The 72089-nt window shown below is 39.7% G+C and overlaps 2 protein-coding genes across 51 annotated transcripts; one reads left to right on the forward strand and one right to left on the reverse strand.

Moving 5' to 3' along the window:
- Nucleotides 1-9251: 9251 nt before the first annotated feature.
- On the reverse strand, nt 9252-30634 carry LOC309841327 (uncharacterized protein; the record flags this gene model as incomplete). Its single annotated transcript, XM_082684203.1, has 3 exons — nt 9252-10259; nt 18008-18920; nt 30543-30634. 3 exons carry the CDS (start codon nt 30632-30634, stop codon nt 9252-9254), a joined length of 2013 nt encoding a protein of 670 aa, XP_082540329.1.
- VWA5A (von Willebrand factor A domain containing 5A) lies at nt 27912-56898 on the forward strand. 50 transcript variants are annotated; one of them, XM_082683782.1, is made up of 20 exons: nt 27939-28012; nt 28977-29018; nt 30744-30801; nt 30921-31123; nt 31371-31593; nt 31715-31890; nt 32155-32269; nt 36385-36554; nt 36818-36906; nt 37112-37256; nt 37696-37775; nt 45443-45557; nt 46241-46405; nt 46688-46788; nt 47088-47341; nt 48817-48879; nt 49022-49150; nt 51043-51173; nt 55229-55355; nt 55894-56898. In XM_082683782.1, exons 3-20 carry the CDS (start codon nt 30759-30761, stop codon nt 55971-55973), a joined length of 2409 nt encoding a protein of 802 aa, XP_082539908.1. In that variant the 5' UTR covers nt 27939-28012; nt 28977-29018; nt 30744-30758; the 3' UTR covers nt 55974-56898. The 50 variants fall into 50 exon arrangements, with proteins under 50 accessions (XP_082539924.1, XP_082539896.1, XP_082539920.1 ...); XM_082683760.1 differs by having other exon boundaries at nt 27945-28012; nt 28977-29038; XM_082683765.1 differs by having other exon boundaries at nt 27969-28012; nt 30747-30801.
- Nucleotides 56899-72089: the final 15191 nt, after the last annotated feature.

Raw genomic sequence — 72089 nt, forward strand, 5'->3', positions numbered from 1 at the left:
AGTGCGCGTGAAAAATATAATTTTCTTTAAATAATCAAGAGTCCTTGAATTTTGCTCTTTTTAATAGAAAAGAGCTAGGTAGAAGATAATGTAATTCTCACCCACATGAATATAATGAGATACTACCCCATTGTGCCAACTGAGATGAGCTTTTCTCTTGATAAGTGGGTATATATATATATAAAATTACATTATCTATTTTTGTTACATGTATAGGAATTGGAAAAGATTTAGTTTTTAGTGATGGTTTCTAGAAAACATTTGAAAACCGATGTTCTAAAAGAAGGGAGATACGCAATTTAATGAGTGTTTTGCAGTGACATAGGCTCCCTTCCTGTCCTTTCTCCACAGAAATGAGAAAAGAATAAAAAATTTATTTAGTTTTGGAGAGGGAACATCAAATGGTGAATAGCAATTGAATATCTGACATTCTCATAATGAGCTATATTCACTTTAAAAGCACGAGTTCCAGTAAATATCCATAGTATAAAATTGGACTTAGGAATGAAGTTAAAGACAGTACTAGTTAAAGCACAGTTCCTTGGAAATGGCTAAGAAAAGAATAAAGATTCCTCTAGAAGAATAAAGATTCCCCCAAATCTCATTTAATTTATTTTTTAAAATTTATTATTTTAATTTAATTTATATATTTTTTAATTTTCAGCATAACAGTATTCATTGTTTTTGCACCACACCCAGTGCTCTATGCAATGCATGCCCTCTATAATACCCACCACCTGGTACCCCGACCTCCCACCCCCCCGCCCCTTCAAAACCCTCAGATTGTTTTTCAGAGTCCATAGTCTCTCATGGTTTACTTTATGAATAAAGTTTGTCTTTCAACTATTTTATTTGGAACTCATTTCACAGCTTTGTTTCTCAAGCTAGAGATCAGCAGTTCAATGAGACAGTCACACAAATTCAGTAGCTGTATCTCAAAATAAAGGAAGAGTCCAGGTCTGGGCTTTTGCCCATGGCCATAAGGAATTGCAGGTTGGTGGGCGATGCTCCATGTGTGCCCTCTGCTGAGAGAATTTTTGGTATTACTTTTCCTTTGCAAATATAAGAATAATGGAAACAGGAGAGAGAGGGACAAAAGACCAACATTAGGAAAGCATACTCTCTCCATTTGTTTGCATGGGTCACAGGTTAGCTTCAGGAATGTTCCCCAATGCTAGCCATCTCTTTGGCACTGGATCAGGGTAACTGTAAGGCGAACAGTGAGGAGATTTACACATAACCAGCTTTCTGGCCAGGTCCCTGTGACAAGTAGCATATAGAGCTCGTGCCTCCTGGTGATCATAGATTGCGGTGGGTCACCAATGGCAGCAAACCGGTGGGAGTACATTGCATGGATGGGAAAATCTGTACGTGAGAAAAGAAAACATGGGCCGCAGAACCCCTCCAATGGATAACTTGTCTCTGCTTGCAAGGTGGGCCAATCACTGAAAACAAACTCAGGTCAAACATGAGAGACATTTGTCAAAGCTAAGAAAAGGGGTGAAGCCCGAAGGAAAAAACAGTAACTCAGAATATAACATTTGCCAAGAGGATACATAATTTAAAAGATAAGAGCAGGATAATAAAATACAGTTGCCAGCTTTTAGTGGTTCCCAGTAGGATAAATTCAGACTTCACTCTGTGACTTTGCATTTTAGACAAGAGTCAACAGAATAATATCAATGAAAGAAAAGTTTTGCTTAACATAAATATATTAACATATAATATGATATAATATAATATAATATAATATAATAATATAATATATAAGATCTTGTTAAAGAAACTACTTTGAGGTATAAGAGAGAGAAGATTCGTACAAAATACTGTTAGTGTATGGTTTGGATTAATAGGCCATTCTTCTTTACAGTATCCATCTTTAAGTTTGGGCCTCTAATTTCAGGAAATCCTTACTAGCACTTTTCTAAAGTGGAGACTCTGAGTAGTCTTGAATTCATTTTTCCATATGTTTTTATCTTTTAAATCTTCATAGAACCAACATATACATTCTTCCCTCTTCTCCCTCCTTTTCCCACCCTGGATCAATATAGTCTGTGCCCATTACCTCCTGTCAGTACTCAAGACCAGTACAGTTTGTGCCCCTTAGTTCCTGCCCCCACTGCAGACCAGCAGAGTCTGTGCCCATTAACTCCTGCCTGTACTCCAGCATTGCTCTCAGCTCTGTGCTTATCTGATTTCATTAAAACTATAGACCCTTCACTAAGAATAATTAAAAAGTCTTCACATAAGGACAAGATGCTTATTTTATTCTACGTCAGAACACATCTCATTACATGTGAGTATCAATGATGATGCAGGAGACAAGATCACTGTCTCCAAAAAAATACGGAGTGGCCAGAAAGCATCATTTTTTTAAAATTTTTTTATTTTTTATAAACATATATTTTTATCTCCAGGGGTACAGGTCTGTGAATCACCAGGTTTACACACTTCACAGCACTCACCAAAGCACATACCCTCCCCAATGTCCATAATCCCACCCCCTTCTCCCAAACCCCCTCCCCCCAGCAACCCTCAGTTTGTTTTGTGAGATTAAGAGTCACTTATGGTTTGTTTCCCAGAAAGCATCATTTTTAAGATCCATACAATATAAAGTTTCTCACAAAACATCTCATCCAGATTTTGATAGATATCCTAGTTTCTGTTTATTTTGCTTCATAAGAAACAAATCTCTCCTAGTCTATGAAAATTTAAATAAATTTGGTCTTGATCTTACTTTGAGATTATTTTCTGTGTATGGTCATAGTTCTTATTGTGGAGAGATTGATTAAATAGTTCTTAATGTAGACTTTGGTCTACATCTAATTAAACACTTAATTCTGGGATTAAAACCAATAAAGATTTCCTTGTTGAACCGGTTTTAATTAAAGACCATGACTATTATTGTCAGAACAATTTAGTTGTGTGTCATAACATGGCACACATAACCATTTTACATGATTCTTTCTTATTTCTCTGAGGCTAATTTTAAGTTGCATTGTATCTCTGAAAGCACGCAAATTAATTCCTTGGATATCGTAGTTAATAAATGTTTTAAATGTTCATTGACTCTGGTTTATAGATGCAGGTTAATGACATATTTTGTTTCTGAAACTTATTGAACATCCTTGTGAAAGTATCATGTGAGGTGCTTAAGATTTACAATTGTATCAAGGAACCTTTACAACTTAGGTGGGAAGGAGAAGAAAAGCGAAAAAAAAATTAATAATTATGGTGTTAGCTCTATGATGATGGATCATGAAAGGTGCTTAGAATATTACTGAATCCTACCAATGTCCACATGAGGGAGGTGTTAGTTTTCAGAAGGGGAGGAAACTAAGGCCTGGAAAGTTTAATAAATCCAATGTCACACAGCGAGAGTGAGAATTCAATTCATCATGCTAAAGCATGATGCTGAAGGAAGCCCACCAGTAAAAGTGCATCCATGCTAGACATCCTAGCTAGATTCTAGGGAAAAATAAACTTCTCCAGGTTGGCATCAGGGAAAAGATACTATTTGAGAGAAGTCTAGATCGAAGAGGTTAGTCGTGATTCATCAAACATTCTTGGACCCACAGCATTTGTTTGAGAAAACACAACTCAGTTTCATACATGGTCATGTGAATAGGAAGTTCTGCGGAAGTCAGGCTGTGAAGGGTTTTATATGATGTGCTAGAGGGTCTGTGCTTCTTACTGTGGACTTTAGAGTGCTGTTGGTGAGTGGTGGGATCCGACAGAGTTCTAGAAGGGGAATAAGAATTAGCGTGGACAGGAAGCTGGACCCAGGTTAGGGCAAGCTCAGGATTCCATTTAGGAGGACATGCCGTGTGATGGGGGTGTGAAAAGAGGTGGTGGCAATTAGGAAGGAGAGCAGATGATAATTAGCAGAACATAGTTAAGAAATTGAGTAGTGGAACTTCATGGGTGATTCAGAGAGAGAGTGTGAGAAGGTAGATTGTGCTTCTTGTGATTTGGGGATTTGGGCATGTTGTAATGTCATCACTCAAAAGATTGGAAGGGAAGAGGGGAGCTGCTAATTTCTCTTGTCTATTATTTTTAATCACTTAAAAAGGTGCTGGTGATTGATAAAGAATTACTTTTCTTGGTTGTGGACATTGGGAGGGTATGTGCTATGTATGGTGAGTTCTGTGAAGTGGGTAAACCTGGTAATTCACATACCTGTACCCCTGGGGCTAAGAATATATTATATGTTAATAAAAAATAAAAAAATAATTAAAACAGAAAGAATTTCTTTATCTTGTGCTCAGTATAAAGCTTACTTGGCATCTGCTTGGAAAGCATTTGTGATGATTCTTTATACATATTAGGCTGAGGTCAGAATTTTGAAATATTGAATCACATTGCACAAATTCATGAATTCATCTGTAAGCAAGTTGGGCTGTGTGAAGTATCACAACCACCCGAGGATAGAACAACGTATATCAAGGGAGTCTATCAATCATCTTTCTGCTCACTTCCTCATGTCTGAGGGCTAAAATTGATGAATAAATCTAAGGATCCATTAGACAGTCAAAGTAAAATGTTGATTTTAATACTAATAAAGCTGGATTGATCATGCAAGAGAATATTCTATCTCCCTCTAAAACCTTGGGGCCAGCGGCATCTTGATCTGCCCTCCCCCTTCGGCTGGGGGAAGGCAGCACACCTACTTCAGCCTGCTGGTTGCCTGGCAACCTGGAGAGATCTGCCTGGATCAACCTGCGGAGTATCCTGCCCACCTCTTCACAACAGAACATAAATTGATTCAATATCAAGGACACACTCCACCCTCAGCTACAAGCGCATTCTCTAATCTATTTCTCATCACACATTATGTCTAGCCACGTTTTTCAATATAGCCCAACAGAAGACACTGTCAAATGAGCTCTCCTAAGAGTGTGAAAATATGCCAACTCATATAATGCCAACAAAATTAAACTGCATATGGGTATCTGTTCTGAATATGAATCTTCTTATTAAAATTTCAGAAAGAAAGTAAAATATAAATATGAAATACCCTTTGGTTGTATATTAAAATGCAAAGAGTTAAGGGTATAAAATTCTTCTCTCAATTTCATATTCATCTTATTTTAAGGTTGAGGGACCTCATTTAGGGTCATGATTCCTTCTTCTGTGGCTCATATCTGGGCTCTTTCCTGATGGAATGGGGTGAGCCTCCTTTTGGATTTCCTGATTTGAATTGCCCTACCATGGAGGCTTTCAATTAATTTCTATTTTTCCACGTGGAAATTAATCTTCACAAAACCAGGACAGTACCTAAAATACTAAAAACAAAAGCAAATTCCTAGCCATATAGTAATATGCCAAACAAAATAATATTCACATGACCCAGTACATGATATAACCCAACTGCTATTCTAAATGAAAACTACATAAGAGACTTAGTGATTGTAGGGGAGAGGAATGTAGGCAGAGAAATGTGAGAGAAGAGAATTAATCTTCATGTTAGCTATCAGAATGCCCGTCAGCCTGTGTAGATTGCCTGGAGCCCATGAACCATGGATTTGGACTCAATATGCACTTGTGAGAACTATCTTCCTGGAAGGTTTATTACTGTATTAGGCTGCCATATCCCGGGGAATGATTCACCTAGAGATACTTCTTTAATAGAGGATTTCCAGATATTCCTGTTTCTTGAAATATTAAAAAATGTACACTGGTGGCCTCCTAGTTTCCAGGTTTCACTTAAGTCTCCCTTCCTTTGATGCAAGTTTTCCAAGGATTGGGCCCATATTCATTTTATTCACTTCCTAATGATTGTATAAATCCTAACTATTGTACACAATAAATAATCAATACATATTTGTTAACTAATAACACATTTTCCAACACATGCTTAACCTACTAATTTCCATTTCTTTTGAGGCCTGTGGTTTTGTCATGTAGGAATGAAGTATAGTCATTCTAACTCATCTTATGGTCAGGGTACCCCACATTTGTAACTTGAGCAAAAATGGCCTTGTATTCTCCCCAGCCCAAATCGCCTTCCCTCTGTAGAGGTGGTTTGCTCTAAGTTTGGCTGCAGTACACTGTATCACATAATACTCAATGCCCATTCTCTATAATTGTATAAAAATGTTAGGAATTTTCCATTTCATTATTTTCTGCCCCATGTCAGTGAGTTTTAGAAAGGTTCTTACATATCATTGCTCAAAGATGACTGTTTCAAGCAAAATATGAAGATTTATTATTAATTCGGTAATGGACAAACCCACCATGTTTTAGAAGTCTTCTGGCCCCAGGCCATTTGACATCAGGGATTTATGCCTATGTTATCATGAACAACCCTGTGTTTAATGGTGATATTTAGGTTCAAGAACCTTGCATTTTCTGTCTCAAAAAATGTTGCTGTTGTCTCTGGAATGTATCCTGATTATGCCACTTGTCTTCTACATCTTTTACATAAATAAATCTGGTTATTTGTTTTACTGGTGTCCTTGACTTGTGTTTATACTAATATTTCAACTAGCTGGCACCAAGCAAATGAAGCAGAAATTGTTTTTTCTTTTTTTTTTTTAAAGATTTTATTTATTTATTTGACAGAGAGAAATCACAAGTAGACGGAGAGGCAGGCAGAGAGAGAGAGAGGGAAGCAGGCTCCCCGCTGAGCAGAGAGCCCGATGCGGGACTCGATCCCAGGACCCTGAGATCATGACCTGAGCCAAAGGCAGCGGCTTAACCCACTGAGCCACCCAGGTGCCCCGAGAAATTGTTTTTTATTGGTTGAATAGTTCAGCAAGGATTTCATTCCAAGAAATAAATATTTCTTTGTGTCCCGTTTTTGTCTTCCATTTACATTCCTTTCTCTATCCATACTCCCATTTCCCCAACCAGAGAAGTTGGTCCACAGTTACAAGATAGCTATATGAAATCAAAGAATTAGTGTTTCAGAGATGGAAGGGAATTTGGAAGTCATTTAGTCCAGTGGAAGAAACTTCTTTTGATAACTTTTATATCTCCTCTTTTAAAAAGGGATGTTTCTCCTCAATAAGATAGGGTCCTAGTATGATCATCTTACTATGATTCTAGATGACAGCCTTTGTCATATTCTCAACAAGACAGGCATCATATGCTGTCTCCAGTTTGTTAGAGAGTCATTTTTCCATAAATACATAAGGGAGATGAGAAAACTCTCCCTTACAGTAGAAAGCCAATTAGTAAGTGTAGTAGGAATGATTAAATTGGAAAGTAACTATTTGGCAACCATCATAGTCGTTGATTCAGGGAAGAACCATACATGGATACTAAAACTAGCAGGTAAAAATTCAAGGACTAACAGAATCTTTACATCATCTCAAAGTACCCCTCCTCCCCACAAAAGGTCACTATTAATGAGGAAGGTAAAGTAACAACTTCATACTTGAGTAATCTGGCAGATACCACTTTAACTAAATATTCAAAATTAACCACTAGTAATAGGACAAAGAGCCCAAGCCACAGCAAGAGCCTCCTGGTAAGATACAGTGGGAAGAACAAAACATCATTTCTGAGTTAGTTCTTCCCAGAATGCCTAACCTGAACTCTAATTAGCAGGGAACATCAGAAAAATTCAAATTGATGGATGTCTTATAAAATACCAGGCCTAAAATCTTCAAAAACATTAAGGTCTTGGAATACAAAGCATGAATCAGGAACTATTCTTGACAAAGGAAAACCTTCCTTCTTCCTCCTTTCTTCCTCCCTCCCTGCCCCCTCCCTTCCTTCTTTCCTTCCCTCTTTCGTCCCTTCCCTCCCTCCTTCCTGCCCCTCTGTCTTTCTTCTTTCTTTTTGTTTTCGTGCATTATTTATTCTCTGCTTCCTTCTAAGGATTTAAAGTGGCTTATAAGAGAAGCCATACACAACAGGTAGGTGAAATATACAAAGAAAAAAAAATTCAGAAAAGAAGATTTTTAATTTCAAATTTAAATACAAATTTTTTTTTTAAAGATTTTGTTTATTTATTTGAAAGAGAGACAGTGAGAGAGAACATGAGTGAGGAGAAGGTCAGAGGGAGAAGCAGACTTCCCATGGAGCTGGGAGCCCGATGTGGGACTCGATCCTGGGACTCCAGGATCATGACCTGAGCCGAAGGCAGTCGTCCAACCAACTGAGCCACCCAGGCACCCCTTAAATACAAAATTTAATGTTGCTTCTATACATACAATTTATCTATTTTGTTCCCTTAGCATTGTGGAACATAGAAATTAAAGGAGTCAAACTAAATTACATTGATCTTATGAGAAAAGAGAACAATATGCTCTTTTCAATGGAAAGGGGCATTTATTTATTTAAAAATTTTTAAAAATCTATTTATTTAAGAGAGGGAGACAGGGAGAGAGCATGAGCAGGGGCGGGACAGAGGGAAAAAGAGAGATAACCTTAAGCAGGATCCATGCCAAATGCAGAGCCCAACACTGGTCGATCCCAGGACCTTGAGATCATGACCTGAGCTGAAATCAAGAGCCTGTGGCTTAACTGACTGAGCCACCTAGGTGCCCTGGAGAAGGAAATTTATTACTGCTACCTGAGTTTGAGTGAAAATTCTAACACGGGCTTTCTCTAACAAAGATAAATCAGTGTTCTTGTTTTGGAAAAACATGTAGTAACATATTTAAACTTGATTAGCTTGCTTGTTTTTTTTTTTTTTTTTTTACCAATTTTTACAAAACTAAAGTGGATTCCTTTAGGAGCTAATAAGAAAATGATTCAAGTTCATAGCCTTTTGGGCAGCTAATAATGCAATAAGAATATTCAGATCCTGGAAGAATGCACACACTAGAAAAATCTTTGAACCACACTTGACTATGCATGAGAAAGATCTAACTTTAAATTACACGTTACTTAATTTGGTTTGAGTTTTGGTGTTGATCAGCAGAAAGTTGGAGGTTATGCTCTACAAAAAGGAAGGATATTCAGTTCTGGTATTCTGTATTAATCTTGTAGTTCTTGAATTTTTTTTCTATCCTCCTTTCTCTCTAGATTTTGTGCATTTGTTTTTAACTGAGATTATGAGAAAAATATATGTTCTCTTACCTTTCAGAGATTTAAACAACCAAGAAATGCTTTAGGGAGGATGGTGGATCTGGGAGAAAGTTCTATGCAGCATAACAATCAGTTCAGTGTCTGCTAAGTGAGTCTATTAATCATCTTTCATGATAAAACAGAGGGAAACAGGAAAAAGACATATATTTTTAAACTTATCTCAATATCTCGGAAGCTGCAAATGAGAATTTGTCCTAAGAAACAGAAACTCAAACTTTGCCCACCAAAGCTGTAGGTTTTCTCTTTTTCTCCATAGCAAAGCCTCTCTTATGAAATGCACTTCGCAGGGCTGATTTTACATCCTTATTCCAAAGGCTGTAGATTAGTGGGTTCAGCATGGGGATGACAAGATTATTCAATATCTGAATTGTCGCACTGAGCAAGGCACTAGGATTTGGCTGGAGAAAGATGATGATTACCGGCCCATAAGCACAAAGAATTGCAGTGAGGTGGGCACTGCAGGTAGAGAAGGCTCGTTGTCTGCCCTCTGCTGAGTGAATTTTTGATATGGAGATCCCAATGCGAGTGTAGGAAACAAGGATGAGAGCAAAGCAAATGAGAGACAAAAGACCAACATTTGTAAAACCTACCTTTTGGGCTAGAGATGTGTCCCCACAGGCTAGAGGTAAGACAGCAGGTATGTCACAGAAGTAGTGGTCTACCTCGTTAGAGGCACAGTAGGACAGCTGGAAGGTGAGGGAAGTTAGAATGATGGTGTGAACACAGCCACCCATCCAGGTCCCGGTGGCTAAGATAGCACAGACCCTGTGATTCATGATGACCATGTATCTCAGGGGATAACAGATGGCGACAAAGTGGTCATAGGCCATCACTGTGTATAGGAAGCACTCAGTACAGCCCAGGAAATGGTAGAAGAAGACCTGGGCCATGCATCCCTGAAAAGAGATACTTTGACTCTGCCCTGAAAGGTATAACAGCATCTTGGGAACAGTTGTTGAAGAGAAACCCAGGTCAAACATGGAGAGGTTTCCCAAGAAAAAGTACATAGGGGTGTGCAGCCCAGAGGAAGAGATGATAGCTGTAAGGATGAGCACATTTCCCAAGAGAGTACACAAATAGAATGAGGAGAACAGGAAGAAGAGGACAGTCTCTAGGTCCTCTGTCCCAGGGATTTCCAGCAGGATGAATTCAGTCACCATTGTGTGATTTCTCATTTCCATGGAAGAACCAACTCTTAGGTGTCTGTGGAAAGAAATCTATGGTTAAATTTAATATGTATGTAAATAAACCGTGCTTAAGCCAGTGAAATGGAAAAGGATCCAGATGATGCAGATGTCTACAGAGTAGACTTGTCTTCATCTGCTTGCTTCTCTCCATACTGGGTATCTCTCTGGAGGTGCAGTTCCTATTTAAAGATGCCCCTTACTATGGTCTCACAAAGAAGCCCTACATGACCAGTCTCCTATCTTCCATCTTCATGTTCACTATTAAATTATATTGATTCCTAGTGCTGCTTTGTGATTCTAAAAGGATAACTATGAAGACTCAATGTTTGTGTTACAAACAAGGACCCTTCCAAGTTTCTTATATTTGTTTAAGACCATTTGCCCACATGAACTCTCCAAAAACCATTTTTGATCCTATAAGCCATACGTACAAAAGATACAGAATCTTTCCCACATTGTCTCCCTAGGTATGAGGTCAACAATGGCAAACTCTCCAAAGAAGGGTCTCAGAAAGCTCTTTATGAACACGAGATTGCATTAACAGGGTCCATATGCTCTGTATTTTAGTGCATGTGAGTACCCGGTAGCCTCCATTTTCCTGAATTTAGCACAATGAGTAACTGGTCGTGTCCCTTTCAGTCTCCAGAGTCTATAATTGTTTAACCAGACCTAAGCTAAGTACTAGCCTAATCTTAAGGCAGCAGAAGGCCCAGTGGTAGTAGAGGAGGCGCCTGTCCAAGTTCCATATTTTGAAAAATGCTGATATCTTTTAACTTTTACAATACACTAAGATCCTTAAATAATAGATCAACTCATGAAGGCTATTGCTTAAGCCCTTTATCTACCTATCTATCTATACTTTTAATTTTTTATTTTTTGTGATGATTATGAGGGGAGTGAGAGCCAAGGTAAGAGAAGTGAAGGGCAAGGTTTCGGGACTTACATGGCAATCAGGGGACGTAATTGGCTGGAGCTGCTGAATGCTGCTTTCCTTTCCTTCCCCAGTGAAGGAAGGAGACCTCCTCTGCTAAATCCCCATCAGCTTATAGTCTGCAGGTGGATATCCTGAACTCTTCTCTTTTCAGTCACTTTCAGATAGAATGTCACAAATCTAAATGCACTTTAATTCCTTCGCAGACTCCTGACTCTAGGAGCTGCAATCATTGCCAAATGATTTTAAATAACTTTCTCTTCCTTTGGGTATTAATCCCCCAAGTCAGGGATCCTAATTGAGCAAAAGAGCAATTAGATACTTAGACTAATTGGACCTTAGAAATGAGAGAGAGAGAGAGAGAGAGTGCAGGGGAGGAAAATGATTAAAGACTAAATCTTTTCTGACTTCCATTGTAAAATATACTTCAGTGGAATAATAATTTTGAAATATTCGTTTGGTGGTGCATATATCACACACTTAATATGCACATATATGTATTTACTATATATGTCCATGTTATGTGTATGTTATCGTAATAAGCAAATTATGTTATTTTACTGCACTGTATGATAGGATTGATTTATTGCAAACAACAGTAACCGGGGGTAACCCAGAGAATTAAATAAATGAGTGGAAAACCAGTCACATGGATGGGTGGAACTAGGGCAGCTCTAGGACCCTCAGCAGTAGGAATTTATGGAATGGCCTCCCTGAGCGCCACCACCAGATGAGTCAGGCTCAGCTGCCTTTTGCTTCCATGTGCCTCAGCTCCAGATTAAAATCTGAATTCCTTGGCTGGGTCATATGCTTACCTCTGTGGCCAGCATACAGGGTACAGTGGAATGGAGATGGGCAGTTCTCCAAAAGAGAGTGGAAAGGCTTATTGCCAGGAAAAAAAGAGAAGAAGCATGTTAAGAGGCCAAGAAAATACTTAGCTATCACTTGAAGCATCTGTTTTATATTGCTTGACATCTGTTCAAGCTTCCAAGTGAAATTCCTCATATACTCTAGAAGTATTTTTTTTTTTTTTTTGGCAAGGAATGACTTACCAAATTTCTCAAATACATTCATTCATTTGCTTATTTGTGCATACATGGATTCATTTGTTCCAACAAATACCGGTTATGACAGGGAAGGCATTGATTATTTGCAAGGAGAACCAGAACAATCTGGGAAATTGTGGTCAGACATAGTCCTTCTGCTCAAAAGCAAGTTTTTTAAGTCTGTGAGGCAAAGAGTTTTTTATAGTCTTAATTTAACCTCATAAAACTCTGATGAAATCTTCTATAGACGAGGAAAGTTAGGATAAAAGAACAAATCATGGAGGTCACTCTTAAAGGAACTAGGACTTGGACTTAGTCCTTAGGACTTTTGGCCATATGGTTTCTGATTTTCAGGGTTCAGTGCTTAAGGAGTGTTTAGGGGGCACTTGGGTGGCTCAGTTGGTTGAGCATCTAACTCTTGATATTGGCTAAGTGTCTTGGGATAGAGCACCAAGGCTCCATGTTCAGCGTGGAATCTGCTTGGGATTCCCTCTCTCTCTCTCTCCCTCTACCTACCCCTCTTCTCACCCCTCCCCACTGCTCATATGCACACTCATAAATAAATAAATAAATAAATAAATAAATAAAATCTCTGGGGCTCCTCTGTGGCTCTGCAATTAAACTTCTGCCTTAGGCTCAGGTCATGTGATCAGGGTCCTGGGATCGAGTTCCATGTTGGGCTCTCTGCTCATCAGGGAGTCTACTGTCCTACTGCCCCTCCTCCCACTTGTGCACCCTCCTGCCCTCCCTTCCTTCCTCCCTCTCTCTCTCTCTCTCATAAATAAAAAAATAACACTGCTATGTTCTGGTGAACAGGAATTGTCCTTGGTCTCTGCCTGCAAAGAGCTGACAGTCAAGTAAAAGAAGAAAGACATTAATCAAATCATCGTATATATCATTTATAATTATTTAATGTGGCAAATACTAGGAAGAAAAGTTGAATGGATTGAAAAGTTGTAATGGGAGAGTATTTGTGTTTGCTCATGTTCCTCCTGCCTGTCAGAACATAGGTGCACATAATAATTTGTAGCTACCTGGTGTTCCCTGAAGGTCAGGGAGGACTTCCCTGGGAAAATGCCATCTGGTCTGAGACCTGATGAGTGAGTAAGGGTGCAGGAGGGGGAAAGCACAGCATGTTCTAGGTGGGGCAAAGCATGTGCAAATGCTTTGAAAGGGAGCACAGCCCACTTAAAGGACTCAAAGAAAAGAATTGTGAGATCAGGCTTGAGAGGCTGAATGGGAAATGATTATTCAGGGCCCAGGTGGTCACTGTAAAGGTGATGGATGGTCTCTCTCCGAAGAGCTGGAAGAAATGCGAAGAAGGTTTTCAGCAGCATTGCATTAGAGTATGTCATGAGAGTGAGGGAATATGAAGAGATAGTCCTAGATGTTGGAGTGAGTTAGAATACACTGAGGGCAACAAATAAGGAGGATCTTTAGGCTACGGAATTTGAGATACTTGGTCAGGAAGAAGGAGAAAAGACAGTCCTGGGTCAGAGAGATGCTACTGAGAATGTATGTGGGTTATTGCCCTGCTTTGGCCTGATCTGATGACGCCAGGACTGAACTTAATATTTTACTCTTTGAATTTCCATACCTGAACATATCCTGAGAACCAGACTTTGATTCTGGGACTCAGGGAAAGCCCCCCACAGAGGTATCTTCTGGAAACACTCAGAAAATTAGAGCCAACTGAGGATAGAAACTAATGAGGATGAGAAACACAGAACCACACTCCATGGGATTAAGACATTTTATTACAAATCAGACACAATTTATAAACAACATAATATGTGTTACACTATTGGTTTTAGAAATGATTGTCCAGTTTTTCCTTCAAAGTAATTGTTTTTTTTTAAATTTTCCAGTTTGCATAATTAGCCTCTCTTGATCCCATAATGAGATGTCTATTTTCTTTTTTCTCTTGAAAATAGCTCTTTTAACACTATGACCCAGCAATTGCACTACTGGGTATTTACCTCGAAGATACAGATGTAATGAAAAGAAAGGCCACATGCACCCCGATGTTCATAGCAGCAACGTCCACAATACCCAAACTGTGGAAAGAGCCAAGATGTCCTTCAACAGAAGAATTCCATAATATATAATGGACTATTATTCAGACATCAGAAAGTATGAATACCTAGTATTTACATTGATGTGGATAGAACTCGAGGGTCTTATACTAAGTGAAAGAAGGCAATCAGAGAAAGACAATTATCATATGGTTTCACTTGTATGTGGAATATAAGAAATAGCACAGAGTATCCTGGAGGAAGGGAGGGAAAACTGAATGTGAAGAGAGGGAGGGAGACAAACCACGAGAGACTCTTGACTCTGGGAAACAAGCTGAGGGTTGTGGAAGGAGAAGTGGGTGAGGAGATGGGGTAACTGGGTGATGGGCATTAAGGAAGGCACATCATGTGATGAGAGCACTGGGTGTTGTGTGCAAATAATGAATTAATGAACACTACATCAAAAACTAATGATGTGCTATATGTTGGCTAATTGAATGTAAAAAAAGAAAGAAAATAGTTCTTTTAAAAATCAAATGTTATAATCTCATTATAAAATTGTTAAGAGTAGAGAAGAAGCATATAGAAGAAAGTAAAAATCACCCCAGATTGGATGACCCATTTTTAATATTTGGGTGAATACTCTCTTCAACCACCCGTTTATACACAGATGCATTTATATGAAGATAAAAAGTAGGCATAAGTATTCACAATCTTTTTGTTGCTTCGCCTGCTTATAGGAATTTTGTCTTTGACCGTCCTGTTCCCTGGACCTTTGTTTTATGGAGTCAGTGTATTGGGTAAGGCAAAGGAAAGATTCATGAATAATAGAAAAGGCCAGAGTAACTTGTGGAAAATAAAAGGAAGAGTTACAGTTGGTTAAGAAAATGGATTTTTGAAGGGTTTGAGGACGGAAATTAGAAATAATGTGGGATAGCTCTCATACATCAGAGGTAGTAAAAGGAAAAAAGCTGGAATAAGATTTTTGGGGCAGTGTGTGTAGAAGGTCAAACATTTGCTTTCAAAGTTACAGCAAAATTGCTAGATTATGTATAGCTGCATGAGGATGGGAGCTAGAATCCTACTTTGAACCATAAGCAAGCTGTGCGACTTAAGGAAATTTAGCTGACACCCCCAAACCTTGTTTCACATTCTACAAAATGATCTCAGCATTCTTACATAGGTAGATTAGATAATATACATAAATCAGTTTCACGGCGCTGGATAAGGGGCGAGCACTCAGTGAATGGTAACTCTAGGCAGATCCCTTGAAGGCTACCTCAGGCTACATCTCTTCTCTGCCCACATCAGACTAAGGTATTTAACAATTAAACTGCAATCTGAGAGGGTTCAGTGGTATATGTAGTTACAAGACCAGGGAGAGACCTAGCAAACTAAAAAAACAAAGGATATGTGAAAAGTGGATAATCAGGTTTATTTTTAAGTTGTGGTAAATTACATAGAGCATAAAATTTACTGTCTTTACCATTTTTAAAAGATTTATTTATTTGAGAGAGAAAGAACATGTGTGAGCAGGGGAAGGAGCAGAAGGGGAGGGAGAGAGAATCTTAAGCAGATTCTGTGTTGAGCGTGGGGCTTGACCGGGGGCTTGATTTAATGACCCTGAGCTCATGACCTGAGCTGAAACGGAGAGTCAGTGCTTAACTGAGGGACCCATGTAGGTGGTCCTATCTTTACCATTTTTAAGTGTTACAGCTCAGTAGTGTTAAGTATCTTTGTACTGTTGTGCAACCAATTTCCAGAACTTTTTGCAAAACTTGTTGCAAAACTGAAACTCTATATTCATTAAACAACTACCCATTTTCCCTTCCGCCAGCCCTTGGCAACCACCATTCTATCACTTGCCTTTTTGTGACTGGTGCATTTCACTTAACAGCATATCCTCAAAGTTTATCTATGTTGTAGTATGTGTCAGAATTCCCTTCCTTTTTAAGGCTGAGTAATATTCTATATATGTATAGACCACATTTTGTTTACCCATTCGCTATCAGTGGATACCTGGATTGCTTCCACCTCCTGGCTATTCTGAATAATGCTGCTATGAACATGCTATGAATATGAATATCTTTTCCAAAACTAGTTTTCAGTTCTTTTTGATATATGCTCAGAAATGAAATTGCTCAATCCTACGGTAATTTTAAATTATTTGAGGAAGTACCACACTATTTTCCAGAGTAGACGCATTATTTGACATTCCCACCTAGAGTGCACAAAGTTTCCAATTTATGCACATCCTTGCCAAAAATTATTATTTTCTTTTTTAAGTAATAGCCATCTAAAGGGTTAGAGGTGATGACTCACTGTGAGTTTGGCTTACATTTCCCTAATGATTAGCAATATTGAGCATCTTTTCATATGCTTGTTGGCCATTTGTGTGTTTCTTTGGGGAAGTATCTATTTCAAAATGGAGCTGCCCATTTCCAATCAAATTATTTGTTCTTTTTTGTTGTTGATGAAGTAAGATTTTTAGAAGTGGTTTGCACACATATGTGTGTGTGCCTATGTTTTAAATACAATGTTATGTTGATTGCTTGCTAAAGTTTTCATATAAGAAAGATTTAAACTGTTTTAAAGGTTTTCTTTCCCTCCAATGCCAAACAGTCATTGCAACACTGATTTAGAAATGGTCAAAATAGTGGTCAGAGTCCATTCACATTTCAGCTTTTATCCACCTTTAATTTTACTTAAATGTGGACCTATATTTAAATTAGTGTCTATTGTTGTCATGCATTCTAATTATTTCACTCATGGGTTTTTTTTGTGTGACTAAATATGCAATATATCATAATTTCAATGGTTGAGTGATATTCATTCATTCATTCAATGAATTTACACTGGATTCTTACTATGTCACTGGGTGATGTCCTGAGAACATGAGAGTGAATAAGACAGACAAGAAATCTGCTGAACAAGTATCAATATAAGTATGATGAAATCTGCCTGAAAACACCATCTAAGCTTTACCAGATACCATAGCATTACCCTCAAACTGTTTTTTTGTTTGCTTATTTCTTTGTTTTACAAAACAAAAACTCTACTATATGAAGGTGACATGAAGATTAGATAGTATCTGTGAAACGTTCATCATAGTGCCCGGAGAACAGGTCATGCTCTATAAATATTAATAGGGGTGCCTGAGTGGCTCAGTGAGTTAAACCCTCTGCCTTCGGCTCAAGTCCCAGGGTTCTGGGGTCGAGCCCCACGTAGGACTTTCTGCCCAGCAGGAAGCCTGCTTCCCCTCCTTCTCTCTCTCTGCCTGCCTCTCTGCCTACTTGTGATCTCTGTCTGTCAAATAAATAAATGGAAGTCTTTGAAAAAAAATATTGATTAATACTGTTCTTGGCAACATGGAGGAACAGAAATGTTCATAGGCAGAAAAGAATATTCCAAGTTCAGCGAGATAAATGAAAGGAGAGTGATCTGGCACAGAGAGGGAATAATGAGGGGTGCTTCTGGGCCACCCCTCCTCACTATGTTCAATGAGACAAAATTGTCCATTAGAGGAAGAAGAAATCTGTCTCCAGATGCATGCTATGCCCCATGGGTTCCTTATCCAGGAACAAGGCAGGAGGATAACATTAGTTGTAGAGTTATTTCTAGGGCCCCAGGGGTTACAGAGATAACAAACATAGAAAATCTTATTAGGAAAACAAAATAGAACACTTTCAAGGAAGCATTTTCTATTATTTAAAAGGAGGAAATATATGGATGATGTTGAGAAATAAATTTCCAAAATCCATTTTAAAAAACCCATAATTTAACTACATTGTGGAACACTCTTTTCAGGGAACTTTTCACTTCTCTGTTTCTTAAGGAATATATTAATGAGTTCAGCATGGGTGAGACAATATTATTTAATATCTGCACCATGGCATCAAGCAAGGGGTTGGGTGTGGGGTGCAGATAGATGATGATTACAGGACCGTAGGCACAGAGGATTGCCGTGAGGTGGGCACTGCAGGTGGAGAAAGCTTTCTGCCTGCCCTCTGTCGATCGGATTCTCAGAATGGCAATCCCAATGTAAGTGTAGGAGACACAGACACTGAACCAAAGCACTGAAGCCAGAAAGGCAACATTAGTGGAGCCCACTCTCCGGGCCAGGGAACTGTCAGCACAGGCCAGGGGTAAGACAGCAGGAATGTCACAGAAGAAGTAGTCCACCCGGCTGAAGTCACAGTATGTTAACTGAAAGGTGAAGGAGGTCAGGATGGTGGCATGGAGACAACCCACCAACCAGGCTGCCACAACCAAACCCACACAGACCCCGGGTCTCATGATAAGCATGTACCTCAGTGGATAACAGATGGCCACGAAGCGGTCATATGCCATCACAGAATAGAGGCATCCTTCAGCAGACCCAAGGAAATGGTAGAAGAAGAGCTGAGCAGCACAGCCCTCATAAGAAATAGTGTGGCTTTGGCCGGAGAGGTAGAATAGCATCTTGGGACAGGTTACAGATGGGAACAGCATGTCAAAAATAGATAGAAGTCCCAGGAAGAAATACATGGGGGTGTGAAGGGTAGAGGAAGAGACAACTGCTGTAAGGATGAGTGAATTTCCAAGCAGGGTGAAGAGGTAAATAAATGAGAAGATGACAAACAGCACAGTCTCCAGTCCCTTTGTCTGAGGTATTCCCAGGAGAATAAACTCATGGAGCTCTGTGTGATTCCTCCTGTTCCTGGAGCACACAAGATGGTGAAAGCATGGATGCAGAAGCTGACTCGTGGCAGACACAATACCAACACATTCATCACCAATATTTTTTTACATTTTTAAAGAAGATTTTATTTTTAAGTAATCTCTACACCCAACATGGTGCTTTCAGTTACAACCCCGAGATCAAGAGTCACATACTTGCCAACTGAGCCATCTAGGTGCCCCAGTCTTTGTTTAAATATAAATGTGATGCTGAAATTAAGAATTAGGGATTCTACCGAAGATATTTAGGGGGTGGTAAAGCACATGTATGCTTTTATGTCTCAAGATATCATCTTCTTTCAAGAGTACGGATACAAAGCAATATGAAACACTATCATGGCTAAGGGAATGAAGACCTCAATACTGAACAGATTAACATCCACAACCAATTATGTGGCAACAAATGCCCTTAACTTGACTAGCCTGGAAACCTTATCCTCCTGATTCCTTTTCAGAAAGCACCTAGTGTTATTCAAAGCCATTGTCAAATACCCTAAATTTTAGAATGCTCTGAAATTATTACTTTTGTCCTCAGACTACTTTAAGTCTTCTTTATTAACCTTGGGAGTCAATGGCTGTAGTGAGCCTCCTTTTGGCTTGAGAGTCCATGCCTAATGAAAGGAATTTAGGTACACAATGAAATGTGCAGTATCTAATTCCCAAACTAGAAAAGATAAGATGAACTTTGAACATCTTCACAACTGATGGCAACTCATTGTTTTTTCTTGCTGGTGGAAAAAAGTCATGTATGTGATAGGTGGAAGTAGAGAGCTAAGGAAGAAGAACCAACCTTCCTGAGGAGAAGGAAAAGGAATAAGTCATGATTGGTGCAAAGTTTGTTGTGTAATAGTACAAAGTTCCCAAAGAGGGTAGGGACCCAAAAGGGTTGCCATTTTGGCATTCAAATCTAGGGGTTTTCATAAGCTATTTTTGGGAACTATCTTGAGTATCCTGAATGTGGGCCCCTTGTGGATTGACTGCTAAGGTGTGCCAATTGGGATTTTGATCATGCACCTATCAGGTTCTATTCATGTGTTAATGGTCTTTTGGGCTAATATCTGGAGATTAACTGCCTCGACTTGTGATAGTGACCAAAGTTTTATGGTTAATTGCTTTGTTTCAGGATGTTTTGCAGAAGTCTCTTCTACAGAGGTTACTAGACAGGATACTACTGTGGTCTTGCCTAAGTTGTAAAACAGGAAACTAGTGTGGTTTCATTTTAGCTGTCCCAGCTCCCTGTTTTCCTGTTGGGGACCCTGTCCCTGATTACCTAAGTGTCCAACAAACTCCTAAGAATACGACATATTAAAAGAGCTTGGATTAGAGATCTAAAGACCCAAGTTCAAGTTCTGATTTTTGGTGGTGTGACTATGGATCAGCAACTTAACATTTCTGAACCTCATGTTCTCATCTATAAAGAAGCAGAAAGCACTCCCTGTACCAGTAGCCTCAACCTGAATTTATCATTCCAACGAGGCCATTATGAGAATGAAAGAAGGAATTGCTAATAATTAAGGCAGTACGATAGTGGTAACATAGGAAACTTTCTGCCACTTCTTAGAGTAATCTCAACATTATGCCCCTCATTTGTGTCCACAAATCTGTATTTTGATATGCAGCACTGTAATTGTGTTCCTTGAAATGTGGGTTATTTTTCTTTTTTAAATAGGCTCCATACCCAGTGTAGAGCACAATGTGGGGCTTGAACTCACAACCCTGAGATCAAGAACTGAGCTGAGATCAAGAGTCATATGCTTAACCAACTGAGCCACCCAGGGGCCCCAAAATATGTGGTAGCCTTGTAATTATGCCTGGTATATAGTAGCTACTCACTAAATGTTTTTGATTAACTGAGATAATATTTATTTCTCAGAATTATTGTAAAGACTAAATATGATGATGTTATGAAAGATCTTGATACATAATAAAGTGCTATATAATGGTTCATTATTATAATATTTATTATAGAGGGTCTCATGCTAAAGAATTTGGGAAGTTGTTACCTGCATGAAGATGATAGTCAGTGTCTTAATGAGGCCCCTATAGGAAATACGGTACAGGAGGCCAAAATAGGTATGGTGACCAATACCTGAGAAATACATTTTTGGAAAAGGAGAAGGAAAGGGAATGTGTATGAAGAAATATATTAAATCTTTGAAGAATTTGAAAGAGAACCAGGAAAATGTGTTTTATATATCTTTGTATCATAAAGGTTATTTTCTCTGTGCCATAGAAATATAATTTCTTGGGGTGCCTGGGTGGCTCAATGGGTTAAGCATAAGACTTTTGATTTTGGCTCAAGTCATGATCTCATAGTTATGAGATCAAGCCCCATGTCCAGGTCTGCGCTCAGTAGGGAGTTTCCTTCTCCCCCCCCCCCCCCGAACTTCCCCCCACTCAAATAAATAAATAAATCCTTAAAAGAAGAAATATACCTTCTCCATATCAGGAAATATATCTAATTTTTAAATTCGAAGCAACTGTGTGGTGCTTGGAACATGGAAGATATGACTTAAGGCATGGGGAACATAAAAGAATAAATGAATGCATTCCTGAATGCTATTTGATAGAGTGATGGAGGAAAGGATTCTAGTCATTGCGTAAAATGAGAAGGAAGCCCTCAACTGTGATTTCTTCCAACAATTCTTGCTACCCAGGACTCCAGAGTTGAGAGTAAAGTGAAAAGTTGAGAAAGATGGGGAGTTGCTCTGAGACTTACATGATCGAATTGTCATGACTGGCTCAAGTAAGGAAAACAAATTTCCCCCTCCTTTTATCTTCAGTTTCTTCTATAGAGGTGTGGGGCTCTCCATTTCAAATGTTGTCTTCCCTAGGTGCCATGGAATTGGACTCGGGCGCTCTAGCTGTAGACCTCAACTGGTCTTTTGCATTCAGACTCACTCAGAGGGAGGATGCTATATATTCAACAACTGTCCTATCACCTAGTGTGATTTCCTCAGAGTTAGCAGAAGCAAAATAATCTCCTATCTGTGTAGGATTTTCAATTACTTCATAGTCCCTCTGGAGCCCCATCCGTGATGTAGTTCAAGACCCAGGGAACAAGAGCCCTCTGAGCACAGGGAGCAATTAAATGCTGGGTGTTGAGAGAGTTTAAGAGTGAAAAAATAGTACATGGTAATCAAGATAAAAAGGAATTAGGAGTCAAAGAACTTGTGGAGCCACCAACCACCCCATTTTTCTGTTCTGAGTAGACTTCCCATGGAATCCTTTTGTCCTTTACAAACCTCAGAGATTTGGCTGCTTCTTTGTCATTTCTTTACCCCCTTTCCAATTTCTACCTATTCCCTTACCTCTTCCAGTTGTAGATGAAATTCTAGCACGGTGAAAACATACCCACTTTGGAGCCAGAAGGTTCTGGTATGGAGAAGAAGCCTGTTTCTCATTAGCTGTAAGTCCTTGAGAAAGTCAGTAGTTCTTTCTGAACCTTAATATAGCCATTTATAAAATGGAGTTATAGTATTTCACAAGGTGATTGTAAATGAAATAATGCTTACACAGTTCCTGATATAAACTATTTGCTCCTCTGATTTTTATTGAAAATAGATGGAATGCAGACTTCTCTTCATTATTAGAAACTTTGCTTTTTTCCCCCCTTACTCTTGCCCTACCCAATCTTAGGATGAAGTTTTGTTTTCTTTGTCTGTTCGCTTAATTTTTTTTTTTAATTTTTATTTTTTATAAACATATATTTTTATCCCCAGGGGTACAGGTCTGTGAATCACCAGGTTTACACACTTCACAGCACTCACCAAAGCAAGTTCGCTTAATTTTTTGTTTGTTTGTTTTGCCCCTTTTTTTAGTTTTGCTTATTTTAACTACTAGTAATTATAGTGAGAGACATGGTGAGTAACAAAAACAAAACAAGCTAATATTTCTAGAGTTAATAAAAATGTAAGAAATTTAGGAATCCTTCTCATAATAATAGCCTGTTCTCTAAAGAACCTAAATGATAGAAGACTTCCAGACTCTCAGCATTTAACCAGGCTAACCAAGAAAGGGGAAAATGCCCCAAGAAAGGGAAAGTGGAACTAACATTTGAAGAGTGCCTACTTGTGACAAATGACTTTAAAAATCCTATTTTATTTAATTCTCCGAACATACGTATAGGGTAAGTATTATTAGTTTGCTTCACAAATGATGTCATGGATCCCACCAGAGAAGTTAAGTGGCTTTCTCAAGATTCCACAACTGTTCAGTAGTAGAGGTAGGCATCGAGCCTAGACTCACAGACTGATTTCAATGGCAAAACCAAGTTGGTATTAAAACATCAGAACCTGATTCCTAGTTTTCCTCAAAATTTTTGAGCCTCTGGATGAGGAAGGTATGCCTTCTTTTCATCCTCAGGGATTTAGACCCAAGAGCTTCAACCTGCCTATCTCCTTTTGTACTTATTTGTGCTTGTCTGTCCAAAGTATATTTGCTTGTCGTCGATGACAATTACTACTGTTAAACTATAGTCAGCCTCTTCTAAGGAGTTTCTGACGAGCAACTAAGTGGCTTTGTGGCGGCAGTCATTAACCCTGTGTGAAATTAAAGCTGTTCATCCTACTGTGTAAATTACTTAACACTGGTTTCTTTTCTTTTCTTTTTTTTTTTTTTTTTTAGATTTTATTTCTTTATTTGACAGACAGAGATCACAAGTAGGCAGAGAGGCAGACAGAGAGAGAGGAGGAAGCAGGCTCACTGCTGAGCAGAGAGCCCGATGCGGGGTTCGATCCCAGGACCCTGGGATCATGACCTGAGCTGAAGGCAGAGGCTTTAACCCACTGAACCACCCAGGTGCCCCTTAACACTGGTTTCTAGTAAGAATTTAATATAAAGTAGCTAGATCTGTATTTTTTTTTCCAATCCACCTTATTGCTTATCTACCCATTTATGATAAGTTCCTTTAGGGCTCGGTTTTCATGTGATCTCTTCAAGCATAAAATTTGCAAGTTAGATAAAAATGATGGCTATTAATGGCAATTGTTATCACTGATAGGTCAGGTAGTAAATGCTTATAAGACTTGTGTACATTTCTGAGCATTTATCCATTTGGTCTGTTTGAAATCTATTTTACAATAGCTGTGATAGATAGCAATCACAAGACCTAAGGGTATACAACCATCAGCATTTATACGTATTTATTCATTAATCAAATAATTTTATGCATTTTAGGCACTTCTTTACTTAAAGGATTAAAAAGTTTTAAGAACACATAAAGGCTGTTGGTGGGAATGCAAGCTGGTGCAGCCACTCTGGAAAACAGCATGGAGGTTCCTCAGAATGTTGAAAATAGAACTGCCCTATGACCCAGCAATTGCACTATTGGGTATTTACCCTAAAAATACAAATGTAGTGATCCAAAGGGGCACATGCACCCGAATGTTTATAGCAGCAATGTCCACAATAGCCAAACTATGGAAAGAACCTAGATGTCCATCCACAGATGAATGGATCAAGAAGATGTGGTATATATACACAATGGAATACTATGCAGCCATCAAAAGAAATGAAGTCTTGCCATTTGCGACAACATGGATGGAACTAGAGCGTATCATGCTTAGCGAAATAAGTCAAGCAGAGAAAGACAACTATCATATGATCTCCCTGATATGAGGAAGTGGTGATGCAACATGGAGGCTTAAGTGGGTAGGAGAAGAATAAATGAAACAAGATGGGATTGGGAGGGAGACAAACCATAAGTGACTCTTAATCTCACAAAACAAACTGAGGGTTGCTGGGGGGAGGGGGTTTGGGAGAAGGGGGTGGGATTATGGGCATTGGGGAGGGTATGTGCTTTGGTGAGTGCTGTGAAGTGTGTAAACCTGGTGATTTACAGACCTGTACCCCTGGGGATAAAAATATATGTTTATAAAAAATAAAAAGTTAAAAAAAAAAAAAAAAAGAAAGAACACATAAAGGGCTCAAATATGATAAGAACAAGAGGAAGTCTTAGATGAATCACCAAGGAAACATTAGAGGAGAGAAAAGAACAACAGGAGACTTCTATGAAACTCCATGATGATAAGAGAGATAGATAGGAAGTAGGAAATAAGGGGATGGCCAGAACAACTTGTTCAGACCTTACTAAGTCTCTCTCTCTTTTTTAAAGATTTTATTTATTTATTTATTTACTTACTTATTTGAGAGAGAGAGACCACATGAACAGGGGGAGGGTCAGAGGGAGAGGGACAAGCAGACTCCCCACTCAGCACTCCCCACGTGGTGTTCCATCCCAGGGCCCTGAGATCATGAACTGAGCCTAAGCCAGACAGTTAACCAACTAAGACACCCAAGGGCCCTGTGTTAAGTTATCTCTATGCAGTAACACAAACAGCTCTTCTTTCAGGAAGGGAAAAACTGGAAAGAACTGGATGGAAATAAGCAGCATTCTATGATCAACACACACGGGCATAAACAGAGTCTATGTGTTGTCTTGGTAGGTGCGGAAATGGATCAGACCCTGTTCTCATAATTACAGACCTCTCTCTCATTTTCTATCAATATGCTTTTCATATTCAAAAGAAGTTGTTGGCTTTAAAAGTTTACTCTTCTTATTGATCATAATCAGATATAGGGAGGTGAAGGAGCGTGTGGCTCAGAGCCCAGATAAGTGTTATGAATCATAGAGAAATTCATTACTTTCTCCTGTAAAATCTGTGTTAATACAGTGGTTCTACTCCATGAAAGCCTCGGGGACTTGGGACCCTTCTGTCTTGTGGACTCTCATTCTTAGGGGTTCTCACCCTAGTCTCCATAGTCTAAAGTGGCTCAGAATGTATCTGCATTCCCATCAGTGAATAGGAAGAGGGGAAAGTGAGGAGGTCATAATCTTTTCTTCGAAAGGGTGTGGTTGCCCATGTCATTTTTTATTTCCCATTGACCAGAACTTAGTCCTAATGTCACACATTTAGTTTTAAGGGAGGCTGGGAAGTGTCCTTAGTTCTGAATGGACATAGACTTGGCTAAACTTGGGGTAAACTTGAGAGTTGATATTGGAGGATGCTTAGCAACATGCAGTCTCAAGGACAGATTTTTGGGTGAAGACACCTAATCTAAAGTAGGTTGTGTTTATTCTCTATTATATTACAAATTTTGTTTTCCTTAAGCATTTATACTATCAGATATTTTCTTTTTTATTTACTTGCTTATTTGTTTATTGAATATTTCTTCCCCCTGTAATGTAAACTTCACCTAGGAAAGGATCTTTGTGTCTTGTTATTGCTACAATGACAGTTTTTAGAACAATGCCTTGCCTACAGTATAAGTCCAATAATTTTTTTATGTTTTTTTTTTAATTTTTTTTATTTTATAAACATATATTTTTATCCCCAGGGGTACAGGTCTGTGAATCACCAGGTTTACACACTTCACAGCACTCACCAAAGCACATACCCTCCCCAATGTCCATAATCCCACCCCCTTCTCCCAAACCCCCTCCCCCCAGCAACCCTCAGTTTGTTTTGTGAGATTAAGAGTCACTTATGGTTTGTCTCCCTCCCAATCCCATCTTGTTTCATTTATTCTTCTCTTACCCACTTAAGCCCCCATGTTGCATCACCAAGAAGTCCAATAATTTTATGTTGACTAAAAGAATGAGTAACATTTTCTCTTTTACTCTCTGATCATTGGATTCATTTAATAGTCTATATACAAAGAGGGAAATTATTCACTGTGTTTATGGAAAGTATGAATAAGCAGATAAATAAAATGTATTCATATTTTTAATGGCTATAAAGGTCTGTTTAATTATGTCTATTGTGCCAAGTACAGAGGTCTTTCATATAAGTGTCCTTCTGATAACCAGCATCATAGGTATGTTTCCTGATTCCGTTCCTTCCAACCCAGATGCCATGCAGAGTCTGTGGCAGATGTCTAGTTTTAATTTCTCCAGTTCAGCTGGGTCAGATGATAAACTGTCCGTTTTTCCAGCATCTCCCTGTTGTTGACCAGACACTGCAGCCAACAGAAGTTACAGTCAGGAGAAACAATACCAGATGTGATTTCTACCGAAAGCAAAGGGTCATTCCCTTTCACAATTAATTTGGTACATGTAAGGAACATAGTCTCAAAGCTTAATTATGATAAAATAGAATCTGTGCTTATATTGTGCTTCACTATATGTGTGTGTGTGTGTGTGTGCACGCACGCGCGCGCACACACACAGACATACAGACACACAGATATCACATCCATTAAGATCCCTTTGGTCTTTAGTAACAACCCAGAGAAGTAGGTATGCCATTATTTTCATTTTGCAAATAAGATAAACTCAGAGAAAGTAAATGGGAATGACATTGCAGAGACCAAAATTAACCTGAGTTTTCATACATTTATTCTCTTGAACCTATACATAGTCTCAATGGTAATATGATTCTTTTAAGTGTCAGATTTAGCATCATTTTGAAATAGAGAAGACATAAGAAACTTGGTTGCTTCTAGTATCCTTTAGCCGGAAAATGAGCATAGATGTTCTCACTTAAATTGTTACCCCCACCATCAAAAAACCCAAAAAACAAAAACAAACAAACAAAAAAACCCCAAACCCAAACCAAACACCTTAATTTTATGATCCCAATGAAAACCCATAAACCACCCATGATTGGCAGACTTGGTCCCTGTAAGCATTGCCCTGTCTCCTCCTCCTCCTCTCTGGCCATCCCTTCCCCCCATGATGTTAGGAAGGATGTTAGGAAGTCAATGATATAATGCCCATAAAGGTCAGGGCCTATCACACAGTATTATTAGTAGGGCCCAGTGCACAGTAAGCCCTTGATAATTAAATCTGTTACAGAAAGATGATGTGATCTGATGTGATTGTTGCTCTTCAAGCATTTCACTGGTTAAAGAAAATCTCTTCCCTTTGCCTATCCTCCGATGGTTCCCTCACTGAGACTAGGCAAAGGAAAACAAGCAAACATCATAGGGTTGAAGAATTTTCCCTTGATCCCTTAATCAGGCAGTCGCTACTTTATAACCGGTCCCTAGAAGGGGCAGGTCTTCCCAGAAATTTTGTCAGCGGCTGTTTTCTGCTAAATGTGACTCAGAGCCCTCAGACTTCCTGAAAAGGTAGGTGACCTGCGGCTGCTCTCGCTGGGGCTGAATCCCAGCCCTCCACTCTAGTGGCTGAGACCCGCTCTTTTCCCATCGCCAAATCTGCCGGGGGCTTGTTTTGACTGCAAGCCCAGGGGGTGGGAAATTGAGTTCTGGTGTTAGGTCTCTGGAGGTTTTCTGCAGGTTTGGCAGTTTAGGGGAGTTTTATGAGGGCTGGATAGGGGATTTAGGCATCCCTGATCCTCTCAAGGTTTTTTTTTTTTTTTTTTTTTTTAATTTTTATTTTATAACTTTTCTTCTCTTTTATTTTACCTTTGTCTCTTTCTTTTTTGTAGAAAATTAATGTTTTCTCATTTTTATCTAATTTCATGCTGTGGAAATGAAGTTTAAAACCCAGCTGGGTTTCCTAATCCCTTTCATATAGAGGTATTGGAGGGGTGGACTGTGATCCCTTCCGCTAATGCTTGGACGCTGCAAACCTAGAACTGAAAGTTTAAAGATTAAATCGCTTTCTCTTTCTGTCTAAGCCCCACTGCGTATTCAAATCGCCTCTTGCGCTGGATCACGAGTTTTCAGCTGGTTCCCCGCAGCAAGCTGCAGGGGTGTGGCTCGCTGCGCCACTAGCTCGTGGGCTCCTCTTTCTCCCTGGCGGGGGGCGGAACTGCAAGGAGCCCAGACTCCTGGATTCCTGAGGAGTCCACCTTCACACGCAGCCCCTGGCTTAGGGGGCTTCTTCAAGTTGCCTCGGATTCAGCACTTTGACCTTGGTCAGCTGCTGTGGTCAGTCTTTGCCACCTGTTGCTAGGTGCATTTCTGAAATGCCATCCTGAGGGGCCCAGGACTAATTGTGACCCACTTCAGTTTGTACTGGGAACGGTGGGAGAGAAGCTGCAGAAATGAAAATTTTCCTCAGTGAGGGATTTGTTCTGGGGACATAAGGCTGGTTTATGTTTTGGTTTTGATTGGTTTTGTTTTGTAGGAGATCGCTCTCTGCTCTCTCTTCGCCTGGAAGCCACCTTTGGTGAGTATCACCAACCCTTGGTGAGTATCGCCAACCCTTGGAGCTTTGCTTGCCTGACCTTTCTTCACCTGTTGCTCCCCTGTGTCCTGGGTCCTTCTCCTGTTTTAAGCTTCCTCCTGATGTTATTAGAAATTCTTCCCTCCCCCAGCGACAGCCTGTTCCCCCAGAGAGCTTACCCCAGTCAAGTGTCTGAATGAGAACCTTTCCTGAGGATTCTCTCCTCACTACAACTGCCTCTGCCCTCTGTGTTTCTATCAAACACGGACCATTTTAGCTACACTCAGTTTTTATCCAGTTCTTTAAGATAACAAACACCAAACCAAAAGCCTGATTTATTTGGTGCCGATTTGTGGAGATGGGACACAGTCTACAAGAAGCACCATCGCTATGAGACAGATGAGTCACAGGGAGTTGCTCTGGTTGGGGGTAGGGTGTGAGGTTTTAAACAGTGATTGGAATGAGCATAAAGGGTCTAGAAGCATTTCTGCCAAAAACTTCACTATCCGTGAGGGGGGTGTTGTTCTGGGAAGGAAAGTTGCCCTTCTCAAGAACCTACATGTTTTTCTGGACTGTGGACGGTGGATTCCTGAGTGAAGTTTGGGCTTCCCCAGGACTCATCTGCCCTGGGACTCTGGATAAACACATTAATTTCACTTTCCTTCAGCATTCCCTGGGCACCAGGCAATTCTGTTTTAGTTCCTTAAGTTGTATTTTCAGTGAAAAGTCCCCTAACTGGTACTAGAAATTGCAGATTGTGTCACCCTTGACAGAGCAGGGAGAGGCAACATCACAAGTGATTCTGTTCAGAGTGGTTGGAGGGCAGCTTCTAGGGCTACTAGGGCCAATGATTAGTACAAGACCTACCTGCTTATTCTCCGGGTTAAAGAATCATAATGTAAATCATAATTTAGGTATGTAAATTTATCTCCTTGTTACCATATCACGTGAAGTGGTGGTCTAAGATTATAATAAAATTCGGAAGATACGGTTAGGACAGCTTGATTTAAAACAGAGGATGTGTTCCATACATGATATGTATATATGTATATCAGAATACCGTGGACAAAGGAAACACACAGTGGTTTCAGTTGTGAGCCCCAAAAGAAAAGCCACAAGGGTAAGTGATCTAAGTTGCAGGGGCCCATTTTAGATCAAGCAGTTCCTTATTGAAGCAGGTCTCTGGGTAGCATGATGCAAAGTTAACAGCCAAGGTCTGTTTAACAACTGTAATAATTATAACAGGAGCAACACTAGTCTATTACCATTGATTAAATGCTTCCCATAGACCAGGCGCTCTTCAAGGGATTTCCCATATATAAATTTACATATGCGTATATGAGAAATAGGTACATGGTTTTCATTTTAGAAGGAGAACACTGAGTTTCACAGGGGTTAAGTTCATTATACCCATATACCTAAGGAATGGTATATTACATATACTTGTGAAAAAGTGGAACTGGTATTTGACCCAGCTTCGGGGTGTTTCAGAGACTTCCTGTGTAGTAGGGACTTTGTGAATCTTACTGCTTCCCCATCTGGGTCTGGCATTTAGAAGGAGCCCTCCCATTGGCTTCTTTGTCCCCATCTTTATAGCTTCTTTCTCCTTCCAGCTCCATCATTAGTCCTCTGAATGTATTCTTATGCCAGAGAGTAGCACATAAAGTGTGGCATTTGAATAGATATCCCCCAACATATTACTGTATTCATGATGTATCTTTTTCACAGTAGTCCGGTATCACCATGGTGCTCCAGGGTGGCCTACTAACCCGCAGAGAGGAACCAGGTAAGCCTGATTCATGACCCTTACTTGCCACTATATCTTTGGCATCTGGCTCCATGCCTGGCAGACAGGAGGCCTTCTACTAAAGTTTGTTCATCTCTTGAACTCTGGTCTATCTCCAGTACCCCTGAAGAGCATCTCTGTGACCTTGTCCATTCGTGAGTTTGTGGCTGGTGTGTCTGCTACCTTGAACTATAAGAATGAGGAGGAAGTTCCTTTGGAGACCTTCTTTGTGTTCCCCATGGATGATGACTCAGCTGTCTACAGCTTTGAGGCCGAGATGGATGGGGAGAAAATTAAAGCAGAATTAAAGGAGAAGGCAAAGGTACTAGGGATAAGTAGATTATCCCCTCCCTTCTTATTTCCTTAATGCATACTCTTAGAATCTCTATGAATGCGCCTTCAAAAAAGTGCTGATATGGAATGCTTTCTTCTACCCCCCCCCCCCCCCCCCCGGCTTCTGTTTTCCTAAAATCACCTGGGGGGGGGGGGTGGGAATCAATCAGAGGCATATAAAGTACACCTGTGAGCTTCACAGGCCTTCTCCATCACCTCTATTTCTCTGTTCTTAGGCCCACAGCATCTATGAGAGTGCCATCAGCAACCGCCGCCAAGCTTTCCTACTGGAGGAGGACAAGTACTCCAAGGACGTCTTCTGTTGCAGTGTGGGGAACCTGAACCCAGGGTCGAATGTAGCGCTCACCCTGAAGTATGTGCAGGAGCTCCCCCTGGAAGCAGATGGAGCCCTGCGCTACGTGCTCCCAGCTGTCTTGAATCCTCGATATCGTGGCTCTGGTGAGTCTCCTTTCTTTTCAAATCCTGGCAGTGGGTGGTATAATTTGGGAAGTCCCCTCAAGGTTGTAGGGGTGCTAAGAAGTGTAGGAAGGGGAAACAGAACTAAAGTCACTTTTTGTAGGATCATTTGAGGACAGTTGTCTTGATATGAAGACTCCTGTAGTTCCTTTGGAGGACTTGCCATATACCCTCAGCATGGTTGCCACCATCAGTTCCCAGCATGGCATTGAGAGGGTCCAGTCCAACTGCGCCTTCAGTCCTACCAAGTACCTTGGAGAAGATAAGACTTCTGCCCAGGTAATTCATAAGAAAGCACTGTTATTGCCAGCACCCCTATTCTTTGGGTTCTGATCTTGTTCCAGAATGGTCCTTACTTTCCTTATTAACTAGAGGGAATCCCACTTTTTCCCTTTTTAATCCCCATTTCTTCTCCAGTGCCTTCTCCCCATTTTTGTCTCCCCACACTCCCTCGTGGAGGAAGTAGTTCTCAGCCCTGACCTCAGCCGCACACAGCAAGCAGTGATAGTTCTAACATGGATCTTTTCCTTGTTCTCAACTCAGGTTTCCTTGGCTGATGGACACAAATTCGATCGAGATGTGGAACTCCTGATTTACTACAGTGAGGTGCATACCCCCACTGTAGCTGTGGAGATGGGGCAACCTAGAGACAACTCAGGTATTCTCTTCCTTCCTTTGTATGGCGACCTAAAGGGGAACTCCTGATTTAGAATTAGCCTCAAATTACCCTCACTTTTCTTTCCTCCTATCCAGTAGTGGGTAAAACATTCAAATAGCTTACATTATAGTGTGCAAAAATGGTCAGATACAAAGAGTGTCCATCTACGTGGTTGTGTCTCCTAGGCAGATTAAGATGATCAGTAGATAACTAGATCAAGGGCATGGACACATAATTCACAAGAGGAAACACAACTAGTTTACGAACATAAATGACAATGATCAGTCTCTACAAGTGCAAATTAAAATAAAATAAAAACAACTGGAAGTTTGTATCTCTTAATCCCTTTTATCGATTTCTATTTTATCCTATCCCATTATCTATTACCTATTTTACAAAGAGGTATATACTTCCAGTTGCAAAATAAGTAAGTCACAGAGATGAAGAGGAGAGCACAGGGAATAGAATCAGTAAGATTGTAATAATGTTGTTCGGTGGTGGATGGGGACTATACTTACTGTAGTAAGTGCTGAGTAATGTATAGAATTGTTAAATCATTATGTTGTATACCAGAAATTAACATGACACTATGTTAATTATACTTCAGTAAAAAAGTAAGTATTCATTTGTAGGAAAAAAAACAAAATAAAAATAATGATTGTGACATTTTCCCTTTTCAAACTATCGAAGATTTCCAAATACCCCATCATCCGTTTCCAGAGAGTTTTCATCTTGCCCTGCTATCTTAATTCCTAAGACTAAGTTTTAGTATGTTAACAAATTTAGTTTCTTAATTTCTTGTGTTTTCTAAATTCTCCTGTCTATATGTGTACTTTCCTTATGATTATAACTGGTACCACCCATGTCAGTCTATTGCTCTCTTGGGGCCTTCCTGGGAAGCCATGCTCCTGGATTGCAGGGACCATGAAGCCTGACTAGAGAGATACTGCCACTTCTGAAGCATTTTCCACCTTGGTTGAATGGAAGGATGTTTGGGAACAGTCATAGTCAAAGTGCTATAGCTTGGGTTAGGTTCTTTCTTCTGTAACTACAACCACTGTGAAGACAGTTTCCTGTACTACAGGAAGAGCTCCTTAGTTTGTCCTCACTGGTTCAACCACTTTTCCTCCAGGCAAACTATCCATGCTAAAGCCCTTAGAGGGGCTCCCAGCTTCAACCAGTTCTGCTCTAGCTCCTCTTCCATGAGGCTCCACACTCTGTCTGTACGTTAGTTGATTCCTTTTGTACTGGTTCTGTCCTTTCCCTTTGGTGGGTTCCCCTTGGGTGTCCAGGAAATATTCCCACAGTACTGGGAGTCTGGTCTTCAGTCAGGATTATTTTATTATACCACAGAAAGTTGAATATTGCTGAATCTTAAAAGATACGAATTGAGATCTTAGTTCCTTTCCTTCCAAGCAGTTCCCTTGGCCCCGATGTGGAATTCCCCATCTTTTCCTATGGTGGGCTTTGCAGGCCAGAGGGAGACATTAGGAGCAGCTTTTATGATCTTGTGAATCCCTCCTAGCAGGGCCATTCAAGTCTGGCCTTCTAGATCATCTATCTGGTCAAGATAACTTGCTGTTTCCATCCATATAAAGAAACAAATGACAACTGGCAGTTTGGCTCACTAAAACCATTGAGAGTCTGCCAAATGAAGCATACCACTACATGATGAAAATACAAAATTTGGGGACGCCTGGGTGGCTCATTTGGTTAAGCAGCTGCCTTCAGCTCAGGTCATTATCCCAGTGTCCTGGGATCGAGTCCCACATCGGGCTCCTTGCTCCGCAGGGAGCCTGCTTCTCCCTCTTCCACTCTGTCTGCCTGTGCGCTCGCTCGCTCTCTCTCTGTCTCTGACAAATAAATGAATAAAACCTTAAAAAAAAAAAGAAAATACAAAATTTGTATTTTTTAAACTTAAAATGTACTTAATCATATTAACATGATTTTTTAAAAAACTATATGTATAATTTAATAAAAAATGTGATATCACCTTGCACCAGTTAGAATGGCCAAAATTAGCAAGACAGGAAACAACAAGTGTTGGAGAGGATGTGGAGAAAGGGGAGCCCTCTTCCACTGTTGGTGGGAATGCAAGTTGGTGCAGCCACTTTGGAGAACAGTGTGGAGATTCCTTAAGAAATTAAAAATAGAGCTTCTCTATGACCCTGCAATTGCACTACTGGGTATTTGCCCCGAAGATACAGATGTCGTGAAAAGAAGGGCCATCTGTACCCCAATGTTTATAGCAGCAGTGGCCATGGTCGCCACACTGTGGAAAGAACCAAGATGCCCCTCAACGGACGAATGGATAAGGAAGATGTGGTCCATATACACTATGGAGTATCATGCCTCCATCAGAAAGGACGAATACCCAACTTTTGTAGCAACATGGACAGGACTGGAAGAGATGATTCTGAGTGAAATAAGTCAAGCAGAGAGAGTCAATTATCATATAGTTTCACTTATTTGTGGAGCATAACAAATAGCATGGAGGACAAGGGGAGTTAGAGAGGAGAGGGAGTTGGGGGAAATTGGAAGGGGAGTGAACCATGAGAGACTATGGACTCTGAAAAACAATCTGAGGGGTTTGAAGCGGCGGGAGGTGGGAGGTCAGGGTACCAGGTGGTGGGTATTATAGAGGGCACGGATTGCATGGAGCACTGGGTGTGGTGCAAAAACAATGAATACTGTTATGCTGAAAATTAAAAAATAAACTTTCTAAAATTATTATTAAGAGTTTAACCAGAGTTAAACCCTAGGTTGAATTCCTTAAATGTATGATACCACTTAACCCTTAAAATAATCTTGAATCAGATGTTAGTGCTTGGATTCTTCAGATGGAGAAACTGAGGCTAGCAAGTTGAGGAGATAGGGCTGGAAATATCTTATTTAAAAATGAGGAAGTGGAAACTCATGTAGGTGGAAATAACTTGAGCTGTGCCAAAAGGAATTATAGTAGAAATACCTAGATGGTCCATACTGTGTATCTGGTACTGTTTTAAACACATGAGGTATATATTTCATTGTCCTGGCAACCTTTCTGATTTACCAGTCTAGCGCCAATCCCACTACAATTCAGCAGTCTCTTAAAATGGAAAGACATTTGCCTTACCTATTAAAAAAAGCTTCTCTTCCACTATGCATCTAGAGATCCGGATTTTTTAGAAGCTATCCTTGAACCAGCGTTTAAGCACGTGTTTGTTGAGCTGCTCCCATTTTATTTGGAAGGTACTTTGGTCATTGGGGTATCCCAGGGTTAAGAGATGAAACTGAGCCATGTCCTGTAGGTGTACTGAATCCCAAGGCTACTGAGAATTTAAATGCATCATCCCGGAATCACTTTATAATGATAGGATATTGGAATTCCATTCTTTGTCAACTTATATATTTCTGAACTGTAAAACAAGTGGATATAACTCAGCTCTTCTCATTTTTCATTTCTATCTCAGTACTAACATTTCAGTTCCTGCATCAGTTTTCACTTGTTCCTCAAAATAAAATCAGAGCTTTGACAACTTGGTAACAAAGGCCAGACTCCCATAGGTTTCCTCCATAGCATTGTTTGGGTGATGCTATTAGTTCTGGAGATGTTTCTCATACCCAAAGCAGACAGACCTTCCTTGGTGTGTATGACGCTATACTCTCAGCTCTTGCAAACTGTCAATATAAGAACTGCTTATGAGCATCATGTTTTCAAAAGTGTAATTAAAGACTTAAACAAGGACCCACGTGATAAATTTCCCATTGATTTGATTTGAAAGGAAGGTGTCTCTGCAAATAAATCGGCTCAATTCTTCTGGCAAATGCTGGAACATTTTAACTTCATGATTTCACTTATCTACCTAGCTGCTAGGAAACTAGCATCCAAATCTATATTTATTGCTTAGGCTTGGTATCTTCTACCTTCTTTTTTCTCTTTCATGTCTTTTCTGCTTCTGTATCTTTTGTGTTTATAACTCCCCTCAGACCCCTTTTCAGGAGACACAGAATGAAGATCAAATGGTGTTTTAGGTTTGGGTTTTCTCAGCTCCCTATATAAATAACACACTACAATCGATTCTTGAGGTCTTTACTATTCTTGAATTCCTTTTTATGCTACAATGTCTTTGTAGATGGTTTCATGAAAGATCCGTCTGCGATGGTGTGTTTCTACCCAAATATCCCAGAAACTCAGTCACCAGTTGTCTCTGGAGAATTCATCTTCCTCATGGACCGCTCAGGAAGTATGCAGTCCCCCATAAGTAAACAGGTTAACTCTCAGCTACGCATAGAGGCAGCCAAGGTAAAACTAGTTCCTTTCTCTTTCTGGTAATATGCACAATTAGGGATTATTTAACTCGGGTTAAATTTAGGGTCCATCTGGAACTTTGGGTGTGTTCCCCATCTGGGCTCTTTCTAACATGACCACTCTGAGGCTAGCCTTGGAATATAGGGGCCTGGACTCATGAAGCGGGTGAAGGTCTACCCCATCAAGAGTTCGACTGGCAGCATCCATGTGTCTGAGAAGATTCTCTCGAGCTGTCTCCCTGTACTCTCTTCCTTCAGGAAACGCTGATTTTGCTTCTGAAGAGTTTGCCTATGGGCTGTTACTTCAATATCTATGGATTCGGAAGTTCCTATGAGGCATTCTTTCCGTAAGTTTCTAGAAAGCCCATTGAGGGTCCAGAAATATACTTTAGAGGAAGGACTAGATTGTTGAAGGGGGTTGCTGCACAGATGGCTTTGGCTTTGGCTATTTCAGGTGAGGGTGTTTATGGTGGGGACATCTCAGTTCCGGGACTCAATGCTGCATGATACTGAAGAGCATGATGTCACTGGGCATGTTTGTTTTTTTTTCAGGAATAGTGTTAAATACACTCAGCAGACCATGGAGGAGGCACTGAGGAGAGTTAAACTTATGCAGGCTAACCTGGGGGGCACGGAAATCTTGACACCACTCCAAATCATTTACAGGCAACCTCCCGTTGAGGGCCACCCCCTTCAGGTAGGAACTGGAAGAGACAAAGGGAATGAAAAATCTCTGTTCAAAAATCCATACCCCTGAACTTCGTTGTAGCATTGGTAAAATACGATATATAATTCAGAGTCTTCTGTCATACAGTAAAGAGAAGAAGACAAGAGGCATGTAATAGAATTCCTCTTCCTTGGCTCCATGCTGTGGGCTGTGGGTGATGGAAGTCCTTTTGTAGAGTGCCACAGAAGCCTTAGATGAGACGAGAAGGGGGAGGTGAGGAAAATCCCACGTGCCCAGCAAACCTTGTGAGGATGTGGTGCAAGGGACCATGGAAAATTAGGGACCTTGTGCCAGTCTGAGGAGGCATCAGTCTCTGCAACACAGTGGTCAATTTTTTCCAAGGGCGAATTCTGGTATCTTAAAAATGATCTTCACAGAGATTTCATGAATGTCTTCTTTCTTTCGACAGCTTTTTGTCTTCACAGATGGAGAAGTTGCTGACACGTTTAATATAATTAATGAAGTCAAGAGGAACAGGCTGAGGCACAGGTAGGAAGAGAATGTGGTTTCTGGGTGACTGACCCAGCTTAGTCTAACCTATGTGATACCAGTGTTGACATTGCTTTTAGAAGATAGACTAATTCAAGAGTTTTAGTTTTACCAGCTGACAAGTTTTTTCTATATCATTTCCCCCTCTCTACTTAAAGATAAAAGTAATTTTCTAAATAACATCAGTAACACCACAAAGTCATTGTTCTTTAGTCTTTCTAAACCACAATGGAAACAAAAATTGAATAGCAAGACAGTTTATTTAAACTATATTTTTATCAAACTAAAACATACACAAAGATACACAAATCACTGTATCACTGTGATCACTACTAACTTCAAAGGAAATCGCTTTTCTAACTTATAACACCATGGATTATTTTTGCTTGTTTTTTAAAAAATTAATTTGCTTGTTTTTAAATACAAATAAATGGGTTATACAATATGTTTTTGTTTCTGTGTATCTTCTTCCCCTCAGCAGTATGTTGATATTCACACATAATTTGCATGAAGCTGTGGTTAATATTTATTGGTGTATAGTATTCCATAAGGTGATTTTGCCACAATTTATTTATTGATTCTACTGCTTACAGACTTTGGTTTAGCTGCTAAAAATAATTCTTCTATCACTATCCTAGCATTCTTATATATGTATTTTTTGCACATACACACATATGCATGTACACATACTGATTTTATATATATGTGTATGTATGTACATATACACACAAAATTTTTTTGAGTTGACATAGTTGTAGAATTTATTGGGAATGCCAAATAGTTTTCCAAGTTATTGTACTAATTTAATTCATACCAGCATTGTATGAGGGTTCTAGTTGCCCAGCTTCCTATCCAAAATTTGGCATTGTTTGTTTTTGTAAATCTTACCTAATTTTATAGGTGTAAAGTGGTATCTCTTTATGGTTTTAATTTGCATTTTCCTGGTAACTAATGAAGTTGAGTGTCTTTTCACATTGGATGGATGTCCTGTTTTGTGATGTACCTTCAAGTCTCTTCTATTTTTTTTCTGTTAGACTTTCTTCTTTTACTGATCTCTAGCTCTGTCGGTGGTCAAGACATAAGAACTTTATTAGTACGTTCTGGAACTATATTTTTTCCTATTCTGTAGCTATCCTTTTCACTCTCAGGATGATATTTATTGATTAATAGTTGTTGTTCACTTTAGTATAATTTAATTTTTTAGTCTTTACCTTTACAGTTAATGTTCTCTGTGTCCTGTTAGAAAGTCTTTCCCTACCCAAGGTAATGAAGCTACTTTTGTTCATTATTTTCTAGAAGTTTTATTATTTTTTCCTCTTATAGTTAGACCTATAATTTGCCTGGATTTTATTTTTATGCATTGTGGAAGGTAGGGGCCAGTTTTCATTATCTCTTTATGTGGATATCAAATTGACCTTGTACCATTTACTGGTAAGTTTGTCCTTTCCTCCTCAATGTACAGTGTCATTTCATCACAAATAAGCATCTACACATGTATTGATTATTTCTGGATCCTTTGTTCCATTCTGTGAGTCTATTTATCTAGATGCGTGCTAGAACAATACCAGATAAATTTTTGTAGCTTTTTGATAAATTTTGATTCCCAGTAGAGTAAGTACTCAACTTTGTTTTTTTTTCCTCAAGATTGTCTCAGCTATTCATGACTCTTGATATTTGTATTTTAGAATTAGCTTGTCAATTTTTACCTAAAAAGTAGACTGTTGAGATGTTAATTAGAACTGTATTGACTTTAGGGGTGCATGGCTGTCTCAGTCAGTAGAACATGTGGCTCTGGATCTTGAGGTTGTGAGTTTGAGCCCCACGTTGAGCATAGATATTATTTCAAAAAAGAGAATTGCATTGATTTTATAGGTCAGTTTTGGGAGAATTTAGTATTTACCAAATTGAGTATTCTAATCTATATACATGGTATGTCCATCTATTTATTTAGGTCTATCTTGATTCTTCTATATATGTGCTTCCAATATTTTATTTAAGAAATTTAAACTATGGGGGCACCTGGGTGGCTCAGTGGGTTAAAGCCTCTGCCTTCAGCTCAGGTCATGATCCCAGGGTTCTGGGATCAAGCCCCACATCAGGCTCTCTGCTCAGCGGGGACCCTGCTTCCCCCTGTCTCTGCTTGCCTCTCTGCCCACTTGTGATCTCTGTCAAATAAATAAATTAAAAAAAAATTAAACTATAGAGAAGTTGCAAGAATAGAACAATATACTCTTCCACCAGATGTCAACATTTTCCCCCATTTGCTTCACCTTTTTATTTCTCTGAAATACTTGAGAGCAAGTCACTGATACTGTAATTCTTCATATGCAAATAATAATGCACTCACCTTCAAAGAATAAGAGCATCCTGATAAATAACCACAATAAAACTACTAAATGGAGGGTATTTAATGTTGAGATGATACTGTTATCTAAATATAGGCCATATTTGCCAAGTTTTATTTTTTGTAAAAAATTTTTCAAAAAGATTTACTTCTTTTCTTTAGAGAGAGAGGGAGCGAGAGAGTATATGAGTAGGGGGAGGGGCAGAAGGCAAGGGAGAAGGAGAAAACCAGACTCCCTGTTGAGCACGGAGTCTGACCTGGGCTCAGTCTCAAGACCCTGAGATCATGACCTGAGCCAAAATCAAGAGCTGGATATTTTTTTTTTTTAAAGATTTTTATTCATTCATTTGAGAGAGAGAGTGAGTGAGAGAGAGCATGAGAGAGGAGAAGGTCAGAGGGAGAAGCAGTCTCCTCCTCGAGCTGGGAGCCCGATGCGGGACTTGATCCCAGGACTCTGGGATCATGACCTGAGCTGCAGGCAGTCGCCTAGCCAACGGAGCCACCCAGGTGCCCAAGAGCTGGATGTTTAATGGACTGAGCCACCTAGGTGCTCCAAGAAATTTTCTAATAATGTCCTTTATAGATTTTTTTTTTAACTTTTTATTTTTTATAAACATATATTTTTATCCCCAGGGGTACAGGTCTGTGAATCACCAGGTTTACACACTTCACAGCACTCACCAAAGCACATACCCTCCCCAATGTCCATAATCCCACCCCCTTCTCCCAAACCCCCTCCCCCCAGCAACCCTCAGTTTGTTTTGTGAGATTAAGAGTCAGATTTTTGTCTTTGCTTTTGTTCCAAGAGGAAATCCAAGACCAAGTATTTTCATTGTTATTTTTTAAAATCTTCTTTACTCTAGGAGAGATCCTCAACTTTTCATTATCTTTCATGACACTGGTATTTTAAGAGTATTAGTTACTTATTTTTGTAGAATCTCAATTTATGTTTGTTTGACTATTTAAATTCATGTTTAGGGTAATATTAAATATTTCTTTTTTTTTTTTTTTTTTAAAGAACTATTCCAAAAGTAATGTTGGGTCTGGTGATAAGTTTGACCATGTTAGACATGGTATCTGACAGGTAACTTTGCTATTTTGTCAACATTCTATTCTTAACAAATATTAGTAGATTCAGCATTCATTGATGATTATTGTCCAGATGTTCTGTCAGTGGTTACAAACAGTGATTTTTAAATTCTGTCAACTTTTCCAGATTAGTTGGCATCCTGTCATAAAGAAGTTTCTCTTTCCCCTCCCTTTCTCCCTTCCCTTTGTTGTATCAATATATACTTTTGGATTCTTCCACTATTTTTCAATTTTTTAAGATTTGTTACTTTCATTTTTCATTTAGATTCTCAAAATTCCAGATTTGGCTTGTGGAAGCTGCATTTCACTTTTTTCTATGTCTTTTTTCATGTGTATCTTTGGTTTTTGAAGATTTCCTTTCATTCTTAAAAAAGAATTTCAGATTCACCTGTACTTTCCCATTTCTGTAGCCAGCTATTTATACCAGAAGCTCATTTTAGTGAAAATGAAAAACAGAAGTCAATATTTGAGTATTAGGTGTAACTCTTCATTACTGAGCTCTTACTGATTATAGGCATTTTTGGCAGACTAAAGCAGCAAATGTTAATTTTTTTTTAACTGATGCCCCTACTTCCAAGGTAATGACATAAAATTTCTTTCTTTTTCTATTCCATATTTGTGTTTTCTTTCCTTCATGATGAAAAATCTGGTTTCCCATAAAATTAGTAAATATATTCATTTTCTTAATCCAACAATACACACCAAATCTCTCTATGTTTTCTAATTCTCTGTGTAGATGTTTTCATGCTTTTTTTAAATTTGATTTTTCCTCTGTGTGATTTTTCTCCTATTTTAAATAGTATTTTTGAAACATTTTATTTGATGGGCATTTATTTCTATGTAGAAATTGATTCTAATCGTTTTTAAAATTTACATTGACTTTTTTATTCAGTGACTTTGTCTTATTTAAATATTAGTTCTAATAGTATATTTGTAGATACTTGTAGATTTTCTATGAATAATCATGTTTGCAAATAACATCAGCGTTATTTTTTTCCTTTCCAGTCCTTAAACCTTTATTTTTCTTCCCTTCTCAGTTGCCCCAGAAAAGAGTTTTAGCACCAACCTGAATAGATGTGGTCATAGCTGGCATTCTTATCTTATTTAGGCCTTCAGAGGAAACATGTTCGACACTGCATAAGTAACTGATTTTGGGGCACCTGGGTGGCTCATTTGGTTGGCTAAGTGGCTGCCTTAGGCTCGGGTCATGATCCCAGGGTCCTGGGATCAAGCCCTGCATCAGGCTGCCTGCTCAGTGAGGAGCCTGATTACCCCCTCCCTCTGCCTGCTGCTCCCCCTGCTTGTGCTCTCTTTCTCACTTTTTCTCTCTCTCTCAAAATAAATAAAATCTTTAAAAAAATAGGTGTGATTGTGGGCTATCAGGTTTTTGTTTTTATTTTTTATAGATATTTTTTATCAGATTAAGGAAATCTTACTTCTGTTTTCAGGGTTGTCAGGTTAAGGAAATTTCACTTCTGTTTTGAGAGTTCTTTGCTCCTTTTTTTTTTTTTTAACAAAAATGAGTGACTCTAGAATTACATCAAATGCATTTTATGTATCTATTGAGATAAGTGTATGATTTTATTCTTTTTTTCTTTTAATGGGTGAATTATAATGACAAGTATTAGACTAACCTTGCCTTTCTGAAATAAACCCAAATTTGTTGTGATCTGTTAACCTTTTCTATGTATTTTTGGATTCAGTTGGCAAATACCTGCTTAGGATTTTTAAATCTATTTCTGTGAGAAATATCGACTTTAACCTTTCTTTTCTTATAACATTCTTGTCAGGTTTTGAAATCAGTGTTATATATAAAAGCATAATAAAATGAGTTGAAAAGAGTTGTGTATTTTTCTGTTATCTTAAAGATTTTCTTTATTAAATGTTCTAGTTTACCTTTTAGTAAAGAAGTTGATGGGAGGTTTTTTTGTGGGAAAGTTTTTAAATCTCTTTCATAGAAATGAACTGCTCAGACTTCTTTATGTCTTTTTTGGGCCTTTGTATATTTTATCTAAATTTTCAGATTTTATCTAAAATTTCAGATTTTCAAATTTCTTTGCATAAAATTCTCTTTGCTGTGTTGCCTTATGCTGTTGTTACATTTTGTAGAATCTGTGATATATTACCTTTTCATTCCTAATGTTGTTTATTTGTGTCCTCTGTTTTTTTCCTTGTCCTAAATCCTTGTCAATTTTAATAATCCTTCCAGAGCATCAGCACTTTTAGGTTTTTGAATCCTATCTATTATATGGTAACTTTTTATATCATAATGCTTGCCCCCATATTTATTATTTCCCTTTAAATTTGCACCCATATATATTCATTTCCCTTTCAATTCTTTGGGATTATTGGCTGTTCTCTTTCTAACACCTGGAGATGGATGCTTAGGTAGTTGATTTCGAGACTGCTTTTTCTGTTCTTTTCTTTTCTTTTTTAAAGATTTTATTTATTTGACAGAGATCACAAATAGGCAGAGAGGCTGACAGAGAGAGGGGGGAAGCAGGCTCCCCGCTGAGCAGAGAGCCCTGCTTTTTCTTTTCTAATATATGAATTTAGATCCCTAGATTTAAGGATATCTACATCTGAATCTTCAACCTGGATCTGTCACTTTCCATTGACATCCATTTAAGAAGATTTTTCTAATTAACCATTATGATTTTCTAAAGCCTATGTTGTTCAGCGGTACCGTGTATAATTTCCCAATATTTTGGGATTTTTCTATTCTTTCATTAGTTGTCATATATTTTATGTGAAAAGTTCTAGAAGTTCTTTGAGCCTCTAGGTGATGTTATCTTCCCTCTGCAAGGATGTATTCTTTGCTTCTGATGGGTTGCTAGACTAGGAGCAGATAATCTGGGTCCAGTTAGAGTCAAGGAAGCTTCAGTCATTTGATGGCTGGTTCATTTCAGATTTATCTCTGCCTCTGGGCTTAGTTCTACAGGGTTTATTATTAAAACACCTGGGGTGTCTATGAGGGCACCTTCTCTTTGGAAAGTACAAGTCTGAAACCGCTTGGCTTTTCAGGCCTTGAGCCATCCATTTTGTACTTGGCACTAGCTTTAAGGGATAACGGGATACCAGATGCCAGGCTCATCTCTCTTACCTCCCTCCTATTCCATGTCATGGCCCATAGATTCCTGTTGTCTTGGTAACCATTTGATGTTCAAAAAGATTATTAAGAATATTGTATACAGCTTTTCCAGTTCTCTACTGGCTGAAACGGCTTTGGCATTGCTGTGAGCAGAATGTCCTATGGCATTCTACTTCAAGTCAAAAATCATATATTTAAGTTCCCTTGTGCTGCTTGCTGGCTGTTTGGATAAATCAGCTAAACTCCCTAAGTCTTAGTTTCCTCATTTGAAAATGGGCATAATAGCAGTACTTACCTTATGAGTTTACTTACTCTGAGGGTTCAAAGGTATGCCTAAGTAAAGCATTGGGAACTGTGCTTGACACAAAATATGTGATAATGTAAATTTTTGTCATTATTATATTTCTTCTTCTTATCACCCACAAGAAGCACGTAAGTTCTAAGCATATTGTTAGCCATCAATAAATATTGTTGGCTCTAGTTTTATACATAAGAAACTTAACATACACATAAATGCCCTTTGTGAGCCATAAGGAATATACACTTCAGTTGCAAGATTGGGTGGGAAATTTGAAGGTGATAATATCAAGATGATGGCAAGCTGTGGTCTCTAGGGAGCACGTTCAAAGGTAGGTTACCATAATTAGAAGTTCAGTTCGTAGCCCTGCAAATTTAGAATATTAATCCTGATGCTGATGTCATTAGAGTTGGGGATGATGACTTATACTAACCTAATTCAAAAGAGACTGATACATAACCCAAAAATTCCAGTGTATTAATTTACAATGAGAGATCTTGTTATGCCTTCTAAAAATGCTTCTATTGCTATTACCAACACATTCTGTTTATAGACCATTGTATTTATTTGGGAAGTCAAATTGTGATTAAAAAGCTTGGTGCACATGGATTATGGCCGGGAGAGAACTCTCCAGTTAGAACTCTTTGGTCTCCTGAAATATAGAATATGCTCAACATTTTGTAGCCCTTATGCTTTTGGTCAAAGAAGTAGACTATCTCTTTAGGTAGATAACTAAAGATAAACTAAAAGATAAAGATAACTAAGGATAACTGACTCTGTGTATTAATTTTATAATTTTACTCCTTAGTGCCTGTCTCTAAGCTCTTACCCTTGTATAATTGCAGATGTTTCTCTTTTGGAATTGGAGAAGGAGCCTCTACCAGCCTAATAAAAGGCATTGCCCGAGTGGCAGGTGGCACTTCAGAATTTATCACAGGCAAGGACAGGATGCAGTCCAAGGTGAGGGACAGGCCTTGCGTCATAGCGGGTGATTCAGAGGGAGTGTGGAGCAGGGGCCAGGAGACATTGTCATAAGGGCAGAAGCAACAGTTTGTCACCAAGAATCATATTTTTATATCCATAGTGCCTTGGGCTATAATACATAGTGGGGCTAATTTGGGCTTTGTTAAAAAAGGGCCCACTGTAGTTTCTGGAGGAATGGCATCTGGGCTGACTGGTTGGAAGCTCAGAGACAAGATGCTGGAAGAGGTTAGAGCTTTGTGTTTAAGACCGGAAATAGAGAAACAGAATTTTGACCATTATGATTGAGATTCTAGATGTGTGCTTGAGGAACCCTTTTGGTTGGCCATATCCTATCCTCCATGCACATGAGACAAAGAAAACGAGAAGGAGCAATTGTTGTATGTCTGGTAGATGGGTAGAGGTGGTACACTGATACTCCATTCGATTCGTATACACAAAGGAAGGCATCTTCTAGCTCTGCTTATATATGTAAGTTCCTCTTTCTCGGGTGGTGGTATCCTTTGCCTTATCCTTCATTACCACGTCCTAGTAGAGTATTAAGGAATAGACATAGCATATACTGTGTTGCCTAGAATCTGGTGCATGATAAATATTCAGCTAACAGTGGTTATTATTGCTAATGTTCTTTTGTGCTTATTCTGTTCTCTTTCCTCCACTAGGCTCTTAGGGCCCTGAAATATGCTCTACAGCCTGCAGTAGAGGATGTTTCTGTGACCTGGGAATTGCCTGCTAAATTGTCTGCTAAAATGCTTTCGCCAGAACAGACTGTCCTCTATAAGGGCCAGAGGTTAATCGTCTATGCCCTTTTGAGCGGGACCATGCCTGTGAGTTCCTATTCTTGTGTGTTCTTCTCATCAGAGTAGCTACTTCCCTAAACTCTGCTCTGGACAATTTTCTTAAAACTGGTGAATCTCATCAAGAGATCACAGTACTTGCCAGGTGGAGCCAGCCTACTCCCCTGCTTCATAATTTCAGGTTTCTGATTCTCTGAGCTGCCTGGTTCCTAGTCAGATGTTTTAATGCATTGCGTTGGGGAGTGGCCTCAGTTGTGACCTTCTCTTGATGTCCTCTCCCTTCCATCATGTCTACTTGTCTCTACTTTGTAGCCAGCAGAGGCAACAGGAGAAGTCTACCTCAAGTACACATTCCAGGGCAAGAGTTTCGACAATAGGGTGACATTTTCTCTACAGCCCAAGCCTGATGACAAGTGAGAATTCAGTTTTGCTTTGCTACTTTCTTTCTCTCTCCCTCTCTTCTTTCCTCCCCCTCCCTCCTTTCTTCTTCCTTTCTTTTTTTTATCTCTGCCATCATTGAGAAGGTTGGTTTCTTTCTTTTAATTTGGGGGGCTCAGTTGTGTCCCTACAATCATAATCACTTCACCTTTCTAACCCATTCAAGTCTTATTTCTCCCTTTATCTGCCTTTTTCCTCTCTCTATCAATGCTAACTTCTGAGTAACTGGCATATGAGTGCGCTTCCCCAAATCATGGGAGTGTTTCTCTTTCAGCTTCACCATTCATCGCCTTGCTGCCAAGTCCTTTCTCCACGCCAAGGACATGGGCTTCAGGGATACCCCAGCTAATGATAAAAAAGATGTGCTGAAAATCAGCATTGATTGTGGAGTCATTAGCTCCCAGACAGCGTTCGTTGCCGTCAGTAAGAATTCCAACAAGCCAGTTCAGGGGCCTCTGGCTTGTAGGGACATTCCAAGGCCAGTTCTTTTGGGTGCAGCTTCAGTGATGCCAAAACTCTGTTCAGGTGGTGAGTTTTACCTCCTTGGAACATATGTCAATTAAGGGGCCCTGGGTATCTAAGCACATCATTTGAAGTGAAAGCCTGGGATGTTGAATTTTTCCCCTGTCCCTCCAGTCTAGGATTTCTTGCTGGTGCGGTGCCTTTCTGGGAAACTAGAAAATATTCCATAGGCAAGGATATTTTAAATAATCCCAGAGCAGGGAAAAAAAAAACAAGGACAATTGAAACAGAAAGTGCACATAAACATCGAGTACTCAAACTGTCTAAATCTGAAGCTGATCTGATTGATAATTTGATGGTTAGTGATTATACAGATGGCTGATGGTAGTGATCTAGGAGTGTTAGGGAATGGGTGTCCCAGGTCAAAGCCAAGCATGCTTGAGAATAGATGGGAGGGGCTTGAAGGTTAGGGCAGGTGGAGAAATGCACTGGGCAGGATTCTGTGGCTGGAGGGAAAAGTGTGATGTGAGTTGTAGAGGCAGGCTTCAAGGCGAGCCCAGAGTTTCGTTGAGAAAACTGTGTGTATAATTGTATCATTTATTTAAACTAGAGTAACAAAAGTACAGGAGCAAGTTTAGAAGGTAGCATGTTGAATTATTTTTGAGCATTTTGAACTTGAGATCCCTATGGAATATGCACAGGAAGATGTCCAGTAGAAAAACCAATAGATGGGTTTGGTGTTCAGAGGAGAGCTCAGGGATAAAGATACACATCTGGCAACATTTAACATCTGAGTCATAAAATCAGGAGAATAGATGAGATTATTCATGGGGCAGGTACAGAGCGAGATGGAAGGGAGATGAGACTGAAACACTGAAGAAAACCCAGCCTCTAGGGGCGGGTAGCAGAGGGTTCCCCAAACCATAATAAAAAGGAATGAAGTAGGAAGCGAAGAAATGAGTGCATATTCAAAATAAAGGAAACGATGATATAACAAAGGAAGTTATCAGAGTATCAGCTCCTGCAGAGAAGTCAAAGTAAAAACTTGAAAGGGGAGGCTGGGTGTGCTATTCAAGAAGTTCTTGCTAATGTGAACAAGAGCAATTTCATTGGCTTAGATCAGGGAAGAATCCATATGACAGAATGTTCAAGAGAAAGAGAGGTGGGAAATGAATGGATAGACACTTTTGGTAAACATTGAGCTGAAAAGGGGAATAGAAAGTGGTAAGTATAGAAGCTGTAGAGTTGGAGTGGATTTTTGGTATTTAATGCATCTCTTTAAAATTTCAGAATCAGAGAGATTTGAAGATGTTGTAACACCGGTAGGAGAGAGTCAGCGGAGAGGGCTGACATTTTGGGGGAGGAGAAAGGGGTAGTTAATTGAGATAGGTGTTTGAGGAAGAGAAAAAAAATGCCCAGAAAATATGGTGGCTGAGGCAAGACACGGATAGGAGGGCAAGTGTCCTACATTTTCAGGGCCCTTTGCCCATAGCAGAGAGCAGTAGGGTCTCAGTCTTTATGTCTGTGTTGGTGTTTTTCAGCTCCTCCAAGGTCCGTGTGCCTTCGAGGTGTATCTCTGGCCACACGGACTAATCATTACAAGGGTATGTCAAATCAGCAGGGTATGTCAAATCAGCAGGATGGCTGCAAACCTTGTGGGCCCATGATTAACAAGGACCTGTGTGCTCTAGGTAAGCATCTTTCCAGGGACTTTTTCTCACCCATGTTTGTCTGTCACCTGTGTAGGACTAGACAAAGCCCACACTTTTGATCATAGACTAAAGAAGATGTGCATGTTTCTCGAAGAGCCCTCTCTTCAGATGGAAGGGGCTTGTTGTCCCACCCAGAGTACCAACTTGGAAACTCACTGTACAGGTGAGGTGGGCCTCAGTTCTCTTTTTGGAGCTGCGGTACTGAAGAGCTTATCTTCCACGTTCTACTTCCTTTGGCTTTCTTTAGGTAGGAGGTAATCTGTTTGAAAAGTGTCAGGCAGAGGGTGAGATTTGTCCTGTCTGTGTTGGCCAGAGTCGGCCTTGGGTTAGGCTACAGTATAGGACCCCACATCCTAGCCAGTGGAGTCTGGGGTAAGCTCTGGTTAAACATACCCATGTTGTCATCTCAGCTCATCCAGGTGGCCTGCAGGCCGGGACCCTTCCCCTGCAGACCTCTGCTGCTGCCCTGTCTGGGTCACCTGCCACATGGGTCAGCCTTTTACAAGTTGGGTTTGAAAAGAGATCTTCCTGATGCTGGCTAATGACTTTCGTTCTGTCACCAAAGGGTGTTCCTTGGTCATTACCTTGTGTTCTGAACAGCTGGGCTTCTCGTGTACAGGACAGATTGAGTCAAAGGACATTTTATCACCAAGAAGTACCCTTTCTACTAAAATTGGCTTAAAGGCAACTTCTTTCTAGTCTTTAGTTTTTGTAGCCAGAGTTTGTGGTATACAGTTGTTTAATCACTTAAGCATCTTACTTGCCACTTACCCTCTACTTATTCATTCTCTTTAGGTTGCTAGTCAAAGAGAGGGCTTCGGGGTGCCTGGGTGGTTCGGTTGGTTAACTGTCTGCCTTCGGCTCAGGTCATGATCCCAGTGTCCTGGGATCGGGTCCCACATTGGGCTCTCTGCTGAGCAGGGAGCCTGCTTCTCCCTCTGCCCCTCCCTCTTGCTCGTGCAGTCCCTTACTCTCTCTTTCTTGCTCTCAAATAAATAAAATCTTAAAAAAAAAAAAAAAAAAGAGAGAGGGCTTCAAGAAGACAGATCTCTGTCTTCTCAATTACTGTGGTGTTTTAGGTAAACTAAGTCGCTCTCCAGAGCCTTAGCTCCCTCAGCTACACAACTACTCACCTCACAGGGCTGTCATGAGTAAATTCTTAATGTTAGTCACAGAGTAGCCTCTCTCTTTGTGATTGTTCCCTAGACCTTCCTCACTTAGAATATTCCAGCTTTGACCGTCGTCTCCTAGGAATCCTGTTACCAAAGTAGAGATAAAAATTATCCAGGAGTGTTAAGCTTCTGGTTTTTGTGAACTTATAGCAACTGCTTCTTGTAGGGAGTCGACAAAGAGCCTTCAAGGTACTTCAAGTTCTTCCTTATGCATGGAGCATTATTGGCTCCAATTTCCAGAGAAGGCTGAGATTCCCATTGGTTACATACTGTTGGATTTTGAGCATTAGCCAAACTGAGATTCAGATGAAGACTGTTGAAATTCAGACCCTTAGATTTTTTTCCCCCCATTAGAATAGAATTGTTTCTCTAGTTATGTTTTTTCTTGCCTGCTAATTTCTCACTTGCTCTAAGTACATCATCATATGTGATAGAGACACAGATTTGTAACACCTTCTATGTGGTCTCTAAGTAATTGTCAAATCGACAGGATTAGACACTAGACTACTCTTCGAGATACATTGCTGATTGCCTTCTTTATATCTGCTTTCTTTTGAAAATTTTTAAAATTAAAATTCCAGCTGTATTGGTCTGGAATTTTTAAAATATGTGTCAAGTTTTCAGGCCCATTAAATAGGACTGGATAAAACTAAGCAGCATTATCATTTCCTTGTTGCTAAATTTTTAAGTGCCACTCCCTTAGAGTTAGTCTGTCACTCAGGTGGCTGACGATGTCACAGAGAAAACACAGGGGAAGGACTATAACAGGTAGGATCTGGTTCACACTGCTATAGCCTGTCTCTGAAGTCAGATCTGTCTTTCTCAGGTATGTTAAGGGCTCAGTACCTCCATAATTTCTCATCCTCTTTTTTCTTCCCCAAAGTCTTTGGAGAAAATCATCTTGTGCAGCTGATCTCCCTCCAGAATGCAGATGGTTCCTGGTGCCTGGATGAAAATCTGGCTGGGATCCTAGGTAAAAGTTTGGAAGACTTACAGGCTGCAGTCCCTGTCAAGGTAAGATTCAGAGAAGAAAAAGGAGGGCGCATGTTTTTGAGGGGTTGGGGTCAGTAAGATTTGGGGTGAATCATGGCTCATCTGAGAAAGGAGGATAGAGGAGGACGTAAACTAAATTAATTTCTAATAAACAGAGGTTGGAGGTTTTTCTTGGTATGTTAGACCAGAAAGAACAAGGAACTAATAACCTGGTTGGTGGGAGTTGATGGATACAAAGGGAAGGCAAGCATCCTCTTCACTTTATATTCCCTGCCAATCATCTAGTATTTTTTGAGCCATTAGTCTGTGCCAGAACTGTGGTAAGCACTTAACATCCACTTACTTTTTCATTACCATAATAAGGTAAATCCTACTCACGTTGCTGTTTATAGAGAACTATAACAATGGTTCTGAGTTTAGCCTGCCAGTCAGTGGCAGAGCTGGATTCAATACTAGAACTGTCTTCAAGACTCATGTCGCTTCTCTTCAAAATAAAGGATTTGGTCCGCAAATTAGCAAAATTTCACTGAAGTTAGAATAGGTGAGGATTAATAGGGATGATCTAGTTTATTTCAAATGTGTTTGAGTATGCTGATGAGGACAGGTTACATTCCACAGTCGCAAGGTAACTGACCACATCTTCTAATTGAGAAATTGTTGAATATGGACAGAATGCTAAAAGCCTGAAATACGGGTGTCATTCTGAATTTTTTAAACGTGAAAGGTGGTTAAATAAACCTCAGAAATCCTTTAACTGCCTCATCCACTATAGTATCCACTAGTCCTGTGACTCTTGAGCACTTGAAATATGGCTAATGCAAATGAGGAGCCAAATTATTTTTAAAAATTTTTTTAATTTTTTAATAAACATATAATATATTATTAGCCCCAGGGGTACAGGTCTGTGAATTGCCAGGTTTGCACACTTCACAGCACTCACCATAGCACATACCCTCCCCAATGTCCATAACCCCACCACCCTCTCCCAACACCCCTCCCCCCAGCCCCCTCAGTTTGTTTTGTGAGATTAAGAGTCTTTTATGGTTTGTCTCCCTCTCGATCCCATCTTGCTTCATTTATTTTTTTCCTACCCCCCAAATCCCCCACGTTGCATCTCCAATTCCTCTTATCAGGGGGATCATATGATAGTTATCTTTCTCTGATGGACTTACTTTGCTAAGCATAATACCCTCTAGTTCATCCACACTGTCGCAAATGGCAAGATTTCATTTCTTTTGATGGCTGCATAGTATTCCATTATATATAATACGACATCTTCTTTATCCATTCATCTGTTGATGGACATCTAAGTTCTTTCATATTTCAGCTATTGTGGACGTTGCTGCTATAAACATTCGGGTACACGTGCCCCTTCGGATCACTACGTTTGTATCTTTAGGGTAAATACCCAGTAGTACAATTGCTGGCTCATAGGGTAGCTCTATTTTCAACTTTTTAAAGAACCTCCATGCTATTTTCCAGAGTGTTGCAACAGCTCACCCACCAACAGTGTAGGAGGGTTCCCTTTTCGAGGAGCCAAATTCTTAATTGAATTAAAATGTGCTATGAATTGTGAAAAACATGCTGATTTCACTTATGTGAAAACTTAATGTAAAAAAAAAGAATGTAAATGTAAATATTCTCAATCATTATTTTTATATTGATTACATGTTAAAATGATATTTTGAATATATTAGGTTAGGAACAACATGTTAGTAAAATAATGGTACCTGTTTATTTTTACTTTTCTACATGTGGCTACTAGGATATTTTAGATTATATGTGTGTCTAGCATTATATATCTGTTGAAAAATACTTTTCTAGAACAAATAATTAGAAGGATAATTTATCAAGTTGAAGAAGATAGAAGAATCATGACATTCTAATTGGTTTCATTGGGAAACCAATGACAGGTCAAACTAATATTTCTTTCTCTTTTTTTTCAATTAATTTATTTTTTAACATTTCCTTCTTTGTTAATGGCAACTGGGCCAGTAAATCTATAGAGTCAGGAACACCAGTGTACCTGAATTTCAGTAAGGAGTTGAATTTTCTTAAATGATGAGTGTATGGACTGAGAACAAACTCGTTGAAAATTCATTGTGCTGAGTAGTGAATTTATTCAAACCTCACACAGATTTTTAGAGCCACCGGACTCTGAATTCTCTGGAGGTTTATATTTTCAGTGAAGATTCAGATCCCATTCTTTCCCATTTGTAGATTTTCCAAAACTGGGAAATCAAGTATTGAGAAAATCAAGATCCCAAAAGGCCTTGAACACTGAAAGACTTACAATATTTTGTGGGGGAAAAAAATAAAACCCAAACAACACAACTTACTGGGAATCAAAATACTGCTTTTGGTTCTAAATCCTCTCTATATAAGTAGAGATTAGAAGCAAAATGGCTTAAGAACCGTTACACATGGGGATTTGAGGTGACTACAAACTTCAAAGGACCAGGCCGTGTGATTACAGGATCAGTGGAAGACAGCAGGCTTGTCAGAAGAACTGTGCTTGTTGCATATTTTGGGCTGTAGTCATAGAAATTCATGAGTACACTCACCTCCAGAAATGACTGTTTAAGGAGATATATGTTAAAAACCACTGTCATGCTTGTTTCTAGACTAGAGCAAGCATGAGGATTCTTACTGCTTTGACATGAGCAGTCCTCTTAAGAAAAAATTAAAGGAATTGAGAATTTAAAAAAATATATTTATTTATTTACTTATTTATTAAAGACAGAGGGAATGTGCGTGCTTGCGCACCCTAGCTTGAGCTGGGGCGGGGGTGGGGCAGAGGGAGAGGGAAACGCAGACTTCCTGCTGAGCCGGGAGCCTGATGAGAGACTCGATCCCAGGACCCTGGGATCTTCACCAGAGCCAGAGGCAGATGCTTAATTGACTGAGCCACCCAGGTGCCCCAGGAATTGAGAATTTTGATTGAACAGGACTCCTCAGGGCGCCTGGGTGGCTCAGTGGGTTAAAGTTACTGCCTTCGGCTCGGGTTATGATCCTAGGGTCCTGGGATGGAGCCCCGCATCAGGCTCTCTGCTCAGCAGGGAGCCTGCTTCCTCCTCTCTCTCTGCCTACTTGTGATCTCTGTCTGTCAAATAAATAAATAAAATCTTAAAAAAAAAAAAGAAAAGAAATAGGACTCCTCAGAGAGGACTTGATAGCTGTTTCCAAGGTTTAAGGGTCATGATATAAAAGAACAATTTCTCTTGATCTGTTGACTCTAAAATCTGAAACTGGGACCATGGGTAAAAACTCACAGGAGACTGTTTTCCATTCTGTGGCTGAGACTCTCTCTTGAGTGACATGAGCAGAATGACTTGAATCAGCATATTGGGCCTCAAGTTCCAGCTGTGTCATTTGCAAGAAAGCTAACTTGTGGCAAATCATTTCACTTTTGTGTGAACCAGTTTTCTCTCTTAAGAATGTCATTTCTTTTAATGGCTGCATAGTATTCCATCAAAAGAAATGAAATCTTGCCATTTGCGACAACATGGATGGAACTAGAGCGTATCATGCTTAGTGAAATAAGTCAAGCAGAGAAAGACAACTATCATATGATCTCCCTGATATGAGGAAGTGGTGATGCTACATGGGGGCTTAAGTGGGTAGGAGAAGAATAAATGAAACAAGATGGGATTGGGAGGGAGACAAACCATAAGTGACTCTTAATCTCACAAAACAAACTGAGGGTTGCTGGGGGGAGGGGGGTTGGGAGAAGGGGGATGGGCTTATGGACATTGGGGAGGGTATGTGCTTTGGTGAGTGCTGTGAAGTGTGTAAACCTGGCGATTCACAGACCTGTACCCTTGGGGATAAAAATATATGTTTATAAAAAATAAAAAAATTAAAAAAAAAGCATGTCATTATTGATAATTCCTCTTTTTTTTTGGTTTAGCAAAGATTTGAATAAAAATACATCATAAAATATAAAGCAGTTGGGCATGTGGTTCTTTCCTTATAACTTGGTAGTCCTTGTTGGGGATGTCGTAGGAGTTTTAAGCATCGTCCTGATGGTTACACTGGATTTAAAATTTAAGACTTTGTCTTTGTCTGTTGTACAGAATGCCAGTTCCTTAAGCTGGGCCACAGTCCTGGCAGTGGTCTGGCTGCATTCCAATGCTATGCAAATGAAGGGTGAGTGGGAACTTCTGGAAAAGAAGGCCAGAGACTGGATTCACATTCATGCAGGTAGGAGTGCAGTTCTAAAACCACATCTCCTTCCTTCCTTAGGGAGCTAGTCTCCTTCCCTTGCACAGAGCCTCCAGGCCTGCTAGAAGGTGACTGGGGAGGTTCTCCTAGTCCCCTCCCCTGACCTTTTCTGGTCTCCCGGATAGACCTCTCCTTGGCAGGATGGGGGTGCCATCTTACATTGTGGGGGCGGGGAGGTGAGTGTGGAAAGGGACATGGATGGGGAGTGTGAATTGGGAGAAGGACATGCACGAGGTGGCGTTTGTTCTCCTCACTGTCTCAGTACTATACTGAGTAGAGGACTGGACAGGAGCTCTCAGTCCTTGGGGGTTTATTATATCACTGCTGTTGAGTATTTCTGGGACCTGAGAAGATGAAAGGGAATCTAGGCAGTAGGAGGAGCGAAGTCAGGGGTGTGGAAGAAAGACAGGAGCAGGAGTCAGGGAGATAAACAGAAAGGCATAGGGGAGACTGGGAGAAGAGTGTTTACTCTCGCTGTGGTTCCTCAGCCCTACTTCTTGTTTTCTCCTCCTAACAGCCTCCATCATGCAAGAGCTTGTGAAAGCTGCTATCGCTTTGATCAAGTCATCTGTGGACCCCGCCATCTTTGGCATCTGAGGAGACTGTCCAGAAATACAAGTGCCTCTCTCATGCTACTGCCCTTTCCTTCATGCTCTCCTGCAGTGGTGTATTTTTGTATTTTACCCCTATCCTATCAGTTTCTGGCCATAAAAGCGAGGGATGCCCACCCCACCTTTCCTCTCCAGGTTCCCTTTGGGTAGGGTGATCTTCTTTCCCTGGCATGTACTGTCAGCCCAGTGTCAGTGGTCCTAGAACCTGTTTCCTTTCTTGGAGGGATTTAAAGGATTCATTGGCAGTAACATTCCTCCCGGGTTTCCCAGAGTGACCACATGAAAACAGGTGGGGTGGATGCCACACTGAAGGGTACAGCCCTGATATTAGGGCTGCAGAATAAGGGAATGCTGTTCATTACAATCATCTGTGCCTTTTGATCTTATATACTTATCAGGACCAGACAGGAGAGCTATCCAATTTTCTACTGGGGGAGGTTGAAAACCAACATTGGGATCAATACAGCCTCGAGATCGAGATCACAGAGCAAGAGAGACTCTGGAGATCTACTGTGAGAGATGGCACTGGTGATGGCCTTCTTGGTTGATTCTGCTTGGATTTTGCTAGCCAATACAGTGCCTTCCCTCTCACTGCCTAAGGGACTGGATTGGATCACACCTGTTGGGAGACAGATGTTTCTCCTGAATTGTAAGGAGATGACAATGAGATCTTTAGTCCTGGCCTGAACCCATGAGGCCTCTATGTTAGGCTTTGATCTGTAATGAAGGGAAAAGTGGATTTAAAGGCAGTTTTGCCTGAGACCTGAGCCTGGTTCATTGAGCTCATGAGGAAGAAAGGAACTCCCCATGATTGTTTCTGACCTTTGTCCTATATACTCTATCCTAGTGGAAATGCGCTGTCACCCAAAATACTATTGTATCAATATTAAAATGATTATATCTACACTTCATTTTCTTGTATCTGATCTTTTGTACATTTAGAATCTGCATGGGTTTTATTATCCCTCATTTTCCCTCCCAATTTTGCTGACTCCTACACCATTCATACCATGTCCTGTTCCTGCGTCTTCTGTTGTAGGCTGATTTTTTGTCCTACATGAGGCAAGTAAAGGACACTGGCCAGAAAACCACTGTTAGAATCCTGAAAACACACTTAAATAGTTATGTAATAATGGATACATGATTTAACCCCCTGGGAGCTTAGTGTCCTTATCTGTAAAAGCGGGACTTCACTAGAACTCCATTATCACTTTCATCTAGAATACTCAAGAATTCTGAGTAGAACCTGAATATCTCTTCACTCAGGTGGAGAATGGCCTAGACTTGAGTTCTTTTGAGCTGCTCAGTGAACTTTAGGGAGGTTGGCCTGACTTGCATAGTGCAAAATGACTTCCCAGGACTTTCTTCTGAGTCTATTTATGGCTGAGAGTGACTGGGGGAATAGGGCTGTGGCATCACCTGGAAGCTTCCTAGAAATGCAGAGTCTTAGGCAACCCCAAGAACTACTGTAGCAAAGTCTGCCTTTTAACAAGGTCTCTGGGTAATTTATGCACACATTAAAGTTTGAGGGCTTAGTCTTTAGGCTTGTATCCACGGCTGCCCTCTGGATAGGTCCTATACGTGCTATGACAAAAAACAGCTTCTAAAGACCATGCAACTTTTAGAGCTATCTTGGACTCACAAAGGCCCTCTACATTGATCATACAGATTTTTTTTTAAAGACTTTATCTATTTATTTGACAGAGAAATAGAGCCAGAGAGCACAAGGGGAGGGGATGGCAGAGGGAGAGGGAGAAGCAGGCTCCCCACTGATCAGGGAACCCGACTCAGGTCCTGATCCTAGGGGCCTCAGATCATGACCTGAATGGAAAGCAGATACCCAACCATCTGAGTCACCCAGGTGCCCTATACGGATCATTTTTTTATTACATTTATTGTTCCTTCCCTTTTTTGTATCCTTCAGCTTGCAGACTAGCCTAGGTCCTGGGGCTTCTAGAACAAAACACCATAACAACAAAAGCAGCTTTCCATTTGTCTTCTTTAAAATGCAGAACCAAGGATCGTTTTAAAGTAGCATGATTATATATTTCCATTCGGGCTCACATGATAGAATGTTGTGCCAACTGTAAACTCCTCACATTCAAACAAGCGTCGGTCTTCATCATCAACAAGTATGTTTTGGCACATTTATTGAAGCCCACTGTCAAGACTGGTGCCTCATGTTTTTGGAAAATAAGAAGCACCATCTGTACTTTCAGGAACCGATGTTCCTGGCAAGAAGCCCAGGAGAAAAGCTGAGCTCAGCTCCCATTGGTCATCCATACCCCACAGCTCTTTCCTGGCTGCAGAGACTTGGCCACGAGGAGGATGGCAGATAGCACTGCCTCGAGGTTCTCCCACTCACACTGAGCCCAGTACCTCTACCCTGCTCCACATACACTTTTTTTTTTTTTAATTTATTTATTTGACAGAGAGACACAGTGAGAAAGGGAGCATAAGCCGGGGGAGTGAGAAAGGGAGAAGCAGGCTTCCCTGCTGAGCAAGGAGCCGTATGTGGCACTCGATCCTAGGATCCTGAGATCATGACTTGAGCTGAAGGCAGATGCTTAATGATTGAACCACCCAGGCGCCCCTGAACATACACTTATTAATGAAGCCTGGTGCCGATCTTCCCTAGTTCCAGCACGGTCACACTGGGGATCATTAGCATGTGCTGTTCCACTCCCAGATCAGCCGTTGCTTCCTTAAAAACTGGCCATGTGTTTCTAGTATCTGATTGACCCAGATACTGATTGGAAGAAAAAAAAAAACAAACCAAGAAAAACCTCATGCAATGAGCTAGCTCCATGCGTTGATTCTCCTTTCGGCTTCATTGGTTTTCTGCTCATGTATTGTGATGTTCTCTTGTTAGGTGGACATTTAGGATTACTAGATCTTCTTGGAGAATTCACCCTTTCATCACTGTGTAATCCCTGTATCTTTGATGGTTTTCCTTGTTCTGAAATCTGCTTTGTCTGAAATGAGTATAGCCACTCCAGCTTTCTTTTGGTTAACATCAGCACGGTATGTGTTTCTCTAACCCTTTATGTTTAACCTATGTCCTTCTTTATATTCAAAGTAGGTTTTCTGTAGACAGTGTATACATGGGTCTCTCTTTTCTTTTTATCTGCTCTGATAATCTCTATCTTTTAATTGATGTATTTATTCATATTTAAAGCAATGATTAATGTAATTGGACTTATATCTACCATGTTTAACTATTTTCTATTTGTCACCTTTGTTCTTAATTTTTCCCCCCATCTTATTTTGCCTTTTCTGGTTTGAATTAAGCATTTTGTGTGATTTCCTTTTATCTCCACTCTTGACCTATCGATTATATGTCTTAATTTATTTAATTGCCACCTTAGAATTTTCAATGGCCATTTGAAACCAACTTGAAGTCCATCATCAGTAACTATTACCACTTTATGTGTAGTGCACACACTGTATCAGAGGTTTCCTAATCCCCCCTCCCACCCTCTGTGGCATTGCTGACATTCATTTCTCTTACCCATGCATTACGGTTACCAATGCTTTGTTATTATTATTGCTTTAAAATTTATCTTTTCAATCAATTTTAAATCAATTAAGAATGAGAAAGGATTATTTCACTTTATTTACTTCCCAAAACTCTTTCTTTTTTATGTTGATATGAATTTCTGACCTATATCATTTTCCTTCTTCCTGAAGGATCCCTTTAAACATTTCTTGCAGGACAGGTATGGTGGAAACGGGTTCCTTCAATTTTTGTTTGGGAAAGTTTATAATTCTTTACTTTTGAGGGGAGATTTTGTTGGAAGAATTTTCTATCTTGTATTTGAAGCATTTCAACACTTTAAATAATTTCACTCCACTCTTTTCTTGCTTGTATAGTTTTTGACAAGAAATCTGCTATACTTATCTTTTTTTCTTCCTCTTGCTCCTCCTTCCCCTCCGCCTCCTCTTCTCTTTTTCTTTTTCTTCTTCTTCCTCCTCTTTCTTTTCCTCTTTTTTTTTTTAATGGATAAGGTGTTTTCCCCCACTCTTTTTTTTTCAAGATTTTCTCTTCATCTTTGGGTTTTCTTTCTCTATAGGATTTCTTTTTCCCTTTTGGAAGGATGCTCTACTGCATCTTCTAGGATATCTGTTGCTTGTTAAACTTTTATTCTTTCTGAATCTTGACCTACTTGTCAGCTTAAGCCATGGAAACTGGATACTGTAGTTTGCTTGGCAGATGGGGCTATATCTCAGATGCTGCTAGATTAGTGATTTCTCTGCAGTACCTTTCTGCTCTCTCTGATCCAGGAGCTGTTCCAGTATCCTAGCCTGCTGGGGATCCCTGAACCATATCCTGGCAGTTTACAGGCCTTGCTAATGGGAGTGGGACCAGATAGGAGTATGAGCAATGACTCAGGAATGGCTGATGACTGAGGACACCAAATCATTCAAGAAAATTCCAGGGGTTCAAGTCCCTGGTATTTCTATCATTCCCATCTCTCTGCCACCAAAAATGCAGAAAATATGAGTTAGTTCTGGTATTAATTACTTTAACTCCTCATTTAGGTCGATCACATTTCTTTCATAGACACCATTAAACTGTCAAGAATCAAGCAAAGAAATTGAGCACTTTCCCACTGAGAAAAAAAGAAAAAAGGAAAGAAAGAAAGAATGAAAGAGCAGCCTAAGAAATTTTTCACCCCTTAACTAGCCATCATCCTGCTCTTTTCCATTTTGATTCATAGTCTAATTCTTCCCCAGAGTTTTTACAGTAAGAGGGGAAATTTCATTTGACCATTCCCCCTCAGACCCCAGTTCTACCAGCAAACAATGAAGCACCTGTCACTGGACCAAGAATGCCTAGACTTGGCCCTATGATTATTTATAATAAAAAATACCTTCTGGACTTATATTCCTGGAGTAGAAGGAAAAGGAGTTAAACAAGGCAGGTGGTTTTCTCTGATTAAAACAAGGATGATTTCAATATAAGGCAAATTTCCTTACAAATACACCATAGTGTGACAGCTGTCTTGTGAAATCTCTACTGAACTTTCTGGGACTCATTCCCTATGAAACAGAACATGAGCTGAATGAGCTTCTCTCTCTAGCTCTCTCCCTCCCTCTCATAGTGTAAGGCCATAATCTTGTACAAGATTAAAACAGTAATGACTTGACTTATTTCACTCAGCATAATAATCTCTTCCAGTCCCGTCCATGCTGCTACAAAAGTTGGGTATTTGTCCTTTCCTTTTTTTTTGACTCTGAAAAACAATCTGAGGATTTTGAAGGGGTGGGGGGTGGGAGTTTGGGGTACTAGGTGGTGGGTATTATAAAGGGCACGAATTGCATGGAGCACTGGGTGTGGTGAAAAATAATGAATACTGTTATGCTGAAAATAAAAAATAAATTAAAAAAAAAAAAAAACCAGTAATGACTTTAAGGCTATACATAAGCCTCCTCTAAATCTCTAGAATGAGGGGTGCTTGGGTTGCTCAGTGGTTTTAGCCTCTGCCTTTGGCTTGGGTCATGATCTCAGGCTCCTGGGGTCAAGCCCCGCATCAGGCTCTCTGTTCAGCTGGGAGCCTGCTTTCCCCCCACCCCTGCCTGCTGCTCTGTCTACTTGTGATCTCTCTCTGTCAAATAAATAAATGAAAATTTTAAAAAAGATTTAAAAAAAATAAATAAATCTCTAGAATAAGTCTACTAATAATTCTCCTCTGATGCAAGTTCAGCTGCTGTTTGTAGGGAGTCATTTTTGGAAGCAGGAGTGATACAGTGGAAAGAGGGCTAAGTCTGGGAATGCCTGGGCTCTCCTACCGTGTAACTTTAGGACAGTTATGGTTGCTCTGAGTTCCAATGTCCTGATTTGTAAAATGTGTCTCATCAGGGTGACCTTATAACGTGTTCTTGAGAGAATTAATTAAAACAACATAAAAGTGACCTGGTAAACAATCACAAAAGTGAGGTGATGTTAGTTATGAATGAGTATTTGAAAGTCAGAATTAGTTATGAACATATTTTTATAATTCAAAAGGAAGAGTTATATTATCCTGGGTTTGTGATACAACTCTACCATTAACCAACTTTATTACTTTGATTAAACTGCTTATCTCCTTTGCAGTTGAATTTCCTACTAGAAATGGGGGAAATAATACTACCTGCCTAACGGATTTCTAGTGAGAACTAAAAGAGATAATACTTGTAGGGCATGCAACACAGTTCTGGCATGTAACAAATGCACAAGAAATGCTAGCTATTATTAAAATTGTGGTCTAAAAATAAAATAAAAGTGTTCTATTCACTAAGACATCTCAACAGGCCACTCTCATCTGTCTGTGAGACCCTGTCTGTGCAGCATCTGGACTCCCTCCATGACCTATGTTTCTCATTTCTTAAAAATGTTTTCCCAACAGTCTTGGTATTACAATAGTTACTTCTGTAACCACCGTGGTCATATAGTAATTTCTATCTTTTTTTAAAATTTTATTTTATTTTTTCAGTGTTCCAAGATTCATTGTTTATGTACCACACCCAGTGCTCCATGCAATATGTGCCCTCTTTAATACCCAGCATCAGGCTCACCTGTCCCCCGACTCCCTCCCATCCAAAACCCTCAGTTTGTTTCTTAGAGTCCATAGTCTCTCATGGTTCCTCTCCCTCTCTGATTTCCCCCTATTCACTTTTCCCTTCCTTCTCCTAATGTCCTCTATGTTATTCCTTATGTTCCACAAGTAAGTGAAACCATATGATAATTGACTCTCTCTGCTTGACTTACTTCACTCAGAATAATCTCCTCCAGTCCTGTCCATGTTGATATAAAAGTTGGGTATTCATCCTTTCTGATGGAGGCATAATATTCCATTGTATATATGGACCAAATCTTCTTCATCCATTCATCTGTTGAAAGGCATCTTGGCTCTTTCCACAGTTTGACGACTATGACCATTGCTGCTATGAACAATGGGGTCCGCCATGACCAAGTGGGATTTATTCCTGGGATGCAAGGGTGGTTCAACATTCTCAAGTCAATCAATATGATAAGACAAATCAATAAGAGAAGAGAGAAGAACCACATGGTCCTCTCAAATGAGGACCATTTACAGAAAAATCATTTGACAAGATAGAGCATCTGTTCCTGATTAAAATCTTCAAAATACAGGGATAGAAGGAATATTCCTCAACTTCATAAAATCTATCTATGAAAAACCCATAGCAAATATCATTCTCAATTGGGAAAAAGTGACAGCCCTTCATTTAAGATCAGGAACATAAGGATGCCCACTCACACCACTCTTGTTCAACATAGTATTAGAAGTTCTAGCAACAGAAACCAGACAACAAAAAGAAATAAAAGGTATTCAAATTGGCAAAGAAGAAGTCAAACTCTCTCTCTTCGCAGATGACATGATACTTTACATGGAAAACCCAAAACACTCCACCCCTAAACTACTAGAACTCATACAGCAATACCAAAATGTGGCAGGATACAAAAGCAATGCACAGAAATCAGTTGCTTTCTTATACACTACAATGAAAAAACAGAAAGGGAAATTAGAGAATCTATTCCACTTACTATAGCACCAAGAACCATAAGATACCTGGGAATAAACCTAACCAAAGAAGTAAAGGTCTGTACTCGAAGAACTACACCACACTCATGAAAGAGACTGAAGAAGACACAAAAAGTTGGAAAAGCATTCCATGCTCTTGGATAGGAAGAATAAACATTGTTAAAATGTCTATATTGCAATCAAGATAAAGAGTCATATTGATATGAATACAATAATGGTAGGAGATCTTAACACGCCTCTCTCAGAAATAGACAGATCATCCAAGCAGAAAATCAATAAAGACACAAGAGCATTGAATGACACATTGGACCAGATGGGCCTCATAGATATATACAGAACATTCCACCCTAAAGCAACAGAATACTCATTCTTCTCAAGTGCACATGGAACCTTCTCAAGAATAGACCACATACTGGGTCACAAATCAGGACTCAACCAATACCAAAAGACTGAGATTATTCCCTGCATATTCTCAGATCACAATGCTTTGAAACTGGAGCTCAATCACAAGGAAAAGTTCAGAAGGAACTCAAACACCTGGAATCTAATGGCCACCTTGCTTAAGAATGCTTGGATCAACCAGGAGATCAAAGTAGAACTGAAACAATTCATGGAAACCAATGAGAATGAAGACACTTCGGTCCCAAACCTATGGGATACAGCAAAGGCAGTCCTAAGGGGGAAATACATAGCCATCCAAGCCTCCCTCAAAAAAATTGAAAAATCCAGAACACAGCACCTTTCTCTACACTTTAAAGAACTGGAGAATCAACAACAAATCAAACCAACTCCACACATAAGAAGGGAAATAAGATTAGAGCAGAGATCAATGAGGTAGAAACCAGAGATACAGTAGAACGTATCAATGAAACTAGAAGCTGTTTTTTAGAAAGAATCAATAAGATCGACAAACCATTGGCCACACTAATCCAAAAGAAAAGAGAAAGCTCAAATTCATAAAATTATGAATGAAAAGGGAGAGACCACAACTAACACCAAGGAAGTAGAAACAATCATCAGGAGTTATTATCAACAGTTATATGCCAATAAGTTAAGCAACCTACATGAAATGGATGCATTCCTTGAAAACTGTAAAATCCCAAAATTGAACCAGGAAAAAACTGACAACCTGAATAGACCGATATCTAGTAACGAGATTGAAGCAGTGATCAAAAACCTCCCAAAAAACAAGAGCCCAGGACCTGACGGATTCCCTGGGGAATTCTACCAAACTTTCAAAGAAGAAATAACACCTATTCTCCTGAAGCTGTTTCAAAAAATTGAAGAAGAAGGAAAACTTCCAGATTCTTTTTATGAAGCCAGCATTACCCTGATCCCCAAACCAGGCAAAGAACCCACCAAAAAGGAGAATTTCAGACAAATATCACTGATGAATATGGATGCTTAGATTCTCAACAAGATCCTAGCCAACAGGATCCAACAGCACATTAAAAAGATTATCCACCATGACCAGGTGGGGTTCATCCCTGGGTTACAATGGTGATTTAACATTCGCAAATCAATCAATGTGATAGAACAAATCAATAAGAGAAGAGAGAAGAACCACATGGTCCTCTCAATTGATGCAGAAAAAGCATTTGACAAAATCCAGCATCTGTGTCTGATTAAAACGCTTCAAAGTATAGGGATAGAGGGGACATTCCTGAACTTCATCAAATCTATCTATGAAAGACCCACGGCAAATATCATCCTCAATGGGAAAAAGCTCACAGGCTTTCCATTGAGATGAGGAACATGACAAGGATGCCCAATCTCACCACTCTTGTTCAACATAGTATTAGAATTTCTAGCAACAGCAATCAGACAACAAAGAGAAATAAAATGTATCCAAATTGGTAATGAAGACGTCAAACTCTCTCTCTTTGCAGATGACATGATTCTTTATATGGAAAACCTAAAAGACTCCACCCCCAAACTAGAACTCATACAGCAATTCAGTAATGTGGCAGGATACAAAGTCAAGGTACAGAAATCAGTGGCTTTCTTATACACTAACAATGAAAATACAGAAAGGGAAATTAGAGAATCGATTCCATTTATTATACAACCAAGAACCATAAGATACCTAGGAATAAACCTAACCAAAGAGGTAAAGGATCTGTACTCGAGGAACTACAGAACACTCATGAAAGAAATTGAAGAAGATACAAAAAGATGGAAGACCATTCCATGCTCTTGGATCGGAAGAATAAACATTGTTAAAATGTCTATACTGCCTAGAGCAATCGATACTTTTAATGCCGTTCCGATCAAAATCCCACCAGTATTTTTCAAAGAACTGGAGCAAATAATCTTAAAATTTGTATGGAATCATAAGGGACCTCGAATCGCTAAGGAAATGTTGAAAAACAAAAACAAAATCAGGGTCATCACATTACCTGATTTCAAGCTTTACTACAAAGCTGTGATCACCAAGACAGCATGGTACTGGCATAAAAACAGACACATGGACCTGTGGAACAGAGTAGAGAGGCTATATATGGACCCTCAACTCTATGGTCAAATAATCTTCGACAAAACAGGAAAAAATATACAATGAAAAAAAGACAGTCTCTTCAATAAATGGTGCTGGGAAAACTGGACAGCTATATGTAGAAGAATGAAACTCGAGCATTCTCTTACACTGTACACAAAGATAAACTCAAAATGGATAAAAGACCTCATCGTGAGACAGGAATCCATCAGAATCCTGGAGGAGAACATAGGCAGTAACCTCTTCGATATCAGCCACAGCAACTTCTTTCAAGATATGTCTCCAAAGGCAAAGGAAACAAAATGAACTTTTGGGACTTCACCAAAATCAAAAGTTTCTGCACAGCAAAGAAAACAGTCAACAAAACAAAGAGGCAACCCGCAGAATGGGAGAAGATATTTGCAAATGACAGTAGAAACAAAAGGTTAATATCCAGGATCTATAAAGAACTCCTGAACTCAACACATACAAAACAGACAATCATATAAAAAAAATGGGCAGAAGATATGAACAGATACTTCTCCAATGAAGACATACAAATAGCTATCAGACACATGAAGAAATGTTCATCATCACTAGCCCTCAGGGAGATTCAAATTAAAACCACCTTGAGATACCACCTTACACCAGTTAGAATGGCCAAAATTAGCAAGATAGGAAACAATGTGTGTTGGAGAGGATGTGGAGAAAGGGGAACCCCTATTACACTGTTGGTGGGAATGCAAGTTGGTGCAGCCACTTTGGAGAACAGTGTAGAGATTCCTTAAGAAATTAAAAATAGAGCTTCCCTATGACCCTGCAATTGCACCACTGGATATTTACCCCAAAGATACAGATATAGTGAAAAGAAGGGCCATCTGTACCCCAATGTTCATAGCAGCAATGGCCACGGTCGCCAAACTGTTGAAACAATCAAGATGCCCTTCAACGGATGAATGGATTATGAAGTTGTGGTCCATATACACTATGGAGTATTATGCCTCCATCAGAAAGGATGAATACCCAACTTTTGTATCAACATGGATGGGACTGCAAGAGATTATGCTGAGTGAAATAAGTCAAGCAGAGAGAGTCAACTATCTTTTGGTTTCACTTATGTGTGGAGCATAACAAATAACATGGAGCACATAGGGAGATGGAGAGGAGATGGGAGTTGAGGGAAATTGGAAGGGGAGGTGAACCATGAGAGACTATGGACTCTGAAAAACAACCTGAGGGTTTTGAAGGGGCGGGGGTGGGAGGTGGGACGTTGGAGGAATCAGGTGGTGGGTAGTAAGGGGGGTACGCATTTCATGGAGCACTGGGTGTGGTGCAAAAGCAATGAATTCTGTTATGCTGAAAAGAAATTAAAAAAAAAAACCGAACAAACAAACAAAAAATTTGCTATCCTTGGGTGCCTGGGTGGCTCAGTGCATTAAAGCCTCTGCCTTCGGCTCGGGTCATGATCCCAGGGTCCTGGGATTGAGCCCCACATTGGGCTCTCTCCTCAGCAGGGAGCCTGCATCCCCCTCTCTCTTTCTGCCTGCCTTTCTGCCTACTTGTAATCTCTGTCTGTCAAATAAATAAATAAAATCTTTTTAAAAAAATGTCTATATAGTCTACAGCAATCTATATTTTCAATGCCATCCCCATCGAAATTCCACTGGCATTTTTCAAAGTGCTGGAACAAACAATCCTAAAATTTATATGGAACCAGAAAAGACCTTGAATTGCTAAAAAAAAAATGTTAAAAAAGAAAAACAAAACTGGGGGCATCACGTTGCCTGATTTCAAGCTTGACTACAAAGCTGTGATCACCAAGATAGCATGGTACTAGCACAAAAAGAGACACATAGACCAGTGGAACAGAGTAGAGAGCCCAGATATGGACCCTCAATTCTATGGTCAAATAAACAAAGCAGGAAAAAATATACAGTGGAAAGAAGACAGTCTCTTCAATAAATAGTGCTGAGAAAATTGGACAGCTATACGTAGAAGAATGACTTGACCATTCTTTTACTCCATACACAAAAATAAACTCGAAATGGATAAAAGACCTCAATATGAGGCAGGAATCTATCAAAATCATAGAGGAGGGACGCCTGGGTGGCTCAGTTGGTTAAGCGGCTTGGCTCAGATCATGATCCCGGCGTCCTGGGATCGAGTCTCACATTGGGCTCCTTGATAGGCAGGGAGCCTGCTTCTCCCTCTGCCTCTGCCTGCCACTCTGTCTGCCTGTGCTTGCTCTCTCTCTCTCTCTCTGATAAAAAAAAAAATCATAGAGGAGAATATAGGCAGTCACCTCTTTGACACTGGCCATACTGTAATTTCTCTTGCATAGGGATTAGTAGAGTTATCATCATTAAATAAAAGGTTCTACTTTTACTGTGTCAGGTCAGTATCATTGAAAAGTTTTGCAGTATAAATAAAATCAAATAATTTCAGATTTAGTAAGAGCATCAATTCAAGTTATTCACTCAAATTGGGAATATTCTTTTTAAAAAAGATGTTATTTATTTATTTGACACAGAAAGAGAGAGAAAGCACAAGCCAGTGGAGTGGCAGAGGGAGAGGGAGAAGCAAGGTTTTATCTCAGCACCCTGAGATCATGACCCGAGTCCAAGGCAGACGCCTAACTGATTGAGACACCCAGGAGCCCCCAAACTGAGAATATTCTTAATGGCATACCCACAAGATGATTCTCTTCACACCCTGGATATTTCCAATGACAAGGGGCTAATCATCTCCTAACCCTGTGTGTTTCATCTACTTGCATTTGCTAATAATTAAACTCTTTCTACTCTGAAAAAAATCTGTCCTTTTTAAAAGGATTTTATTTATTTATTTGAGAAAGAGAGAGAGAGAACACAAGGTGGCAGAGAGTTAGGCAGAGAGAGGGGGAAGCAGGCTCCCGCTGAGCAGAGAGTCCAATGCAGGACTCAACCCAGGAACCTGGGATCATGACGTGAGCCGAAGGCAGAGCCACCCAGGTGCCCCAGTAAATCTGTCTTTATACCACATCTGTCCATGATTTCTGAGTCATCACATGAAGTGGTGCATATCAATACTACCAGCCCTACAAGCACCTGAGGACCACATTATATTATATCTCTGTTTCTATTTGGGGACAAAACTCATATCTCTGGAATTCATCATAGCGTAATGCTTAAAGGCATTGGCTTGGCAATTAAGAGTCTCGGTTCACTCTTTTGAGCTATTTCATCTACTTCTCAGTTTCTTTTTTAAAAATTTATTTATTTGTTCATTTATTTATTTATTTGAGAGAAAGAGAGAGAGAGAGAGAGAGAGAGAGAGAGATGAGCATGAGCTGGGGGAGGGGCAGAGGGAAAGAATCCCAAGCAGACTCCTCACTGAGAGCCGAGCACAACTCGGCTGACCTGAGTCCAAATCAAGAGTCAGATGCTTAACAGACTGAGCCATCCAGGCTCTCCTACTTTTCCGTTTCTTTGTCAAATAATACCACCTACTTTATAAGGTTTCTATTGAGATTAAATGTAATAATGAATTTAAAATTTAGCATAGCAATTAGCTCATGGTAAAATGCTTACTATGGATTAACTGAATGTTAGCTAGGCAATAATATTTGTCAGTAATTTTGAGAAAGTTTATTGCCAGCCCCTTTATCTCTCCTGGTCATCTCCTATGGATGTGTCTGGTATAAAAATATTTCTCTTCAGGAGTACAGACCTGAAGGACACATAATAATAGGAGAGGCATAATAAATAATTACTAACTGCTTAGATTTCTGTCTTGAATAGTGATGTTTATTAGATAATTATATAGTCACATGAATGTACAGATAACTTCAAAAGCAACTGACAGATAATTTAAGCAAAGACTTGAGGGTGTATATAGCCACCAAAAAAAGGGGGGGGGGATAGAATTAGAACTCTTGCTACCATGTAAGTGATCCTGAAGGAGCAGATATGTCCTGTTTTACAAAGTCCCTTTCTGATGATCTTTTTGCTATTATTTCATAGTTGGATAATAAATAAAGTTGGAAAACTAATTGTTTCCTTAGAGGGATCTATGGATCCTAAGTAGGGCTTAAGGGAATCTGAGAAAACTTCCAAGGAAGCAATCCAGGAAGAATGAGTGTGTACAAGTCTTAATTGTATAAACCCTATGAGACTCAGTTCTTTATAAGTAGGAGGATCGAAGGTCCTTTGGCTGGAGCACTCTGTGCTCCACACAGAGACGGTGAAGGTGAGGTCTTGTTACAACACTTTGGAAAACGTGATTGTGTTCTCAGGTGGACTGTGTGAGTGTGTCCAGGCTGCTGTCTGTGTCTCACTGTAAACCTCTGCCTCACACACACTGGCAGGTCCACACACAGGGGCTTTTCTGGTTCCTGGGAACTGCTTTTTCCCAGAAATAGACTTTTACATCAAACAGGGTTACAAAGTGATATAATATCTGATTGTAGGCAAGGACCACAGACCTCTCAGAACCTTTTTTGACCAAGGACAGGCGATCAGAGCTCACAAACATCTGCATTGCTTGGAGACACAATGCAGGTGTGACTAGAATTAGTAACAAGAAGCAGGTCTGCAGCGTCTCCCCCAGAACGCCCCTGCTTCTCTTTGCTGTCTTCCACTTTGCCCGATTGTAGGGAGGTTTACAAGGGACTTTTTTGACTTAGTCATTCTCTTTGATATGTTTTTCAGTGTTACTTGCCACCGTTTATGATTGCAATCCCCATGTTGAATGTGACTCTGTCACCGAGAGCTCCTATGTCGGGGTTTGATATTAAGGTCTCGTGTCAAAGGGATAGAAAAAGCCTGTTGTCTGATCTTTAAAACTACTTTAGATATTAACTACATGTGCTGTAAAGTCAAGACTGGAAATAACCAGGAAGAAGTAAGACGAGAAGCCTTTCCCCACCTTAATTTAAAATAATGATGTGAACCCATCTAGAAGCATGTCATTGCCCAGTGGCGGAACAGGCTGGGTTAGAAAGCAGAGGCCGAGGACAGTTTTCCTAATGATTAGGAGTACAGAGAAGTCTGAATGCAGTGAAACAGGGTCTCAGTTCTGTCACCTATTAGCTTTGTAACCTTGGGCAACTTGCTTAATTTTTCCAAGCTTCAGTTTCCTGATTTGTAGATGGAAATAATAGTACTAGCTTCTTATACGTTTACTTCGTTTACTTAAAAAAAAAAAATCACATTTGGAAAGTGCTAAGCCCAGTCCTTGGAACACAGAGATACTGGTTAAATGTATGTATGCCTATGTATGCATGTGTCTATGTAGTAGTATTATAAAAGGAGAAATGGGAGGAAGAAGCCTCTGTGTCCTCCAGGCACCGTACCTTGCTCTCGCATTGTTTGAACGGCTGTTTGACTTCTTGCTGTCAGGGTCACTCTATTTCTTCCTCATAATAACATGAAACTAATGCTTTTCTGTTGCTACTACTTCTTTTGCTTAATATTTCAGGGTTGCTGTAATCTACTTCGAAAAGGTTAAAAGCACCAGAAAAGCCAGGGCAACATCTCCTGATAGATAGAGATGGGGTATTAGACCGGGTAAGTCTGGAGGGATGTAATCTGAAGACGATATGATTGAAGTCTATTCAATAATTTGTTTTTTTCTTAAGATTTTATTTATTTATTTGATAAAGATTACAAGTAGGCAGAGAGGCAGGCAGAGAGAGAGGGGGGAAGCAGGCTCCCTGCTGAGCAAAGATCCTGATGTGGGGCTCGATCCCAGAACCCTGAAATCATGATCTGAACTGAAGGCAGAGGCTTTAACCCACTGAGCCACCCAGGCACCCCTATTCAATAATTTGTTTAACAGACATTTATTGACAAATAATTGCCAAATGACAACATTAAAGGGAAGCACTTAAAGGAGTAAGTTTAAGTTATATAAAATAAAGGAACACTTTTAATTGGGATTTATGTTTTTGCCAGATACTCTCACAGATATGTCATAAACTTTCCTAAGATACCAGGATATTTTTAATGTTGATATTGTTGTTATAATAATTATGATTTTCATTTTGTAGACAATGAAGCCACATCTATCAAAGATGTATAAGTGGTTTTAAATAGCTTAGCCA

The sequence above is a fragment of the Mustela nivalis genome, assembly GCF_964662115.1.
Source record: "Mustela nivalis genome assembly, chromosome: 9".
NCBI classification, from domain to species: domain Eukaryota; kingdom Metazoa; phylum Chordata; class Mammalia; order Carnivora; family Mustelidae; genus Mustela; species Mustela nivalis.

Bases quoted from the DNA above. Each gene is read 5' to 3' on its own strand.
- VWA5A (XM_082683782.1), top strand. From the start codon at position 30,759: ATGGTGCTCCAGGGTGGCCTACTAACCCGCAGAGAGGAACCAG. The intron at 36,907-37,111 runs GTAAGTTTCTAG...TTTTTTTTTCAG, and splicing joins TCCTATGAGGCATTCTTTCC to GAATAGTGTTAAATACACTC. The intron at 46,406-46,687 runs GTGAGTTCCTAT...TCTACTTTGTAG, and splicing joins TTTTGAGCGGGACCATGCCT to CCAGCAGAGGCAACAGGAGA.